The sequence below is a fragment of the Ceratosolen solmsi genome, unplaced genomic scaffold (genome assembly GCF_000503995.2).
Source record: "Ceratosolen solmsi marchali unplaced genomic scaffold, CerSol_1.0 scaffold75, whole genome shotgun sequence".
NCBI classification, from domain to species: domain Eukaryota; kingdom Metazoa; phylum Arthropoda; class Insecta; order Hymenoptera; family Agaonidae; genus Ceratosolen; species Ceratosolen solmsi.
This window is the reverse complement of record NW_011948457.1, coordinates 128,565-200,653: the sequence shown is the minus strand read 5'-3', so window position 1 is coordinate 200,653 and position 72,089 is coordinate 128,565. Positions and strand designations below refer to the sequence as shown.

Genomic DNA, 72,089 nt, shown 5'->3' with positions numbered 1-72,089 from the left:
AAAGACATGTAACAAGTCTTTTGTTATTTACTCAGATTAAAAAAAAATTTATTATACTTAAAATACTTCATTTAAAATATAACTAATCACAAATAAAAATATTAATTAAATTCATATTTGAAGATATAAATAAATTATAAATCAGATGCATTCCAATATATATATTTATTCAAATATATATATATCTTTTTTTCATGCTAAATTTTAAATAAGAAAAAATTATTTTAATATTGTTATTATTTGTACTTACTCATATTTCCATTAAAATTCCATCAATTAAAAGAGCCAATAAGCCTAGACTTCTAATACGCATGCTTTATAAAGTCAAACTATCTATATTCGTTGTATGAAATTATCATTATACGTATACTTTCATTTTATTGATATTTACAAATGTTGAGAATTATAAATTAATTTTACATTGCATATACTACAATAAATTATGAAAATATTTATATAATTCAAAATAAGGTATGTTTAATGCAAAATTTTAGTTATTTTTTATTTCGTATGATAATAAAATAGCGAGTTTAAATAGCAGGCATGGTTGAAAGTGTAGAATCTTGTCTACTTGCTGTTTTTTAACATTTAGTTCATCGATATGATTAATACTTTGAAACTTTCTAGAACAGTCTTAATAGTTTTTTCCAAATAATCTGACAGTTTCATCAATCGACACTTCACAATTGTCTTTACTTGAGATTTTAGCTCAAGCATTCTATTGCATTTGTAAAACATGGAATTTTTACTTCTTTGATAAGTTTGCCGTCTGTTAAATATATCTTGATTAACTGGATAGTTGATTTATAAATGTCTAGCATTTATAAATTAATATCTATTCTATACTATCTATACTAAAATCTATACTAAAATTTCCTTAAAAATTTTAATTCTGTTATCTGAAAAAAAGAATTCAAATAAACTTAAATAAACATATTTGAAAAATATGCTTTTCCAATTCCTTTATTATCATTTGTTATAATCTACATAGAAAGTAAATTAATTTTGGCAAATCAATTCCTACAGACGATCTGTATTTTTTTTTATGGAACCATAAAATCATATGTTCTCAAATATCTTAGTATCTATATCTGTTAAACATTGCAATCCAGTCTCCACTGTTATCCAGAAAGTCTGAATATTGATAGACAATCCACACTACTGTCTTTTTTATTAGTCGCAAATACTACTTCGTTATTTTCTTGTTGAAAATACATGATAGTAAATCTGGAATATTATTTAATTTTTTTATAATACTCTATTATAAATTATTGCACTATAATTACAAAGTTCATGTGGCTAATTAAACGAAAAGGTGTCTTAAGCTCCTGAATAAATGCTGTTATCGGTTATAATATAGAAGTCATATATTTACAAGCACATATATACGTAATTGACATTTATACACCGCCAATATAATGTTGTGGTATCCCTTAATCATTGTACAATGTCTTTTTATGTAACTAAACATTTTACGCAGAAATTCAAAATCTTTTTTTCACTATTGATTCTGGTAATATTTTTATTATTTCATATATTTATTTCTATTGGTAAATTTTGTTGAATTTGTTTTCTTTTTTTATATAATGTTTCTTAGTACGTAATACGCATAAAGATTTTAGAAGAAATTCGATGAACGAATATATAATTTTATTTTTTATTAACTTTACCATTATATCTTCATTATAATATTTAAAAATTTTTGAAGATATTGCTTATATTAGTTGAGATTTTGTAGATGGGTATAAGGAAAGCTATTGGATGTCTTCAGTTTATAATATAATAGAATAATATTTTGAACCAATTTTATATCTTTTGTTAGTATTACAATTTTTCCATTATAATAGCCACTACTTGAGATACAGTGACTTAATTTTTTAGTTTCAATCTTTGAGAAGGAAAGTACATCAAATTTTAGATATAATTTTACACAATATAATGTTCATCTGAAACACAAGTACATGGATATTCTGTCATAAATTTAGTAATTTCAGTAAATTGAGAAACATTATGAGTTATTTTTTTAAAGACTTTATATGAATTATTTGAGTAAGAGCATAAGATTTGTTTGAATCGTTTCTAATTTTGTTAAGTATTCCAATATAAAAAGAAAATCAATGAGCTGTTTACGCGATAGATTTTTTAAAAAATGTACTATCTAATATACTGCTTAAGAATATCAAAATATATTTTCCTTTATTTTCATAATTATTCAAATATATAAATAATAATTAAGTAGTAAAGAATTACTTCAATTTTATATCAATAATTATAAACAAATAAGCTGTAATAAAAAATATATGAATGAATTAAAAATTAATCTAAAAGCAAAGTATAAATAATTACAATTTGAAATTGTTCGAGATTCAGAGAATCTTTCGAATATTATCATTTGGAGAAAAACCTTAACGGATATCATTTCGGGGAAATATTTCAACGGCATTTTATTTCAAAAGCTGGTACATCAGAAATAATACAAGTGCACCATCACCTCCATTGTTTCTCGTACCACAGTCGCACTCATTGTTGTCAGCTAACAAAGCTGCCGTGTGGATATTTAAGACAAGCGCACCATGAGGCGCATTAGTAGATTTTCACTCATTGACGCAGTCAATCATGCTACTCACCCATGAAGGCTAGTCAGCCTTGCGCTTCAGCCACGCACTAGTCATTCAGAGCAACATGCTCTGCCTTGGTGAAGACGCCGTTGACAGAGATGCTATTATCGGTGACGCCGCTGAAGACAACACACACTGTCCTATGGGAGACTCCGTCGACACAGGCGCTCTATGGTGGGGACACCATACCAGACAGAAGTTTTCGCTTGGTGAGGATGTCAAAAAGCCAGAATTGCTATCTAAGTAAGATCACAATAGAAGGAAGACGCATCAATTCTTCTGTGCTGCAAATAAAAGGTGTTGACGCTATCTCCTTCATATAAAAAAAACGCCAAACGACACAAGACATACTCCCTAATCCAGGAGCGTGCACAATCATTGCAGATCCTTGGAAAATGAGCAATAATTCATCACCATGAGCAAGGAGCATTCGTGATGGTGAACTATTCATTACAAGATCAGATCAAGATTATTGCATCACTGTGATCAAACAAAGTCTGTGCTTATAATTGCTAATCCTTACAAGTTAACAAAGCTATTATTACATAGCGTAAGACACACAACCTAACATGGAGTGTGCATACTTAGTTGTTAATTCTTACAAAATCAAAAACATCATCATCAAGGAGCATCTTGTGTAGGTAGACAATTCACTGCAGGAGCAGTTCCAAACAACTGCATCTTCGTGATTTTTCCATTGCATAAATCCAACACATCAATAATGTAATTGTAGATAAAACTTAAGAAACCATATTTATAGAAACATATATTGCATTTCTACAACCCTTCCACTTGACTCCTTCGCAAGTATTTGCTAGGGGGAGCGGCAATTACTATAAAGCTATCGAATCATTGGCAGTTCGAGCCAGGAAATCAAACATTTTCGAACAGAAATAATTAATACTATACTCTATTTATTATTTATATTTATAATTAAAAACATATGTTTATAATTAATGCGTAAATAAATAAATAAATATATATATAAATTGTATCAGTGTCATATCTTTTATTTATCCCATAGTAAAATTTATTTTATTATAATACATATGAAAATTTTATCTTTAATTATGAAGAAAAAATTGAAATATTTAAGAAGTTCGTTCGCATTATTTTCATCAGTGTTATGAGCATGTATCAACTGAACCTTAAATTGTATATACAGTACAATATATAGTAATAATAGTAATACTCTTATAATAATACAATAATAGTAATACTCTTGGAAGCAACAGTATTCAAATAGAATAAGAAAAAGACAACGTATCCAAGTTAATAAATCACCTCTAAATGTAACAAAAAAAACTATAAAATTATATTAATATTTTTATTATTTTAAAATTAATAAATCATTGGAAAATAATAAATATTACAGACTTATCAAATATTATATTTAAGTAATTAATACGAAAATTAATGTTTTTGATGAATATTAAAAAAAAAGTTTATTTTATTATTTTTAAAGATCAACTATGTAGTATTAATATGATACTTAATATAAGTCGACAATGACCAAATGGTACTTTAGCAGAACGAAAAATATTTGCTTCTGATTTTTACATAGAAAACTATTTAGTAATATTTACTTTATTTCTCAAATTCTGACTACAACAAGTTGAACGATCATCTTCTTTGCTTTTGTAAGATTTTCACTTATAAGAATAAATTATTAAATAACAATACAAAAAAAATTAATAGATTCTATAGTTGTTATTTTCTTTTGTCATTATTATTTGGAAGTAAATCAAAGATTAGAGGTTGATAGGAATACCTTGTATATATAAAAAATTATTATATAGTATTTTTGAAAACTGTTTATGAGTGAAAATGTAATAATAATAAACCTTTAAAATAAGAAAAAATATAAAACTTTATAATATAGAGTTTACACTATATGTATAAAGCATATAAAAGGAAGAAGAAATGATAATGTTAACACAATAATTAATTCTCTATACAAGTGAGTGAAAGAGAAAAATTGCAGCAAAAATGTTAATATTTATAAAGTATCTGTTATAAATCTTATTGTGAAGTAATTTTAAAGCATTAAAGAAAAATATATTAATGAAGTTCAATTTATAAAAAACTTAGAAAATAGAAATACTTGTTTAAAAGTTTATCCATTTATCCCATAATTTTTTTAATATAGATGCTAGCCTAGTTACGGATTACAAAGAAATCAGGATAACTAATCATACATCATAGTAACATCTTGTATTACTATATGGCATATGGGTTTATTCAGTAAAAAAATTTACCCGATTCATTGAGGACATTATAATTGTAGCTTTATAAAGAACTAGATAAACGAACCATTTAATTTAATTTATAAATCCATACTGCATAATAAGAAACTGAATATTTCATTAAAGCATCGCTGATATTTTTCTACTACTTGTCGAATACTTACATTACAAAATTCAAAGATTAATTTATTATTAATTTTTACATGTAATGTATTTTAGACATTTTTTAAGATGAAGATGAAATTAATAATTAAAAATGTAAAAATAGTACAATAACATGTTTTAAGTGATTTACCTATTATATGTCACTTAATTTATTATGATTAATATTTTTCCAACTCTCTGGTTTTTTTTTTATATTCATTAAATATATTTCTATATATCTTAAGGTTAATCAACTATGAATAATAAAATCATAAATAATAAAATATTCATTCAAAAATAAAATATATTATGATTTAAAAAATATAGAATAAATTATACTATATAATTAAACAATAATAATGACCTTGTCATTGCTTTTCAATACTTCATAAAATTTGGAATACTGAAATATTTATATAAATCTACAATTTTTTAGAAGCAAAGTAAACAAGTAGTTTCTTTAATGAATTTTCTCAATAATGCTTTATAAAGTAATATAAAGTATGATATAAAAGGAATTAATTTTATTTACAAATAAAATGAAAATGAAAAATATGCATTGCATAAATTAATTATTAACAATTGGAAATAAATTTACTGATAAAAACAGTGTTATTCTTCACTGGAAGATACAGTTAACTTATATAGTTTTTTATATAATACTTGTATTTTTTTATTTTTTATATTACTTTATATAATTAAAATTTAATAATATTATGTAAAATACATAAGCTATTATCAATGTCCAGATAGATCTTTTTGTAATATATTAAAATTAATTATTTCTAATGTTTTAAATAATATGGCATTATTTCTGTATTAACTAATATGAAAAAAATATATATTAAATAAATAACTATATCCATTTAAAAATTAGCCAGACGTGTACCAGCGTTTTTAAAACTTTATAAAAATTATCCCGTTTACAATAAACTCAGATTATTTTAAAAAGATTATTTAAAAAACCACTATCATGTATATTTAATATATTTATATTACTAATTTTATTATGTATTGATTCTGTCGTAGCATGAGCAGAGAAAGACGAACCCATTGATACAAAACAATCGTAACTATGAGTTACAAAATAAATATTTAGTTAGAGAAAACATTATAGAAAGATATTAATGAATAGTAAATAATGAAACATTATAATATATTCAATGTTTTACTTTATGATATTCTTGATTTTATAAATATTTAAAATAGAGCCATGGCAATGCAATAAATTTAATTAATTAAATTTGTCAATTTCAAATAATAAAAATTAATATTATATTTATTAGTATAAGTATTTAAAGATGAAGTATCGCAGTGGTACTTATTACATAAGTAGCAATAAGTGCTTAAATATTTAAGGTTCAACAAATTATGCAGTATATATAATTTTTTTTAATTTTTATTATTTAAAATATATTCTGGATCTATAAATATAATATCAAATATTTAATTAGTTTAAATAAGAGCTTATGCCTATGTTTATGTAGGTTGCTTTGAGATGGTAATATGAGAGATTGTAGATTAGTGAAATTATTATTAATATTTTTGTCAACTACATAAATTTCGGATTAAAATAGAAAAATTATATATTAAAATATATAATCACCAATTATAATACAAAACTTTCTCTTGTAAAATTAGAATGAATTAGAAATTTATAAAGTATAGTGATAAACTATGTAATAAGTATATAATGTAGTAAGTACTATGTAACGTAGTACTACTACTTAATACTATGTAACTATGTAATCTAGTAAGTATAGTAATGAACATGAAAAAGGTTTGGTGACAGCAAGATGGTACTATGAATTGAAAAACAAAAAGCTTTAGATGAAAAGATGGCATAATCCACATTCAAAGCATTCCGGAATAACATGATAGTTTAAAACAATTCTTTCCTTCTATTTTATGATATTTTGTATATTTAATATATATTTTATAACACATATTCAATGTAGACTTAGATGATTAATTCAGACTATTTCTCCTATTTTTTTGCATGAAAATAGTTTGTTACTGACTTTATATCCAATTCTTCACTTTTTTTTACATCTTCATAATCATTTTTTAATTAAGCATTAATTTCAATATTATCAATGTTTTTATTTGGAGATTAAAAATATTTTTTCTATATTTAATGTTTTCAAAATTATTATATTTTACTTATGTATATAAAAAAATGTATATATAATTTATATATAATGTATATATATAATGTATATTAAAAAATGTATATAAAAAATTTTGTAGTTAAAAAATAGAGTATATTTTTAAAAACCTTTAAAATATTGAATACCTTAAATAAATTATTTGTTTATAGTTTATATATCATTATATATTTAATAAAAATTATCATTAATAAAAATTCATTATGTTATCATTAAAGTTAATTATATTTTATATTTAATTTTGAATAAATTGTACAATCCAATTCTCATAAATTGAAATAGTATTCTATGATTTCATTATTTCGTAAATTATATTATGACTTATATGAAAATCAAACCTAAAAAGAAATAAGATTAAAATACAAGAAGAGAAATTAAAAATATTTTTATGTATTTTTAAATGGACTCATTTAACTTTGCATTTATTTATAACATAATATCGATCATAATAGTAATAAATATAATTAATTATTATTTGCTATAGATTTTGAAATCATGTATATTATGTTTTTATATTTTTTCTAATACCCTTTAATATTATTAGAAATTACCAATTAACATTTTTGTATTCCTTTTGACACACACATAAACCTACCCACTCTGTTACACAGGTACATATTCATATCCATACAAATATTTTATTTTATATATTATGTTGTTTATATTTAGAACATTTATTCTTACATGCATTCATCGACAAGTATATATGTGTGTGCATGTGTGTGTATGGTGTGCGTAACTAAGAATCAAAGTTCTAAATAGAAATGTTTATAATAAATAAAATATTTGAGTTAAAGTTCTTACTGAAAGTGCTACTATAGTTAGTATTAATACTATTTCTACTTCTGATATTACTGAAACTGCTGCTATTACTATTACTCTGTTAATACTGCTATTACTACTACCGCTGCTGATACCATTGCTCTGTCACTGATACTACCACGTGCGTTATTTTACTCATGCTGTACTACTATTCTGAAGAAATAAAAAAATTATTAATTAAAAGAATGCTAATTTTTTTGTTTAAATATATATATAATGTATAAATTTTGTCAGTGTGTGTAACTGTGTTCATTAATAAATAAGAAAGAATTATTTGTATAATATAAAATATTTCTTTATTATTTTTCACATTAAGAAATTGATATGCCAGATTAAAAATTTATATCTGAAATAGAACGAATGACGAAAAAGCTCTTGAATCGATCGATGCTGGACATTGACGTTGACGGCGTCGGGCGGGGCAAGAGGGCGCTTATGTCGCGATGCTTTTAGCATGCTGACAGAGTACCCTTGTCAAAAGTTGTCCATATTTCTTAAGTGATATATCTTAATAAAAACAGATTTGTAACTACGAAAAATAACATATAGTTATACAAAATTAACTTATAAGTTGTAATTAATTTTTACAATTTCAATTGTGTGAAAAGTATTTTAATGCATATTTAAAAAGTGAATAAAGGTGATTAGATTCTAGAAAAAATTGTGAAGTGTTAAAACAGTATTATATTTTCGTTAATTCAACTCATTTTTAATTATATTTTATTCATGTCTGTAATATTATCTTATTTAAATCACAATATTAGTTAATAAATTTCTATTTTTTTTTCCTAAAAGATTATGTTTTTCATCGTTTCATACCATTTTATCCTTTTTATGTCTGTATACATAATTTCTTTTTTTCACTGCATTTTCCTTTATTTTAAATTTATAATTAAGATTTAATACATAATTCATTTGTTTATGGATAAATTTTAGTTTTAACTTTTTCTAATAAATATAACCTCATTTTTATTATTTTGATTATAAATAATATAAATACAATCCAAAAAATATAACGTTGGTTTCTGTTTTTTTTACAATTATGAACATTCTCTATACAAATACGTAATCTGAAACGTACAATTTTCATCGTCAATATTAAATAAAAAAAAAATAAGCAATCTCAGAGAAATTAAAATATTTTTCTATTTTTCGTTCTATTATCCTTTATTATATGGTTTATTTATAACGTAGGCCTTTAATTTAAATATTAAAAATATTAAATTAGCTACACCAATTATTATTCTTTGTATAATTTACAATAATAGGTTGTTTCAATTTTGATTATTTTTCAATATAATAAATAACAGTAATAAATTGAGATATATTTAGAATATATATTTTACAACTACGAATTGTTATTTATTTAAATACATGGAATTTATGAATTTACTATAAATTAACTAAAATAGTTATAATAAATTTTTAAAAAGTTAAAATGCTTTGTAAAAAAACGTAAAAATATGTATATATATATATATATATATATATATATCAATATACAATATGCCAATGTATAAGTTTTTATAATATATTTTAGAGCTTTCACATTTTAATTTTCTAAATATTATTTGTCTTTTTACTTCTTATAAGCCTTCCATCACATCGACTAATTCTCCGCTTTATCATATTTTCAGCAAATTTGATCTATTTTTAATTGTATGTTAATTTTTTTTTTGTTTTATTTACTAAATTTATGTTTTGTAATAAAAATTTTGATATTCATTTTATTCTCATATTCTTTTTTAAAGTTTACTACAATATTACTTGGTCTTTGTAACGATAACTAAATTTTAATAAATTTGTATTAATGATATTAATAGAAATATTATTTTCGACAAAATTTAGGAGAATATAAATTCCTTCAAATTCTAGTAATAATTTCAGTGTTGAAAATGGAATAGATTGTATTATTTCAAATTTATTTTTATTAAATTGAATAACAACATTTTTTATTAGTTATTATTAATTATTTATAAAAAATTGTATTGAAAATGAATATTGTACTATTTAGTTCAAATATTCAATGGTTAAAATAAAATATAAATATGCTGGAACTGACGGAATATACATTCAGAAAATACAAAAAAATTAAAAAAATTTTATAGAAAGAAATTTTAACGTGCGTAATATATAGTAGAATTTGGTACAAGTATGTGGTGAATGTTTTATTTATGTTTTAATTTTTTAAATATTTTAATGACTGCAGGACACTTGCTTAATATATTTGATTATTCTGAAACAAAACGGTAGTATAAAAATTATGATAAGTACAAAAATGTATTCTTATATTTATAGAAATTTACCCAATTTTTTTATTTGTTATACAATATATATAAATAATATATATAAAAAACATTAATAATAATTATAATTAATCCGCAATTAGAAATACAATATTATGTTGTTAATTATACTAAATACTAGTTACTTTCATATCTATAGTGTAAAAAATATTCGTTAAAAATTTATGATGAACAGAATGAATTATTGTAATTCTTCTATTGCAATGAGAGTATTTAAAGAATTACACTTTATACACAGCTGAGAATGTTATTATTTATGATTACAGAAATATAAATATATAGAAATAAAATATGAATTTTTCTTAAACATTTGTATTTAAAGTAAAATTATATAAAATTTGAATTAATTATATAGTTATATAAAAAAATTTATAGTTTAAATATAATATATTATAATATAATAATTATAATATATTGTGAGTAAAAAATACGGACAAGCAGTTGGAATATTTAAATTATTTATGTCTATTATTATTAACTGATGTTTTTTAGTTTAAAGAATAAATTCCAAACTTTATATAAAATTCTTTATAGAAATTATATAAGAATTATATATAAGAAATATGATAAATTTCCATTACTCAATTAAATGGAGATATAAATTTGATGTTATTTATAATTCTTTATTTGTACATTATTTATATATTCTTATATAATTTTAGAAAATTATCACATAAAATAAAATTTTTGTATATTTGCGGAAATACTAGTTTATATTATTAAATTTGGCTAAATATACGCTTTTTCAACTGTAATACAATCTAAATAGGATATTCCGTGAAGAAATTAATTTTTATATTTAATAGTTTTTAAATACTATATTGAACACAAATGTTATACGGTAAGTTAAAAAGCATCAATCATTTTTCCTATTATAGTTGTGTTTTTCTTGATTTTACATATTTAAAAGTCCTATTTTTAATTGTTTTCTATTTTAATCTGTAAGTATTAATATTTAAAATTATTATTTAAGTATCGTTATTTATTGAAGTTAATGTTATATCTATGTATCTATTTTATCTATTTTATTTTACAATATTTAATTAAAAGCTTTAATGGTTTTTCCTATTAAAAGCAAGAACAACAAATTTGTTAGTTTTTTTAATTTTATTTGTTTATCGATTGGAAAAAATTATTATTTGCATACATACTGTTATCGCATTATATAAGCAATAAATAAAAAGCTTAAAAAATATTAAAAGAAAATTTAAATATAAAAAAAAGTTTTAAAATCTATGTTATAATTTACATATATTTATATAAATATAATGATATTATATTTAATATTTATATGAAATATGTTAAACATAAAATATTGCTATTATTGTAAGTAAAAATAATAAGTATATTTAAAACATAAAGTTTTTTTATAATTATTCATGTTATGACGCGTACATATTGGTTTTTTAACTGTAGTTATAATATAGATAGAATTTGAATAAAATAATACATAGTATCACTATGAGTTGGTATGAGTATTAGTCAATAGTTTAACAATAGTTTGCGTTTAAAGTATAAGAATGACTATTTAGATTTTTACAACCATATTTAATTATTATTATATACATGTAGTCGTTATAATCTTAAAAATGAAATAAAAGTTTTTCTTATAAAGAAATGCTAAATTAATTTTTTTTACGGTAATTTTAAAATAATGATTACAAATAAATAAATAAAATAATAAAAGAATAATATAAAAATGATTGACTTTCTATTTCAAAGTTTTATTTGTATTTACTAATTTAATGTTTAAACCAATCAATTTATTCCATTGTTTGTACTAAATATTATATAAATAAGTAGATATTAATTGAATAATTTCGATTTAAATTTAGATGTAAATGTTAAAGTTTCTTATATAAATTTGAAATAATAATATTAATATATATATAAAATTTTTTATTGAAATGTGAGATGATAAATAAATATTATAATATTAATATTATAAGAATAGTTGTGTAACTTTTTTAGTTATAGTTTATTAGTTTATAGTAAAATTATATTAGAATTAGTATTCTTAAGAGCATCAATTATTTTAGTTATTTTCTTTTATATATTCAACTTTTTTCATATCAGCTAAACATTTTTCCAAATTTTCCAGTAGATTAATTTTGTTTTTCTTAGTTTGCTTTTGTTCCTCCGATTTTTAATCCTCCATTATTATTTATATTGCAAGTACTATTTAATTTTAATTAAGCATGATCTGTGATTTTTAGTTTTGATTTTGCGTCATTTATTCGTTTAGAAATTTATGTTTCTTAATTTTAAGTAATTATATATGTTTATCATATACATGTTTATTGTTTTTAAGCGTTCTCAAATGTGAAATTAAAACTTTTTTTTACTATGTATATTACTATAATTCCTTGAATATTTTTAATTTTTTAATTTAATTAGGTGATTGTTGATTAAATTATGATTAAATTAAATTAAATTAAATTAAATTAAATTGTGATTAAATTCATGATTGTTGAGTAAAATAAGTTTGAGCCAATCATAACAATAAGAGTCGTTATAAAAGTTGATGCATAATTTGTTAATAATTTCCTTTTATCTTTATTGTATTCATGTAATTGAAAATTATGATAAAAGTGTAAATTTCTCTACTTCGGCGTTACCACAGTAAAATTTTGTGTATTAGGATTTGTATATCAACTGAAAAATTAGGTGTGTTAATTATAGTTCATAGTTTTCTAATTGGTATGAGACTATTGAATGAGATCAATTTTTATTAAATATTAATATACATTTTCTCATCGGAGAATTTTACTTTCAATAAAAAGTCACTAATATTGTTAATTATTATTTGAAATAGGTTTATTTTAGCAAAAAAAGTAAAGTCTATATGAAATTTTTTAATTCTTCATCAATATTTTTGGTTTATAATATATAAAGTAATGAATTTCAAAAACATATTCTTAAATAATTAAATAAAAAAATCATATGTATTTATTATGTACATCTAATAAATCGATTTTTAAACTTACATATTTAATATTCTTTAATTCTGACTAATACAATATTTTACCTTTGATAGTTAAGGTTTAAATATTAACTTTCTAACTATGAATCGTAGATATACATTTATTTTATATTTTTATTAAATTAAATTTTTATCAAAATTCCACTGTACAGAATATTTCAATTAATATTACCATGTTTTGAATACATAGCAATTAAAATAATTTAAAATACTATTGTATATTAAATACAAATGTAGATACAAAATATCCAATTTTTTCAGTAATTTTTTAGTATTTCAAGATGGTTAAATAAATTTTATAAGTTCAGACTGTAAGTATTACCTTCCAAAGTCACTGTAATTGGAATTTTACAATTGTGTATCTTATTTTATTATCGATACGTATTAAATTATACATAGCTAAAAAGCGAATGAATTTCATACTATAATAAAAAATGAGTTAACGGGAAATGTATATATTTATACTCTTGAAAATGAGGTTGATTTTTTCTAATTGTAATTTTCTATTTTGCAACAGTAAAAGTAAAATTCATCGAATAAAAAATGCCCTCTCCTATGCAAAATTATTTTGCTTTATGATTGAATTTTATCTTTTATATCATCCCTATTTGCGATTACATTATATCTTATTTATTTATTTATCTATTATCATTGAATTAGCGGAATTCGTTGTACCTGGATTTCTAATTTTTAAGCATATTCATCAACATTTTAACGTTGAATAGAAAAATTAACACCACAAATTATGAGTACAATTATCATAAGTGAAACATTTTATTAGATATTCAAGGTTTTTCATCATTAACGCGATTTTAATGATATTAATTATTAATATTAATAATAATAAAAAAATGCTAATAACATTATTATATATTATTGTAAGTGCACTTGTAAGAGATAATTATCTATTATCTCATAAGAGTGCACTGTCAACCTTTAATTTTAATTACTTTTTCTCCTTTTCATATCTTTTCTTAAATAATTTTTTATAAATCATTGAACGGTTAAACAGTCTTTAAGAATTTTTAATTTCTATCTTAATTCTCATATGATTTATTGATTAAATTGACATGTTAGATATGTGTGAATTATTTAATGGAAGTCAGTAAATTAAACAATTTTCCATTTATCTTTAATATTAAATATGTAAAATAATCCGTTAGATCTAGATGTATCTGCTTATGTATTTCAATCTTAAATTTTATTTTATAAATTCAATTAGAATGTGGTTGTTATTATTATTTTAAATTTACTTGTTATATCTTAAAAAATATTAATTTTAATCTATGTTTATTCTATCGTATTTTTATTAATATATTATTTTTAATGACATACAAAATATTTTTCAATTAATTATATATGACATCCAATTCTATTAGAACTAGCTTTCATTCTTGAATTCATATTAAAAATTTACAGTATATTTACATGTCATAAATGACTGAAATTATCTGTATATTTATTTTGGAGATAATTTTATACGTACATTTAAATATAATAGATATTATAATTAGATCAATATAGAAGAAATAATTTTTATTCGTTAAAATTTAATTTCTTTTTTAAAAATATAAAATATTAAATCCTATATATTATAAGTTTAAGTTAATGATTTAGCAAAATTAAAATTCTTATTTGTAAATATTTTTTTTTTATATTATCTTAATGAAACGGAATTGACGAATATTTTCATTAATTTGTTTAAATGATATTAGATTTAATGTTTGTCAAGAACTAATTTAAAATTATAATTTTTAAAAGTTTATAAAAGTTATTTTTCTACAAAACATTTATTAATGACATAAATTTATATAAACCAAAAAGATCTTGTCATTTCGAAATAATGATGAAAATTAAAATTTTTTAAGAAAATGCAACGAAGAAGCTATTATAAATTATTACAGAAGATATTAAATTGATAAAATATTTGACTTAATTTAACTTTATTTTTTATAAATTACATTTTTTTAATTTTGTAATCTCTAAGTATATAAATTAGAAAAATAATTAGGAAAATTTCGATTTATTTTTAATTAATATAATTTTTAATTATATATATAATATTTAATATTTTTAGTAGATGAAATTTTTAAACTTACGTATGAAATTTTGAACACACTTTTGGTTATTGATATTATATTTCTAATGTTAATAAACCTTTCGCAAGTTTAGTTGATCATTATATTTTCATAGTCTTCAAAAATAATTTTAATGAATAAATATCTTTAAATTAAATTATTAATAATCATATAAGTTATAATTATTTTTATTTTAAAGTAGTTTATAATTAAAAAGTTTACATGTACTTGGTTAATTTCTGCTAAATTTTGAATCTATATACTAATTAAAAGTTTTTCTTTTAAATATTGTTATATATTTTTTCTTGAATAGCGAAATAGAGTTTTTATTTTTATTATACAAAAAGTTACTTATTATAGCAAAAAATAAATGATTTATGAAAAACTTGTTCGATTAATTTTTTACTAGACATGAATTTGTAATAGTTTTATGACTTATTTGATCATACATTTTAATGGTTTAAATAAATTTTAAAAACAAAGCAAAATTGTATAGACATTTATAAAATAAATAATAATAAATAACTTAAATTAATATATGTTCAGTATTAAAATAATATATAATTAATTATATTATAATTTATAATATATTATAATAATTAATTAATATTATAATTAATTATAATATATAATAATATATATTAAATTAATATATGTTCAGTATTAAAATAATATTAATTTATTATTTGAGATATATTGAATATTAAAAATTAACATTTATTTAAGTTTAATGTTTTATTTATACAAAGTAATTCATTAATTATTAAATATAAATTATTTTTATATTTAATATATGATTTTTTATATTAATTTTTATATTAATTTGTGAAAAAATATTCCAGTAATTTGTTCATTTAATAAGATTATGTTTATTTAGATTTTTTAATTATTATGATTCGACAACATTGTTTTCAGAATAAGTTAATTCCACTTGAAATTTTGAATACCACAAATTCCTGAACTTTTATTATGTCGCTGATATTGCAAAATTTAGAAGAGAATCAGGTGTTGGACTAATTTTGGAGATTCAATAGGAATAATGCACATATATTTATAGAATATATACATTTATATTACAACATATAAGAAGTTATATAAGATCGTTTGATTCGAAGTTCTGCAACTGAATTATAATTAAAGTAGCATTCGATCACTTTCTTTATCATTTTCTTAATTTGTATGTACTAATACACAAAAGATAATTATAAAATTAGTACAAGTGCGTAAAAAATATTGAAAAATAATCGACTATTTCATCTATTTATGTAAAGTTAAAATTTGTGAAGTTGGCTTTTATCTTATATGTTCACAGTTACAAATTGCAATCAATGTTAATAATCCAGTTAAATTCCTGAGGTATATACTTACACTCGTTCAAAAGGTATATCACCGTCATAAAGGAAGACTATCTTCTGAACCTTTTAATTAAAATAGACTATGGAAGATATGACGCAATGTATTATGTTTTGAACGTATTAAAAAAAAAGATATCTTAATCAAGTTTATTTAGATGAAATCAATTAGAACATGCCAATTAAAACAAAGACGTAAGTAAAAACTCGTTTTTTGGGCATTTATATATTTGAAATTGAAGATTCTGATTTTGTTGCTCGCCTTATTTCTTATAAAAACTTCTTCTATATCAATATAAGAATTAAACTAATTTTCGTTATTTATAAGAAGTGATGATGCCAGATGTTCTAAACAGTTATAATATCTTTTAAATAAAACATTAGTTAAATAATTCAAATAATATTTACACTTAACATATTTCTAAATTTATAAATAGTTTTGTTTATTTAGATGAATTATAGACATTATAAATATATTTATTTAGTATATAATATTTTGCTTGATTTCATAAAATTTATATATTTTATTATAAGTCTTTGAAATTAGCATCATTTTTTAATTTCTGCATATGTATGTTTAATCATAAAATGAACTATCCTTGACAGAACACAAAATACTTGAATGTGTAAAATAAAAAAAGTCAAATTTATTACTTTCAAGGTGTAAATTCATAAAATATAATAATTTAGAGTTGATTTAATATAATAAGAGATTTAAATGGCTCTAAATTCATGTACAAAAAATTCGTTAATTTAACGAAGTGATATTATTAATCTTGATACTACAGACTTTGAATGATGTATTCGCAAATTTTTACGTTTTTAAAAGGTTGTTAAACATATTATTGTAGTAGTTCGAAACTAGCTATAATTGTACAATTTTGGAGTATTATAGCGAAGTATAAATAATCTAACATTTTATATGTCGATAGTTTTTGATTGATTTACCAATCTTTCATATCAAGAATTATGCCTATCGATTATTCAAATTTTCCTAATAAAAAAAAAATCCATAAAATTCTCAAAAAGTTAAAGTAAAAGATATATTGTATTTTATTTAATGATATTGCAAACATATAGACGTTGGAAAGAGTCAACAAATTGCATTAAATTATTGATTGATCGCCAGTTGTAATAGCTATGGAAATTCTGGTATAATTGCATTGACATAGATAGCATCAATAATAAAAAAATGTTACATTTTTTTAATTGATTTGCGAGCATGTGAATTTTTCTTACAAAAAATTACTGAATTCTAAGAGTAGAATTATAATATTATAAAAACTGATTCTTTAAATTGTTTTGAGGGTGCCATTCCAGTTTTGGACACTCGTCTGTCCGTAAGAGTATCTGGATAATATTGTTATAGTAATATTTTCATTGTTTTAAATTGTTGCAATGAACAATTTTTAGTACTAAACATCTCCCACAAATTTATTTCGAAGATATCAGAACCACTTCTTTACAAATTATTTTAAATATGTTTCCTTATTTTCTTTAAACACAATTTAAAAAAAATAAAATTGTAAAAATTAAAGTTAAATAATGCCGCTCATAATAATTTATCTTTGGGATATTCGTAATATAAACGCGAAAATAAGCAACGATAATTATAATATAATGATGATAATATAATGATCTATTATTTAAATATAACTTTCTTGTAAAAGGAAAATGCTGCTAATAATGGATTCTTAAATAATACATTACTTGTGATTAGTAATATTAAATATATGATAATATATGTAATTACATTAATAATTTTACTCATCTTATATATTATATTTACAATTAATATTTTAACTTATAAATTGTTTTATTATTAAATACAATTAGTAATTTAAATATGTTATAATTATATAAGAATTTATATAAACAAATAAAAAAATTAATTTAAAAAATTTATTTGTAGGTCAACATATTAAATTGATGAAAGACTAAAAAAGTTTCACGCACTTATCAAAACTCATTAGATAATATGAAAATGAGCTGGAAATACTTAATATAATATTATTATATATGTTATTAAAAGTAATAAGTTCTTTCACATTATTAAAATTGCAGTTAATACACGCGTATAGTTTAGACAAGTTTTTTTATAAAAATACATATACTTAAATAATTGTATCTAAAATTTTCTCTTTTAATTAGAATTGTGAAAAATAAAATTAAAGTGGTGTCGAAGATGGGTTGTGCTATGTCTGCAGAAGAGAGAGCTGCGTTAGCTCGTAGCAAACAAATTGAAAAAAATTTAAAAGAAGATGGGATCCAAGCAGCAAAAGATATTAAGCTACTTTTATTAGGTGAGTCTAGATTCGTTTAATTAATTTTTATACAGTATATATTATATTCTGCATCTTTTATGTATTTGTTCAATGTATATGAAAGCGATACAGAATTATTGTCAGTACATTTTTACATCAATGCTGAACTATTATATTAAAATCGACTATAATATTAAAACCTGCGTGTTATATAAAATTCAATAAAATACCTTAATCCATCACTAGTATTTAGAATTTTCCACAGCGTCATAATTATAATTTATCTCATTTGAAATATAATAGAGTTTATATAATTCACATTGTTTATATTGTATTTTCTCAATCAGCAAATGAAATTTAGTATAACCATATTTTTTCATATATATGATTTTATGTATATATTTAAAAGTTGTTTAATATATTTTGATTTTATTAATGATAAATTTTTATAATATTAGATAATAAAAAAATTAATATCCTTTAAAATTTATTCTAAAAAATTTGTTAAATTGTAAGAAAAAATCGTGTATTTTATGATTTTCATTTTAGCTAAAAAATATCGTAAGCAAAAAAATCAATATTTTAATCGAATTGTTATTTATTATTTAAATTGTTATAACATTAATATTGTTCTTTAGCTTTTTAAAAGGATATGTAAGATGAAAGTTATAAATAAATGCGCTATCATAGCAAAATGTATTAATTTATGATATTGTATAAAAATGAAAAGTTATGAAACTATAAGATAAAATATATTGATTTAATCTTTCCTTGTTGTTAGATATTTTATGCACTATCTGCATACTTTTATACTTATTTTTATACAAATATGTGGATCTATTTATAAAAAAAATAACAAATTTGAAATACTATTTTAATTTCGTTATCTATCATTTCAGAATAACAATTATTTTTTATATATTTTGTAGGTGCTGGAGAATCTGGAAAAAGTACGATTGTTAAACAAATGAAGTAAGTTTTAATAGAAATTTTATTTCATAAATATTAAGGTTTCGTTATTTGTTATAATTTATACAAGAATCAATAGAAATTTCTCGAAAGAAAATTCTGATAATATATACGCTTATGAATTTTTCATTAATCAAAGTTGATATAGATAGAAAATTGAAAATAAAATTTAATATGACACATTTTAAACTTTAGCTTTTGATTAAATTAGTAAAATATTAATCAAAACATGAATTTGCATGAATTTTGTTAAATCAGAAAGCTTCTTAGGTAGAGTTTGGACTTCCAGCCACCAGTTTGATTGCAGATCACGGTGGGTGAACTAGACCGTACCACCGGTTTAATGGTGATGGGGGGGGGGGATGAGTGAGAGGTTAATGCATTAATTCAGAGTAAACACAATTGGCTTTAGTGACCTTTATTTAAGCGGTTGCTACAGTGGTGATTGGTGTTACTGATCTCAATGAGAATTGTTCAGCTCATCGTGACTAAACAGTTGACCATGAGCTATAGAACATCGTCCGGGAGTGCAAGGCTAAGAGCTGAGTTGGGACTACTGGGTACGCGTTTTAGTCCCTATTTTAAAGGAGCCTCTCCGGTTCGTGAATCCTTATGCAATTAATTCGGCAATGGTTTTCCGGAGAGCCTCGCGACATCTTTGGCAATTAAGTCGGCGATAGATTGTACGGAGCGTTGTCCGGCTCGAGAATTTAGTGGGGACTATCAAGGATTGTCGACGCCCTCTTTAGTGGTCTGATCAGAACCGAGTCGCAGAGGCGTGACTGATGATATCGTTGCTGTGCCGCAGTAATGAATGTTTGGCGGGGACTACCAGACAGTGTCGGCGCCCTTTTTAGCGGTCTGATAAAAATCAAGTTGCAAGGGATGACCGATAGTGTTGGCGCTGAGCCGCAAGAAATTATATGTAGTATTGATAAATTGCTGGAGATGCTAGTCTATGTCGTCGCTCTCAATGCGGTCTGACTATCGTCACGTTGCGGAGGCCGCACCGATAGCTTGGCCAGCAAAATAGAATAATCAATATAAAGAAATGAGTATACCTTGCACGGATTCCCTTAGACGAGTTTAACTTTCACTGATATGACTGTCACTAATTTCACTTGAATTACTCAACAAGACTGATTTTCTTCGTCGTCTGGTGCTTCTTATATATGATTGCATACATTTAGCGTCGTAATTCTTGGAAGCTCTTGTAAATTCTCGGAAAGCAAGCTTTAGTAGATTCGAGTATCTTCCTTTGTTGCTATGCGGATATAGCACGAGACTTAAATTTATATCGAGAATTTTCGTAACGAATAAATCAAATATTACTCCTAAATATAGATATAATGTATCGGAATCATATTATAATAAACAATAAATTTTTTATTGTTGGGTGGTTTAATCCTGAACAGGTAGGTATTAATTTGAGTGTTTCTAATTTTCTTTTTTACACATAAAATGCCTTAATATTCAAATTAAATAATAATTGAATAATATTGAATTAAAAAAGTTACATATCATATTTGGTTAGATCTTAAATAATAAAATCATTTTGGTCCTCGGATAATTAAAATTTTTTTCTTTACAGAGTTCTCTTTGTCTCGCCAAAAAAATCAATTGTTTGTATTAATATGTAAGTTTTAACTGATGTAAATATTTTATTATTTTGAAAGATATCATGTAAATTTACATATTTTAATGGCTTATATAATTTGATGAATATATAATTCGCATTTCCATTGAATCTCAAAATATTATTCGAAAATTTCCGCGACCATGCAGCTGTAAAATGAATTCACAAACATTTTTTGAATGTATGCTATGGGATTGGATAAAAAGTCAAAGAAGAATTGAAAAATAATAAAAAGTTGTGTTAATTGTATAGGCAAACATTTTTCAAAAATTAAGTTATAAATAATGAGATTATAGAAGATACTGAATATTCAATTGCCACAATATGGAAAATTTGTACTAAATATTGAATAATATATATACCTTCAACTCCAGATTCATAACTTTCATATTATATATGCATTTATTTATTATTTTCTTTTATCTTTAATTGCGTATTCTATTTCAATAAAAGATTTAAAATTATGAAACATTTATAACTTATTTTAGAGTTAGGATTAGGTTAGGGAAGAATTATTATTTTTTTTTACAAACATATATATTTTACAAAAATATTTTAAAATGGATTCTTTATTATAATCGTTTTGGACAATATTTCTTAAACTTTAATTTTGAAATTTTTGATACATAAAAACTAAATTTAATATGATACATAATATTCAATTAATAATGTATTTATATATATATATATATATATATATATATATATATGTATAATTAAAAATACGATAGATATTTTTTTATGGATAACTATAAAATGTAAAAATTATTAATCATTTTTCCCATTAATAAATAATTTATCTAATTATCTATCAATAATTTAATAATATTTAATGAAGCTAAAATTAAATCTAATTTATGTACTTTATGTAATCTAATTTATGTCTCGATGTATTAAATAATTAAATATTTTGATATTATTTATTATAATTTTATGATACATAAGAGGATAAAAAGTGATGTAAAAATAATACCAAGGGTCGAACATAAAGAGGGAAAGAAAGATAAAAAGATATACTATTATCAAATTAAGAATTTGGCCTCGTGTTGTAAAAAAATTTTTCTTAAGTGCTTACACGGTCTTGCAACTTAGAAACTTAATGAAATTATTATAGTTATGGATTAGAATAATTGAATTAATATAAGTACCATCTTTAAGAATGTTTTTCTTTCTTTCATTCATATTCCTAAAAACAATATTCATCTTCTGCCTATTTTTACTTTCCAATACCTTTACGTACGCTACAGATCTTCAATATATTTTTATATTTGGAACATATATAATGAAAACATTTACTATATTAATATGCTTATTATTTATTTTTAGTAGAAATCACAAATATAATTATGTCCTTATTGGATGGATATCTTCAAATTACAGCACATTTAATCGTAAATCTTATCCCATGTTTTAAGAGACATTTATGTTTTATCGATAAATTCATTCACATGTTCTAGTATATAATAATAATTTTATTTCGTTCTTTTTTTATGCTAATGCTACATAACAAATAATTAAGCCTTAATTTCACAAATGACATACCACAAATATTTAAGGCTTAATTTTTATGACTGTACTATCCATAAATATTATCACTTGTTTTATTATTGACATTTTTATCTATATGTAAATATAGTTAAGTTAATTTATCTTTTGAGAAGGATAATTGATACCTTAGTAGCAGAACAGAGCACACGAAGAAGCAATATTTACAGAAAACAATAGAGTATACTAAAGTAGAGTATACCGGAATACGAGGAGTGTAATATGGAACTTTAAGTTAGAAGATATATTTAAAACTTAGAAACATAGTATAAAGTTTCTGTTTAATCTTTTTAGTATATTCATAAAATAAATCCAATTTAGCCCTTTCAATTGCAATTGTAAATAAAATTATGTTGACTTACCATATTCACATAATCATTAATCTTTATCATTTATCTATAGTTGAATTAATATTTAGTTTCCACATACATGTTAAGACTTTCAACATTAATATAATATGTGCTTTAATTAACATTATTATTTATTGAGAATTTACATATGAAAAAATTATATTTAATACTCAAAATATTTTATTACTAGTATGAATAATTAGGTACATGTGTAGATAATATCATTAATACTTTAAATATCAGTATTATCATAATAATAGATAATCAAATACAATTATTATCACATAAATTTGTACGTTTGTATAAATTGTATCCAATTGTCTTTTTACATTACATCTATTATACATTACATATTTCAGAATCATTCATGAAAGTGGCTTTACACCAGAAGATTTTAAACAGTATAGACCTGTTGTATACAGTAATACCATACAATCTTTAGTTGCTATTTTAAAAGCGATGCCTAGTTTAGGCATCATTTTTGCTGCTAATGAGAGAGAAGTAAGTAATCTATACAAACACTAATTTTTCAACTTTTCTCCGTTTATTTTATTTTATTGTAAATATTTGAATATTAATCATATAATTTGAAATTTGATTTATTGTATAATATGAGTATTAAAATATTATTTAATTATTTTACATAACGGAATCACAATCGCGTTTAAAATGAATAAAATATTGGAAAGTTGTTTTTAGCTTGGCAAAGATAGCAAAGCGTAGCATATTTATGCATGCATACATGTTGTATTGAACAAAAGAAAGTTATAACAATCATCCTATTTATTATAAAAAAAAAATGCAAAAACAAAAGAAATTGTTTATCATATATTATAAATATAAATATTTTGACTCAGACAAAAGACGAATGCTTAGAAATGTAAAAATGTGATTAATGAATGGGTTAGGAAAACAAAAAGGAAAAATGCATCAATGGAATAGTAATATGAAGATATAAAACAATATTTTAAAATTGAAAATAAAATAAAAATTAAAAGAATAAGAAAATGGTGACAAGAGAAGACAAAGAGCAATACATTATTGTCTGGGATCAGACTAAAAACCTCCTTATGATGGTGGGTGGAGGCTTACTGGCAAGTGGAAGGGGCAATGCAATTATTCAATACTGTCCTTTGTGTTTGTAGTCGTTACTTTTATTAATGTAATAAGTAATGAGTAATTAATAATCTATTAATTATTAGAATGAGTGTATGATATAGTGAATATATTAGTGTTTCTTCAGTAGTAGTGATGACGATGGGTCTACGTGTGTTCTTGATAGCCTGAAGCGTGATTCCCCTTCTTCTTAGATTTAGTAGTCGTAGTGGGGAACTCGTGGTGATAGGGAAAACAAGTTAGTGCCGTTTTGGCAGCCGGCGAAGGGTGAGCTGTAGTGTACGAAGTGGTGGGAGAACGTCCGTGTGACGTCACAGCTTGTGTCCGTGAGCTCCAAGGTAGTGGTGATGTTGGTGCATGTTCGTGTACTCGATGCGAGTGTAACTCGCAGTGTACAGGTAAAGGTAAGAACTAGCGTCGGCGTTACTTACACGTGGTGGCGGGAACTGTGTGATGAGGTAGCATTAACCGCGTGACGAGGTAATATGCAAGAACGAGAGCCGGCGTTACTTGCATGTGGTCGCGGGAACTGTGTTATGAGCAGAGTGGCGATCCTGTCGTGCTGGGTGCTTGTAACTAGAAGAAGGAATCGCGGCGCGTGCAGCTCCTTAAATATTCTCGGACGAAATCGATGCGCCGATAGCGCATCGGTGGCTGTTATTATGCCGCTATTTTTCGTGACGTTAATAGCGCATAGCTTTGTCGGGATATATTTGTTAATATTTCTCGGAATTATAGTCGTATGTTCGAGTTTTTCGGTTAGAAGCATTCGTTGAGTCCGTTGGCCAATGTTTACCAAACAATGCTGCATGCGCTCATACCTCTCCCACTTTGTATTCCGCTTAAAATTGTTGTAATCCGTAATAATTATAGACATTTAATTATTTTAGATAGATAGAAATTGAGAAAGACAAAGTCCTAGTGTTTAAATATTATGTCAGCTAAAAGAAAAGTTGATTTCCTTGTGTTCAGGATTAGAGCACTTTTCAAGACCTCTGGCTCTCGGAAATTTATAATTCTTCTAGCCTTTGAATTTTTGTAAAAATTTGATTACGAGTAGTCACGAATATTCCAAAGCCTTACTTTCGAACGTTCTATAATGGTTATTTGGTCTTTGCATTAGCAACGTCGTTTGGAATTCTTTAACCTGTCTAATGCTTTGGTTTCTCGGAGTTTTCGAACATCTGCAAGTTGGTCTAGTATCTGCATAGCAACACCTATCCATTGTTGACAGTTAACTAAACTATCGCGTAGATATTTAAAGCAAGCACGCGAGGAGCCTCGTTCTCCCAATAAACCTCTCTTAGTGAAGACGCCATGGTACGGATCACAGTTTGACTTAACAGGACCGCCATGGAACGAACATGCCTTCAGTTTTGTGTGCTTGTAGGCACTCACTGTAATTAAATAATTCAGCCAGAGCTTACAGCTATAAGCTCGTCAATCAGTAATCCTAAAACAGTGAAGCCATTATAAATAATACACGTTTAATTCGGAACAATTAACAAGCGGTCAAGGGTGCTGACTACATTACAAGCACGTACACGATTACAAGAAGCGCAATATCAAGGCATTTATCACAGGATCAGGCAAGGCAACTCCATCGTTGTGAGTACCACTTGCATCTAATACAGATGTAACAAAAGGCCAACAAGGCCATTCTACGAATAATGCGTTTAGCACAAGGCCAACAAGCCCTTTCCAGTGAGGAGACTTCAATAAGTTACCATCACGTGGCACTACACGAAGAAGTACCAGAGGTTTACGACCTGTTACTTCTCAGTGTAATAATTTACCACGTAGTGCACTACGTCAAGAGGATCCGGAGATTTACGACCTCCTAACTCTGCATGTAATGCATGCAAACGCCATGTGGCAATCATCACGGAGCTGCAAGATCTCACCGATTCTCATCGTCATCTTACAATCATTATTGTGCAGTTTCTAAAATAAAAGACAATAAACAGCACGAAAAGCAAATGTGTTAAATATTGAATTAATGTACTATCCCTTCCACTTGCCCGCACATTTTCCTGCCACTAGACAACTGTTGGCCATAGTCCAATCAAATCATCTTGGCCCTTCGACCACCGGATGACTGGAATTCCAAACAAAGTGTATTTAACAAAAAATATTTCGGAAAATAGTATTATAGAATAGCGTATTATCATCCTACTTTTATTATTGTAAAATGTAGGGAATTTATAGTATCTTAAAAATGTGCATAGCTACCTACTTATACATATATAGAGATTATATACACTTGAAAGGAATTTGTTGTTACTTTATTAAATTAAGAACCACCTATTACAAACTAGACAATAATTCTGTTCTCAGCTTTTTGTAGTAAGATACTTGTGTTGGTTTTAAAATTATACTGACTGTCTTCTATAAAACTACTCTGGTATTATTTATTTTCGTATAAATAACGTATTAATATATTTACAAAAGTAAAATATATAAAAAGATTTAGTAATTAGTAATTATTTAGTAAAAATTTAGTAATTAGAATTACATGATACATAACTACTTTATGCTTTATAATAAAACTTATGACGAATAAAAAAAGGAAAAAATTTCTTATACATAATAATATAAAGATAACATTTTAAACATTAAAAATCTCACTTTTCTTAATAAAAATATAGTTTTAATGATTTTTATAATTTTTTTATTTTCTTTTAATTTTTGTATAGTAAAGTACGTCAAACAATTATGCCAAATAAATAAAGTATCTTAAGCAATGACTTTATAGTTGTAATTTGTAATTATTTATATTAAAAAAAAATAAAAAATTATAAAATATACGAGTTCATTTAGTGAATATATTTAATTTTAATATAAGAATTATTTTAGACAGATGCCAAAATGGTATTCGATGTTATTCAGAGAATGGAAGACACAGAACCATTTAGCGAAGAATTATTATCAGCAATGAAAAGACTTTGGTCAGATACAGGAGTACAAGACTGTTTTGGAAGAAGCAATGAGTATCAATTGAATGATTCTGCAAAATAGTAAGTTTTTTTTAATAGGCTTATAAAAATGAATAAATTTTATATATAAATTCTGAGTTATTAATTTTTATAGCTTTAATTTAGTATTCATTTATTATTATATCTTGTGAAAAAATTTTTTTTAATTATTTTTGCAAGTTTTATTACGTACAATTTTCAAGTTTACAATGTTTACATATTTAAAGTAAAAATATTATAACAAGCATGAAAATAAGAATGGATTTGACAAATTTTTTGCATTTTGTAAGCAATACAAATTGAAGTATTTGAAAGCAATGTACTATTATGATTAGACTTTGGCTTTCAGAAAGGCACTAGACTTTTAGCTATGAGAATTTGTAAAGATACGATTCCGAGAATTCTCGAATATTTCGAAGCCTTACTGTCAAATGTCCTTCAATGTTTATCGTCTTGCTTTTTTTGGAGTTCTTGAGCTTTAGTTTCGCTTGTTATGTAAGATTCCCACATAGCAACATCTACGCATTTTTGCCAGCTAAGTAAGTTGCCGCGCGGATATTTAAAGGAAGCACACCACGCTTAGGCGTTCATTGTATTTTAGTCAGTAAGTCAGATTATCAATCATTACGCTATTCAGCCAGTGCTTTCTACCATACACTAGTGACTCAGTTACATTCACGCAATGAAGCCATCCCAAGGAATAAACATTTAATTATCAAGCGCGCTACAATTTACAGGCAGTCAAGGGTATTGACTGCATTATGAGAAACTATACGGCTACAAGAAGCACAATTTGCAGGTATTCCTTACAAGCATTTAGTCGCCATACGTCGTTCCCGGAGTCTGTGTATATTCCTGCTAATATTTGCAATATTAGCAGAAGTCACGTGATCCCTACAAGATTAGCATCAACATCGTCACCATCAAGGAGTAACCGCATTATTGCGAAAAGACAAGGTCAAAGCTCTCCTATGAGAACTAAATACAGTGCGTTACTAATGTAATTGTTAATAAACCATATGTTAACGAAATCTGCGCATCTACATGTCCTTCCACTTAACTCCTTCCCAAGCATCTGCTAAGGTGGGCAGCATTTAAATAAAAAATGTTCCTAATCTGAATAAAAAATATGCACCTAAATTAAGAATTTCATAAATTTAAAAGCTCTTCATTAGATCCAGACGAAAATTAAAGAATTGAAAAGTTTTAAACACCAGATAGTTTTATATATTATAGATATTATATAATAAATATTACATTTATATTTGCGGTCTGATGTTTTTGATTCAGCCTCCTTTCAATATTTAGGAAAACAATTAATTTGTAAATCTTATACAATTAAGTGATAACATAACTTCAAAGCTATTACTAAGTAAATGAGAAATAAATTAAGTACAACGTACTTCTTCATCGCTTTTATTTATCATAAAAGCACTTTTATCGTATGTAGTAGAACTTTGAATTTTATTCGAAAAATTTCCACAAACTTATAAATAAGTATTTCTTTATTTAATTGTATTTTGATTAGCAAATGATCAATTGATCATCAATTGATTGTTGGTATTTTATTTTTTATCGCTTTTTATAGAAATTTAAAATTATAGATCGCAAGATGATAATTCTTATAGTCATATAGATTTTATGAAAAGTAATTCTAAAAAAATGATGAAAGTGTAACTTTAAGAATTTATAAATAAAATTTTGAGATGAATCCAATTTAAAAATAAATTTTGTATGCAACATATGCAATTTACTAATTACTAAAATGAATTTATATCATAAAAATTTAATAATAAAAATCGAAGGTGTGATTTAGAAAATTGACAATTAATATATCTCTGGAAAAGTCAATACTCAATTACTTTTTGATTATTTGAGATGAAAAATCAAGTTTAGGGTACGAATATTCTTTATTATCAAATTATTAAAATGATTTATATGTAAAATCATTTCTATAAATGAATTTTAAGTGTTCATATATTATTTATTATGATGGAAATCGTATATATCTTGCCGTTCCTTGATTACTGTCACGTGGTAGTTACTAGCACTACATGTAGAGGTAGGAGGTCGTAAATATCCAGATCCTTTTGATCTGGAGCATGCACAACACTTCTTCGTGCAGTGACACGTGGTGGTAGCTCGAGTTTGTACCATTAGTCGTTCTACAGATTGTGTGCGCTTGGTTGCTTTGCAGGTTGTGTGTGTGCAATGCACCTTGTATTTATATAGCTTTCCTTAGTAGGAAGCTGAACATGTACATTGTAGGTTCTGCAAATCTTAATGCACTTGGTGGAATCTAGTAGTTGCCTGCAGATTGCTGCATTTGCGGTAACTAGTAGTAATTTCTGTTTTGTAGGAAACTGAGTTCATACTTGTAGTTTCTGCGGATTGTTGTGCTTGGTCGCTCTGCAGATGTTGCCTCGTGCGGTTCCTTGTAAGTTAATTCTTCTTAGTAGGAACTGAACATATATCTTGTAGGTTCTGCAAATCTTCATGCGTTTGGTGGCATCTTAGTAGTTTTCTGCAGATTGTTGTCTTGTACGGTTCCTTGTAGTTTCTTATTTCCTTCCCTTGGCTCTGCTGATAGTGTGTGTAGTGCACCTATCTTGCACTTATTATGGGAAGGGCATGGATAGTCCTTTGACTCTTTTTTCTTTGGCGTCTCCACTGTTAGAGAGTGCGTCCGTGTTTCTTGGTGTTCCTTGTAAGAAAAGCGTCTGTTTCTCGTTTCTGTCTCCCTTAAGAGCGCTTCCTTGTCCACCGCGTGATCATTTACTAATTACCTCTTTCTTGGCGGCTCCAATCAGAGTGCCTCTTGCATTGTTGGTGGCTCTAATCAGAGCGTTTTATACTGTTGCGTCTTCACTTAGGAGGAAACTTATTGAAGCGTTCTTGCTTTACTATCCAATCTTACAAGGTAGCTCGATTTGACAACAGCGTCTGCAATTGTGTACCGTTAGAATGTAAAATTTGCTTGTAACGACTTGGGTTTGCCAGATGTTTTATAACTTAAGTTTTCCAGAAGTCTTAATGACTTGGGTTTGCCAGATGTTTTCCGACTTGGGAGGGATTCTTGAAATTTCGAGCAGAATCTAATTATGAGCTTCCTGAATCTATGGAAAATATTTCTAGTTTCCGAGACTTCAGAAACTAGTGCAATAAATAATTAATTTCCAGTGTTTAGCATAAAAAGTAAAGATTTAAAAATATATTTCAAAAAATATAATCAACTGCTTAAGACGATAAGTATTTATATGATTTTTGAAAATATACCAACAAAGTTGACAGTTATACAATAAAGAATTTAAGGAGGTGATGTTCAATATTAATGTGTATTACTCGCAGAATTTTTATTGAAGGATAAAATAAATTAAATGAAATATATTCTTATATCTATATCTAATTGGTCTTGTGATTGTCGAAGAGGCGGTTTTTAGTGTTACCACTCTAGTCAGTCCATCTTTTCCAGGGTGCAGTTTCATGACTGGCGAGTGGCCACTTGCATGGTGCTTGTCGTTGTTCTGTGATGAGGACTAGCCGTCCAACTTTGAACATTGCTTCCAGAACTGTTGGACTTATTGTTGTATGAATTGCCACTTTGAAATTATCGATATGTTTGAATCGCTTGCTGATGGGTCTGGTAGGGTGTTGAGGGATTCTCTTATGAGAAAGTGGCCTGAAGTGAGAGCAGTCGTCAGGGTTGTCCGTCAATGCTTGTATTGGGCGTGAGTTCAGGATGGCCTCTATCTGGGTTAATAGCGTAGTGATTTCTTTAATGGTGAATGATGCATCTCTTGTTGTTCGATTGATATGGAACTTGATGGATTTCACTGAGGCTTCCCATTTTCCTCCTATGTAGGGGCTGCAGGTGGATTCAATTCTCATCGTGCATGGTCTTCCATGAGTGTGGTTGTGATGTGATAGTATTCCTTCGTACGTTGAATGAAAAGTTTTCTCAATTTCTTGTCAGCTCCGATGAACGTTGTTCCGCAGTCAGAGTGCATGACCTGTGGGATGCCTCTGCGACTTGAAAATCTTCGGTATGCTGCAATGAATCCCTTTGCTGAGTAATCACCTACAACTTCAATATGCACTGCTGAGGTCGCGAGGCACACAAATCCACAAATCTAGGCCTTATAAGTTTTTGCGTTAATAGTTTTTGCCTTATAAGATGGCGTTACTCTCGAGGAGGGCAATTGTCCCATTAGTTGGCTGGCGCGAATTCCTCTTTGTTTTGCACAAGTAACGCATCGTACAATGTGTGATTTTACAGCTCATCGTCCTCCAATGATCCAGTAATGTTGTCGAGTGTATGAAAGTGTAATTTGGGTGCCTCCATGGAGTGTTCTTAGATGTACTTGTTCGATTATGAGGTTCGTGAGTTGCGATTGTCTCGGGAGAATGGCTGGGTGTTTTTTGTTTTCTGATATTGACGCATTCATTAGTCGTTCATCGACTCTTATGATTCAGTGTGCCTCGATGTAGGCAGTGAGTCGATGGGACGCGCGTGATGGGGATAGTCCTGTTGTTTGCATTGCTCGAAATTCTTGGAAAAGGTATGTTTTTTGAGTCAGTCTTATCCACTGTATTCTTGCCTGATTTAATTCAGCGTGTGTCAGCTGATTTGTTGAAGGGCGTTTTCCCTTTAAGCATGCGATGAATCTAATGCATGTTGCAGTTATTCTCAGTAGCTCATTCAGTGTTGTTCAGTTTCCATGTCCTGTTCTTTCATCCTGTTCATTCCACATCCTGTTCAGTGTCCACACAATAGTCGTAAATAATGTCCCAGTCGTAGTCTGATTCCTTGATAGTGGCGATTAACGAGATGCTTGGACGGGCTTCCTGGTTGCATTGATCCTCTCTGTCAATTGGTTGTGTTGGCCACGAGTCTGGAGTTAGTGTCCATGGAGTTTTGATAATAGTAACGCGGCTACTAGTTCTAATTTTGGTATTGTTAGTTTTTTGAGTGGGGCTACTCTTGTCTTTGAACAAATGAATGCGAAATTCGGTACCTTGTTTTCATTGTTATTGCCATGTAGATGACGGCAGCCATTGCTAATTGTCCATGCAGTTCTATGTTGGATGATTCCTTCGTTTTGAATCATCGAGGTATGGTTATTTCATTTAGTGTTTATAGTTCTCTCCTAATGGTATACTATCGGTTGATTACTTGATTTGGGAGAGGGTCATCCCATCTGATTGTGTGGAGCCAAAGTTCTTGAAGTAGTATCTTGGCTCGTATTACTACTGGAGACGCGAATCCCAATGGATCAAATATTTTTGCAATGTCAGAGAGAATGGTGCGTTCTGAGAAGGTGGTTGCTTGGGAAGCCAATGATGTTGAAAATGAGAAGATGTCTTCGTGAGGCCTCCATTGTAGTCCTAGAATTTTGGTGGTATTTTCGGTTAAGTTTACTGACTGTTCCGGATTCGGTGGTGCCTTAATGGCGGTGATTACTTCTTCGTTGGTGGAGTGCCATTTTGCCAATGTGAATCCCCCCCCCATGCAGAGGTCCCTTAATTGTGTTGCTGTCTCCACTAATTGGCTTAAATTTCCGCACCTCCAAAGATGTCGTCCACGTATCTTCAGTATTTGATAGGGGGTACAGAGAGTGGGTAATTGTCTCCTTTGTCCTGTATAAGTTGAAGGAGTGTTCGTACAGCTGGGAATGGGGCCGCTATGGTCCCATATGTAACAGTGGTTAATTGATAAACGACTTCGTTGCCCTGTTCGTCTATCCACAGGATTCGCTGTAGGTCCCAGTCCTCTTGATGGACCAATATTTGTCTGTACATCTTTGTGATGTCTGAGGAAAATAAGTACCTGTGTTTGCGTATCCAAATTAGTAGATCTATAATGTCTAGATTTAGGTTGGCGCCAGTGTGCATTATGTCATTTAGTGATCGTCCTGTTGATGATGGGTGTTCGATTTTAAAGGTTTAATTTATGGCTCGAACTGCTAATTCAATAGTTCAGTGGATTAGTCTCTCGGTTTATTAGTTTATTACTTAAGTTTATTATTGTAAATAATTAAAAATAATATTGCACTGTCGTGTAGAGAGAGATAATTTTATTGAAGTAACGTATGATGTTTAATGGAATTTATTAAGTAATCAACTCTATCTTTATTATTTGAGGGGAGCTGTAGAAGAGCTAGTCACACGTAAGAGTGATTAATGGTAAGATTTCGAACTATTGAAGGATGTAATAATTTGTATTTATAGTCTAGTAGTCGATCTGTTGTTGTCCTTTTGTGACAATGTGCTTAAGGCATAGCGACTCTTGCGTCAGCTGTTGATGGCCTGTAGTTCTTCGAAATAGCGTAAGTGTGCCCGACTTGTTGTGTGCGAGGTGTGACTAACTAATTTATTAATATAAAAATATGTACCTTGTAGAATGCAGGCAACGTGTATTACTGCTGCGTAATTGATATCCCCTTTGATTACTATTCCATTGGCTTCACTGTAATCTTTATTTAATTTGCCAATTTCTTGTTCTTATGCACGCGTATATTCTTAACTATTCTGTCGAATATATGGCCACGCGTCGTCTTCACAGTATACAAAAACACTGAGCGGCAGATACACTTGAGTGAGCAAGAAGTGATATTACAAATGAGTATCGTCACATGGCGAGCTGCGCTTATATAAGCATGCAGCGGCTGCAGCGCCGGCAACAGTGCCGAAGCGAGTCTTTTCCAGAAAATTCCTTGTGGCATGAGAAAACGGAGCTTCTAGAAGTTTCGTAGGCGTCCCTTTTTTGTGAGAGCTGGTAGTAAATTATATTTCATGTCGTAAACTTGCTCGGACTTGCCGAGTTTTGTTTGTAAACATTTACTCAAGTGCTCGTCCCGGTCCGCACGTCCGGGCCAGTCTAGGCGCACATGCTGTACGCCGAACAGAGCGGATGACCTTTCTTTTGTTTGAAATTCATGGGACTGCATTAATCCCGAACATTCCGCCCGCCATCACCAACTGTACTGATGATGAACTTTATCTTTCGGGAATTGGTAGCACAGCAAGTTTATGGATCGGCCTTGACATTGTAGCGGAGGCCGTCTTTATGGTTACGACTCTGGTCAGTCCATCTCCACCGGGATGTATTTTTTGTACTCGAGCGAGTGGCCACTTACTAGAAGGTAATATTTCATCGCTAATGAGCACAATAGAGCCTTCCTTGATGTCATTCTGTGGATGGTGCCATTTTGATATGGATTGCTGTCGTTGCAGATAGTAAGTCGACCAGAGAGATCAGAACTGTTGTACGCGTTGTTGAATGTATTGCCAACGCGACAGTCTTGACATGTGTGTTTCCTTGAATTATGGTTCAGGAAGGGCAGTGAGTGGGCCTCCTGTTAGAAAGTGTCCAGGGTTGAGTGCGGTAGTATCTTCTGAATCGTCACTTAATGGTTCTAAGGGTCTAGAATTAAGAATGGCTTCGATTTGTGAAAGTAGCGTAGTAAGCTCTTCGAAGGTCAGCAAGGTTTCTCTTAGGGTGCGTCGCATGTCGAATTCTTCTATCATTGTGTTCTTCGTGAAGTACTCGTGCGAGACACGTGTGTGTTGGAATCGATCTCAGTTGTATTGATGGTACGTAAGAGCGTGTGTAATAGCATAATTTACGTGCGTGTTGGAGTCGATCTCAGTAGTAGTAGTAAGCCGAATGAGCTTAGCTTACTTATGATGTGGAGTCGATCTCTGAAGTGTTAGTAGGCCGAATGAGCTTGGCTTACGTATGATGTGGAGTCGATATCTGTAGTGTTGGCTGGAGCCGAACTGAAGAATAGCGATTCTATCGTGATGAATGCTTGGTTGAACTAGTAAGAGAGCGAGAGCGTCAAGCGCGTCTCCTTAAATATCCTAGTACAGGCTTGCGAATCCGGTGATTGCTGGATCACTCTTGTCATGCCGATTGTTAGAGTGACATCACTAGAGTCTAGCCTTGGGGAGTTCGTCGGCCTTGTTAGTCGGAATTGTAATGTAATATTCGAATATTTTGCGTAGTGAAGTTTCCCGATTTTACAGAATTGTGTTTATGACTCAGCGCGCATATGTTTCTAACTAAACACAGGTGTCTTTACCTCTCCCACTTTGTATACCACTTAAAACTGCTGTAATCCGTAACAGTATGTTAAATAATACTTATGGTGTTATAATACAAATTATCATTTAATTTATTAACTTTATAATAATTAATCAATTGTATTTTTTTCATAATACAATTTTCCATTGATACATATGTTTTGCCCTTCGTGGTAAATAATTTAATTTACTTTTGAATATTTTTTAAGAATTTGGTTATAGTCTTTAATATATTTTTATTCTATGCATGTATATTAACATCACTTTTAAAAATTATTTTAGTTTAAGGCTAGTGAAGTTTATAATTTCCATATAGATGATTAATTTTTAATATTCTATCAAAACAATAAATTACATATTTATTGAAGTAGATTAGTTATATGGTAATTCTATCAAGAACAATGATTTTGCAATGGAAATATATTAAATCAAGGTTCTTACAATTAAATTATAATTATAAATAACAATTTATTACAAAAAATAAAATAATAATTTTAAGAAGCCCTTGTAATGACAAAGATACTTTTAAAAATATCAAAATCTGTTACAAAAAAAATTTTAAATTAATATTAAATAAAATTAATATTAATAAATTTGGTCCAATTTTGCTTTTCTCTTGTTAATATATATTAATAGATTAAAAAGAATAAAAATATATAATATAGAATTTTGTAAAGTTTAGGCCATCAATTCAAAATTGTTATAATTGATTTAAAAATTTTTATCGATATAGAAACATTAAAAATATTTAATTGCATTTTTCTAGACATTATATACATACAATTAATTTTATATTTAATTTTGCAATAAAAATGTCAGAATACTTACTGATACAATATTGAAATATTCAATAACGTTAATTTTAATTAAATTTAGAATAATCGGGATAAAAGATATTTAATAAAAAAAACTTAAAAATTACTTTCGATAATATTTTAATTATTAAAATATATAAGTGTATGCAAGTTTTATAACGTTATGTTATTAATATATTCGAATTTTTATTTTTGTATTTTTATAATATTTTTATAATTTTTATATTTTATTATGAAAAATAAAATTTTTTTTTATATTTTAGTTTCCTTGATGATCTTGATCGGTTAGGAGCAAAAGAATATCAACCAACTGAACAAGATATACTTCGGACGCGGGTAAAAACAACGGGTATCGTTGAAGTACATTTTTCATTTAAGAATCTAAATTTTAAGTAAGTAATTTACAACATTTATAATATAAATTATAAACTATACATTTGGATATTATAAATTAAATATATAAGTTAATATTAAATAAATCATTTCATGAATATTAATGAAAATTTATTTTTAAATTTAAAACAAAAATATTATATTGCAAATAAATTAAATCTAAGTTTGCAGTTCCGAAAAAATATTGATTTATTTAGCAATAAATGACTATCCAATAAATGCCTATCGCGACATGTGCATTCACACTTTCTAGGCCCTACGAGGCTGGGTCTCTGATGACTAATATCTGTTGAGTGAATGTTTGGTAAAAATAAAGTTCTATATTTATCATATATATATTTATTATGAAAAAATTTATTATGAACATTAATGTTCGAGAATTGAGGTTCGTTTTGTGGCTCGAACTGCCAATTCGATAGTTTAGTATATTAGTTTCTCGCCGTAGCTATTAGGAGGAAAAAACACAAGTGGAAGGGCTGAAAATATGTATAATGTATATTCTTCAATTAAGACATTGTTTATTCTGGTTTATTAATAATTATAATATTGCAGTTTTATGATTGCTTCAAGTAAGAGAGAGAGAGAGAATTATTCTATTACTGTCGTGAGATTGCTTCTTCGAAGTGATGGCGATATCGCTCATGCTATGGAGATTAGTGTGAATATTGAATACTGGGTCTATGTTGATGTTGTAAAGATCAGCATGAGTCGACGATGCTCATCAATGAGCATGGGAAGCTGGTAATAGTAATCAGTAGTGCTTAGTAGGGAGAGTAATCATACTCAAAGGGAGAAAATACTGTAGTCTCTGTGGTAGTTGTTACGCAAATCGACCATACTCCAAAGGGAGTACGGGAGTATTAGAGAGCTAGTCACACGCAAGAACAATAAATGATAAGCCTTCAAGTACGGAAGGATTTGATAAAATGTAATTATAGTTGACTATTTGAAAAACTGTAATCTGCCCTTGACAATGTAATTAAACGTATTGGAGAGGTGAAGAACGTTCTCCGGTCTGGTCGGCCTGAGAGAGCGTGTTGCGTCACCTTTTTTGACAGACTTTATATGAAACGTTATTCGAGCGTGGATAACTAGCTTGTACAAATAATAAAAAGGATGTACCTTATGAACTACCGATAGGGTATGCTGTTTGGCAGCGTGGCTGGCGAACTTTATTGATTACAATTCCAATAGCGTCACTGTTAAATTACTAATTTGTTATTACAGATTCTGTTAATAATGCACGCATATATTATAGGCTGATTGCCAGGCATGCGGCTAAGTTTCATAGTCGTAATTGATAACTGATATTAGATAGATTGAAAATACACTGATTAATAATAACAGATGAGTGAGCGATTGATAGAATTGCAGTGAGCCATAACTAATGACTGAGTAGATGGTATAAACACCATAAGCCAGGTGTATCGCGAATGAGTAGATGTTAAAAGTACAGTGCATTGGTGCGTGGCGAGCTGCTCTTAAATATTCGCGTTGCAGCTTGCGACGTCGGCAACAATGCTTGTTGCTATACTGAAAATCTTAGTGACCTCAGAAAACGAAGCTCTGGAATATTCTAGCATAGAAGGACATAGCCTTGGAAGGTTCTAGAAGTTTCATCGACGTTGCTATGCGGAAATATTGTAGAATATTTGAAATTCAGACGTAGACTGTTCGATTTTTAGCGTTTTGTTTTTATGGCTCGAACTGCCATTTCAATAGTTCAGTGAATTAATCTCTCGCCATAATGAATTAAGAAAAAAGAAAGCACAAATGAAATGATAAAAGTGTAATGTAATATATTTTAATTCGATTATAAATTATTTTGCTTATAAAATTATAATATTGTAGTGTTGTTGGTTACTTCTATTGAGATAGAGAATTATTTAATTGTAGTAGTGTGAGTTGTTTCTTGTATTCTTAATTATCTGAATTTTTAATTGCAGTTCGTGAAGGTGCAAGTGACACTGATGTGAAATAACTGAATAGATGTTTAAAACGTATAGTGAATGATGATTGTAGACAGATGCTTTGAAGATTGAATAGTGCGCCCGTTATAATGACTGCGTAATTGTTAATAGACTTGACTAAGAAAGACTAACTGCTACGTGTAAAGCGCAGCCCTTAAATATTTATTATTGCTTGAAACGCCGGTGTTTTGTTACCGTGACGTCAACAGGGCATAGCCTGGAAAGTTCGCTGCTATTGCTTTGTTAAAATATCTGACTCGCGCGTTCATACCTCTCCCACTTTTGTATTCCGCTTTTCAACTGTTTCAATCCGTAACATAGACAATTTACGAATTAGTTAAATAATGTTTACAAACATGAGCGTCCGGGAACTTGTACTTTTCCCAATTTAAATTTTTCAAAACTGTTCCAATTCCCAAACAATTAATGAAGTTCATTTTTGTTTATAGATAAAAAAAGTTTTACTATTTTTTAATTATTGTTGTAAATGTTATTATTACATATAGTTGATAATTATTGAATTTATATAATATTTATAATGTAATCCATTCGCTAAAATTCTTACTTTTTAATACAATCGTTATTATTATAAGAATTATCATCATCGTCGTCGTTATTAGCACATAACCGTTATAAATGTTGTAATTATAATATTCAACATGACCGTCATGGTTATCGTTGTAAAAATCATTATTATTTTATTATTATCATTATCATCATAATCATCATTATCATCATAATAATTAGTCTTGTTTTTTATCATTTTTTTTATAGTTCTCTGAATTCATTTAAGCATCTTAAATTATATTAATAGCTATTATCCTTTCTGAATTTCTTCATTTGGAAACTCTACTCTCTTTAAAGTTTTTATCAATAAATTTTTATCATTACATACTGCTATGGAAACAAATTTTGTAAATTCATCTTTATAAGTTCCTATATCCCTAGTAAAATATTAATAAGTGGAATTATTAAGCTGAAGACAAATATGTTTCGTTATATTATATGGTATCCGATCTATTTTATTTAAGAGTTTTAGTTTATTTAGTTGATATTAACAATTTATATTATAATTTATTTAACTGAGTTTCAGAAACAAATATAAATAAGAATACTTAGTTGAGTTATAAAAAAAATATCAAAAGATAATTTAATTAGTGATAATGTAGTTTATAAATGAAAAAATAATATTAATTTATGTAATAAAATATAATCATCAAATAAATAATTTTTTATTATCATTAAAAAGTTTTTGAAAAGCCATTTAAATGTTGTAATTATTTATGTTAATTTTTGTTTAATTAATATAATAGAATTACAACATTTTTCTTAACAAATATAAAAGTATATTTGAAACGCGAATAAAAACCATATTTAAAAGAAAAAATCGATCAATGTGTAATATTAAATATACGGGAACTAAAATGCGAATAAAAAATTTCTATAAATTCGTTTAATGCGGAATAAAATTAGCTTTGATAGTGGACCAAAAATTATTTTGTTGGAATATATATTATTTAATATATAAAAAATTAATACATAAAATGTTTATATTAATAATTTTTATTTAACGTAGAAAAATTACTTTCTTAAAAATATTATAGATTGTAATATTTAGTTATCTTTTGTTCACATAAAAAGTTGCCTCAATTTATGTTATTTATTAATAATATTATGGAAAATCGCTGACTTTATCATATATTTATTAAATCGTAATATTAATATAAGTATAGAATATATCTAATCGAAATGTTTAAATTATACTTTATAGTACATTATATTCTGATTGAAAAAAAAAGTAATGTATAACATGTTTTATTGACTAAATTTTAATTTAATTTCAGATTATTTGATGTTGGTGGGCAGAGAAGTGAACGTAAAAAGTGGATTCATTGTTTTGAAGACGTCACGGCAATAATATTTTGTGTTGCAATGTCAGAATACGATCAAGTTTTACACGAAGATGAGACTACGGCATGTATACACATCTTACTGTTTATAATTATATTACTTTAATAAAGTTAGATTATAATTTTCGAAAATATACATACTTTGATAGAGGCTAAACTAGATAGTAACTATCTGAGATATACAGTAATTCAAGTTTTACAATTATTAATACTTAGCAAATTAGTCTAGCTTTAGAATAAATTTGCTGTTATAAATACAAAGATTAAATTTCCCTACTTGACGTATACTGGATTTTAATTTTGTAATAATTTTTTTATTATCCATTTAGATGTAAATATTTCTTCAATTAGTACTATTTTGGGATTACAAAAAATATTATATAATTGTAAATTTAAATTTTTCATACAATTTTTTATTTTTCAAAATTGTTTCGCTTCTTATCTCGTAATTGAGTTAATAATTCTATATTATTAGTGATAATAATCTGCATGTATTTTTTTTATATTTGGTTATATTTCCTTTTCGGTAATATTTCAATTATTGAATTTTGATTACTGTTTTCCTAAAGTTTTGTTTTGATTCATCAAGATTTTATTCTAAATCACGATTTAAAAAAATTATTCCGTTTTTGCCATTTCTTAGTTGCTTAGTAGACAATGATACTTTTTAGTAAGAAAATTGCAGTAAAAATATGCTTAATCAATATTATACCTTATATTTGATAGTAAATTATCGACTATTAATTATTCAGATTTAATCTGATGCAAAAAATAATTAAAATGTAAATTTTTTTAACAATGCACGTTATTAGGCCTATTAGACATATATATAATTAACTTAATATATATTGATTTTGATTTTAGTATTTAATGACAATACAATGTTCTAATTTTTAAATAATATTATTATTAACAACAAATTATGAATGATTTTTAATTTAATTTATTAGTTAATTTAAAGAATTCAGTTACTTCCCAAATTATTTAGTAGTTAGAAAGAAATGTTATTTTTAATGTTTTATTTATCGAATAAATTTGAAAATTAATTTAAAATTAAAATTTTAACATTTAAAATTATTTCGAGAATAAGACAATATTTTGCTCTATAATGACAGTACCATAAAATCTATTTGTAATGTAGTACATATTTTTACTAACACTACTCTTTTTGATAGCAAATTGTTTGAAAACTATTGTTTTATTTTTGTAGAAAAATAACGATTTAATGATAATTAAAAAAATATATTATTAGAAATTTATTAATCACCATACAAGAATCACCGATTGTGAAGGATCAATGATATCTCTCAAACTAGTTTCTTATAATTTTTTCTATTTTTACTAAGTAATTTATATTAGTATAAATTAATTAAATTTAATATGCATATTTTATAGAATTATATGATTTGAAGTTTTAGTCAGTTAATTTTGTACAGATATGTTTAAATTAAAGGTATCGTAATGACTTGCCGTATTCATGTAGTCAATATGTATGAAAAAAATTAAACTTTAAATTATGCAAAGTTGATGTATCCTGAAATTTGATAGAGAACTCTGTTCGAAAATGTAGTGATGTAATTCTTGGCTCGAACTGCCAATGCTTCAATAGTTTAGTTTGATACCTGCCCTAGCAGACGCCCGGGAAAACGTTAGGTGGAAGGGCTGTACAATAGTCGTGAGAGTTGGTTAATTATACATTTATTATACAATTTATTACACAATTTACAAATGGATGTTGTAGAATCTTCTTGAGTCTTATATGAAGATCCGATTTCTTGAACGGCTTCTTATATGGGAGGTGTCACTACACAAGGTGCCTTGAAATCGTTGAAATGATGTTGAATTACAATTGTACAGGTAAATAATACTTCTTGTCAGAGAGTGTGAGATAATGTTAATAGTAGTGTTGTGCCGGTTTTACCGCCGACTGGTAATAATTGAATAGATAACATGGATTTGTGCACTCACACTATCGTAGTCTTGATTTGATCCAGCAGTGAGTTGGTCACAATTGCACGCCGCAGAGCAAATGCGTGCGGCGTGACTTTTATACTCATAAGGATGCACTATTCTTGATCTGATCAACCGGTGAGTGGGACACAAATTATGTGCGGCGTGACTCTTATACTCACCAGCACGCACTATTCTTGATCTGATCAGCCGGTGAGAGGAACACAATTATGTGCGGCGTGACTCTTATACTCACCAGCACTATTCTTGCCTTAAAGTACTAGCACTTATTTCTGCGTTGAGTGAATTTGTTGGCTTGGTTTCCGTGAACAATTAATTTCTATTACTTGACCTTTCCCTAGACTGCTCACTCTCACTCTGTGTGATTTGTCTTTTTCGGAAGAAAGGCCCTTGGCTGCCCACGTGGACTGTGTGTTCTTGGTGTCCCCTGCGGACAGCCCTTTGGCTGCCCACGCGGACTGCGTATTCCAATAATCCCCTGCGAACAGCGACTTTTCGCTGTTTTGTTCCCATCTTTAAAGCCTCTTGCCATGAATCCCCACTCCAGGAGCTTCTGGTATTAGTTTTCCAATCAGGGCGCACCGCTTTTCGCTGGCATGATGAATGTGCACGCCCTTTTCCCACTTCATAAGAAATTAGGCTTAGACAATGAGAATATCGAAGGAGTATCTTTGGCGGCAATGCGTGAAGTGGAAGATTTGCCCCTCTCCGGGACTCATCGGGGTGGGGGTGATTTTTGGTCAAGCGTCTTCGCTTGGCGTATTCAAGCAGCAACATTTGTGGTACTTGACAGCAATGCATGCGTATGCCCTTGTGGCATTGAAGGCACACGTGCGACACAAATGTCGAGAGTCGCGCGTGCCGAGTTACGGGTTGCAACGGATTTTAAGAAATGTTTTTCATTCAACTGTTTTGAAATATTTTAATCCTCAAAATATACTCTTGTAAACAAGCTAGCAGGGCTTTGATGGTAAGACGCAAGAGTTTTCATTGCATTCAAAACAATTACTACGTCTTTAATACGAAAGGCACTAAATAGCTGTTTACGAGTTCACAGATGTACAAACCTTTTCGAGTCTCATGCAACCTTGGTGAGGCTTTCTTAGTTTTTCGTATCCGTTCGATAATTCCCTTTTTATTAGCTGTTGAAGGTTTTTCTAGTAAATATAATTCGAGAGATTTTCTTTTCACTCTTGAACAGTATAATTTTTTTAATTTTAGTTGATTATTCTGCATAATTCTTTTACTTCATGCTCCATTAATTTTCTATTAATTGGTTAAAATCAATTTTACATTTGGCAAAATACTTAAAAATTCTTGAATCCTATCTAATATTTTTTTTCTGCTTCCTTTATTTGTATTTATTCATTTTATCCAGAAATGAGTTAAGCTAATAAATGCTCATATCTATGCGAGATTAAAACTGTATGCAAATATATTATTATTGCCAAAATAGATTAAGATTTACATATTTTTCTAATAATTATACTTTAGTTCTAATAATTACTTCTTCATATAAGACTCAAGAAGATTCTACAACATCCATTTGTAAATTGTGTAATAAATTGTATAATAAATACAATTAACCAACTCTCACGACTCTTGTACAGCCCCTATATCTCACTCCTTCCCGAGCGTCTGCTAGGGCGGGCGGCAAACTAAGCTATTGAAGCATTGGCAGTTCGAGCCAAGAATTACATCACTACAAGTTACGAACATATACTAATTGTTATGGATTGAAACAGTTGAAAGCGGAATACAAAAGTGGGAGAGGCATGAGCTCCCGGACAGTTTGTTTATAAACACAAGCCATCGATTTCGAGAAATGTTTCTACGCTGAAAACTCGAATATACGGTTATAATTCCGAAAAATAATGCCAATGAACCTTCCAAGGCTATGCCCTATTGACGTCACGACAAATATCGGCATAGCAACAGACACACGATCGCTACCGGCGTCGCAAACTACCGCGAGAATATTTAAGGGCTGCGCTTTACATGCAGCGCTCAGTCTACTCTGTTAACAATTACGCAGTCATCATGACGGGCTCACTATTCAATCTTAAAGCTTCTCTCTACAGTCATCACTCACTATAGTGATACACGTACGTAATACTCAAACAGTAAGCAATCAAAGGGAGGTTTTTTAGTCTAATCGCAGACACTAATATATTACTAAAAAAATATTAAGTTCTAATGTAAAGTAATAAATGTTTTTATAATAATATTTTACAATTAAAATTACTGCAAGGAATTCGTTAGTGATAACTATTGAAAAAAAGTATAAGAAATTTAATGAAATTATGCTAAAAATATTTATTTTAAATGTAGAATTAGAGATGTGGTCAATATGTAAATGTGTAAATTTAGAAAAAATTCAATATTAAATGTTTATAATAATTGACGACATACTTAATCATAGTGTGCTTCTCAAATAAAAAAATTGAAGCGTATTATTATTGTGTAATCAAAAGAAGAAAAAAATTGGTAAATATTATCATCATAGTTATTTAGAATAACATTTGTTTACATATTTAAATTAAGTTAATGTCTAGTCCAAATATTTAATCCATCTTTTACAAAATAATAAATGTTTATAAAAGAATATTTGAAATAGAATATTAAATTTCTTTAAAATTTGCTTTAATTTCATCTTTCCAAATAAAATGATATAATAACTAAAACTTATAGTTTTTTATTTTTTTTTCAATGATATGACGATATAAAGTATTATTTTTTAGTTTGTGAATAATTATATAGTATTTGGAATGTTTTTATTAATATATTAACAGAGTAATGTTCATAAATTCAGTTTACTTTTAGACAGATATTAATGATACTTTTTAGATATGGTTCCTTGCCAAATTGCATTAAATAGTTTTTTTTTATATTAGAATCTCAATATTTTGCTTAGAAAAGAGTAGACATAAAAGCTTAAAGCATTCTTAAGGATTCAAGTGTTACTAAAATGCAAATTATTTCCATATGTAAAATAAGCTTAGGGATAGTATATTATAAAGGGTTGTGTATGTATGAAACACTCAAATTGTAATTTTAAAACTATCGTTAAGGTCCATTTGCCTTTTTAATATTGTCGTTAAATTTATTAACGTATAAAAGATGAAATTATATGTTTTAGATACAAAATATATGAGACTGAATTTGACATTATATAATTAAAGTAAATATCATAATATGAATTATTATTTAAATTTTTATGTTTTCCTATTTAAGTCCGATACGTTGTTGAGTCTTGCATGATTGAATGGACGTAATTAAAAAAATTATGGTAGTAAAAATCAATGTCTTTTTTCGTCTATATAAATTTTGACACACAAATAACAAGTCAACTTAACAGGCAGCGAGCTCATTCTTGTAACCAATTTTCATTCTCCTTTCTATTTAAAAAATTCAGTACTTATCGATTCTATAAGAGAAAAATATACATTTATATATATAAAAATAAATGTTTTTTTATAATCTTAATAAGTTATGAATTAGGGTAATGAAAATTTTGATTATTTCAGTTATTGCAATGAAAAGGTGGCACAACAATTGTTCAATAGCTTTATAATAATTTGTCACCTACCCTAGCGGATACTTGGGAAGGACTTAAGTGGAAGGGCTTTAGATTAATACTGTGTGCGCTTCTTCGTTAAATATATTTTATTATGATTTATATACAATTACATTATTGATGTGTTGGATTTATGGATGGAATGGTATATACTATGTTAAATCACGACGATTCAGTTGCTTGTAACTAATCCTGTAGTGAATAGTTAACCTACACGAGATGATCCATGATGATGGTGATGGTGTTGTTGTTGATCTTATAAGGACCAGCAACTAATTATGCACACTCCTTATTAGTACGTATGTTTTGTGATGTATTAATAATAGCATCATACTAATTTAATAAGGATTAGCAATGTTATGCATAGACTTTGTTTACTCACAGTGATACAGTAGTCTTGATCTGATCCTGTGATGAATGGTTCACCATCACGAATGCTCCTGGTTGATGGTGATGATTTATTGTTGATTTTCCAAGGATCAGCTGTGAATCGTGTCCATACCTTGATTTGGAGTATGTCTTGTTATATTTTTTGTAGTCAGGTATTTTCTTGATATGATGGAGATAGTGTCAACATCTTTATCTTGCAGCATAGGAGAATTTACGCCTATTTCTTCTATGGTGGCCTTTCTTTGAGAGCACTTGTTTTCTATGCCGTCTCCAGTAAGAGAGAGTATGATTGAGTGAATAGATCTTGAGTGGCTAGCTCGTGGGTGAATAGCGCCTGTCTCGTGGTGTTTTGAGAATTTCTATAATGTTTATCTAGTCTCTGCATAACAAAGACGGTTGGAATTCTCCAACCTTCCAAAGCTTACTTTCTTGGAATTTTCGAAACTTCGAAAACTTTAGTTTCAAAGTCCTGTAAAAATTTCTGCATAGCAACACTTGCCTATTGTTGCCAGATAACTAAACTCTCGCGTGGATATAAAACAAGCACGCAACAAGTCAAGTCTCGCTCTCTTACAGGGGACGCCGTACAAGTCTTACTTTGGCCACCTGTGAGGGAACACACTGGCAAACTCTGTATCTAGACGTCACTACAGTCTGTCATTGCATTCTGTATCAAGATGTCACTGCACGCTGTATCTAGATAAGTGTCACAACATTTACTACAAGCATTAAGGTATTGAACCATTTCACAATCTTTCCACACATTAAGAGAAGCAACCAAAACACCACTACGTGGCACTACACTAAAGGGTGTACAGAGATTTATGACCTCTCACTTCTCAGGTAGTAACTGACCACCGAGTGTACTGCATCAAAGGTACCCAGACATTTACGACCTCCTACCTCGACGTGTAGTGCATGCTACTACCACATGGAAACCACCTAAGAACGGCAAGATCTCAACGGTTCTCATCATCAACGTAGAATCATAACTGTGTAGTTGTAAAATAAAACTCAATAAAAAGCACGAAAAGCAATTATGTTGAATACTGTATTGCAGCATTAACCTCTCACTTATTCACACTGTTCCACCAGTAAAATGGTGAATATGATCTAATCCAACCATCTTGGTCCTTCGACTACCGAATGACTGGAATTCCGAACACCGGAAAAGCAAAGCTTCAGAAGGTTGGAGGATTGCGAGAAGCATAATGTTTACAAAATTCGAGAACTAGAAGACTTATAAATTTCCGAGAGCCAAAGGTCTTGGAAAATGCTCCAATTCCGAATAACAATATATATATTATATTTATATTTATTCGTAATTTCAATATGAAATTATATTAATAGTTAACATATGTTGGTTATAATTAAATATCTCTCGATAATTAAGTTACTAAAATAACATTGCAAAACATTATATCATAACTATATTTTATGTTTTCCACAGAATCGCATGCAAGAAAGTCTGAAGTTATTTGATTCCATTTGTAACAATAAATGGTTTACGGATACATCAATAATACTTTTTTTAAATAAAAAAGATTTATTTGAAGAAAAAATAAGAAAATCACCACTAACAATCTGTTTTGCAGAATATGCAGGTAAAAGTAATTATACAATTTTATAATTAGGAATTGCGTTGAAATAAATAAATAAAAATGAATAATTATCAATAACAAAATTTCCAATATATTGCAATCTATTTATTATTATATTTCATATAAAGCATAAATTGTATAATATTATATCTATTGATACAAAATATTATTATTAAATTATTCAATGCGTTGTGAATATTTAAAAATGAATTATACTAAAACAAACTGTAATTTAAATACCTAGTCGCAGAAATACATACAAAAAGAAATTTTTGATAAATAATTTAACAATAAATATTTCAACGAAAATTTACTGAAGTATAATTGTTTAAACTTTTTGACTATAGTCGTTACATCGTTAGCAGCTAACGATAAAATTGCTTACATAATGTAATAATGATAACTTTTTATTAAACAAACAGAGGTAAAAGTAATTTAAAAATTATTAAAATAAATCTTATAAATGCTGTAGAATTGAAGGTTAATATTTAATGTGCATTTTATTAGTTTGATAGTGGTTATATAATATTCGAATTAGTAAGAAAGTTCTTATTTATTTATAATTTAATAAATAAATGATTACAACACAGATTTTGATATTCGTTGATTAAAATATTGTATGAATTCAGCTATCTTAGTAGACGCTCGGGAAGGAGTGAGATGTAGGGGCTGTACAAGAGTCATAAGAGTTGGTTAATTATACATTTATTATACAATTTATTACACAATTTATATATGGGTGTTGTAGAATCATTTAAATCTTATAGGAAGATACGATTTCTTGAACGGCTTCTTATATAGGATGAATCACTACACAAGATGCTTTGAATTCGTTAAATTGATGAAAATTGCACAGGTAAATAATTACTGCACACTTCTTGTCTGAGAAAAGTGAGATAATGTTGATGGTTGTCTTATGCCGGTTCAGCCGGCGGCTGACAATAATTGAATAGATAAAGTGTATTAGCATACTCACAGCGATATCGTAGTTTAAATCTGATCCAGCGATGAGTTGGACACAATTGCACGCGGCAAAGCAACTGCGTGCGGCGTGACTCTTATACTCACAAGGATGCATTAATCTTGATCGGATTCGGCGGTGAGTTGGACACAATTGCGTGCGGCGTAACTCTTATACTCACCAGGATGCAGTAGTCTTGCTCTGAATTACTAACACTTTTTTCTGCATTCAGTGATTATTAGACTTGGCTTCTATGGACAATTAATTTCTATTACTTGACTTTTCTTAAGATAGCCCTAGACTGCCTACTCTAGCCTTTTCTTGACTTATCTCTGCGGACAGTGTCTTCCGCTTTCTTGGCCCTACTTTTAAGGTCTCTTGCCACGAGCCCCCACTCAAGGAGGCTCTGATCTTAGATTTCCAATCAGAGCGCGTTGATTTCCGAAATTATGCTAATTGTATACGCGTGCGGCGTGACTCTTATACTCACAAGGATGCAATAATCTTGATCCAATCCAGCGATGAGTTATGTGCAACGCCTAAAGTGGAAGTTTTGTCCTCTCTCCTGGTGTTACCGTGGTGGGGACTGATTCGTGGTAAAGTGTCTTTGCCTAGCCGATGAGAGCGGCAATATTTGACGTACATGACAACAATGCATAATATTCTGGTAAGCTTGTAGGTACACATGCGATGCAGATAGTCGAGCGTCATGCGTGCCGAGTTTTGGGTTGCAACGGATTTTAAGAAATGTTTTCATTCTACTGTTTAGAAATATTTTAATCCTTAAAATATACTCGTGTAAAACATCTAGTCGGGTTTTGATGTGAACTTGCAAGGGTCGTTTATTGCATTCAAAACAAATACTACGTCTGCAGGTCAAAAGGCCATAAATGGCTGTATACGAGTTCACAGATGTACAAACCTTTTCGAGTCTTATGCAAACTTGGCGAGACTTTCTTAGTTTTTTGTCCCCGTTCGATAATTCTCTTTTATCAGCTGTTGAAAGCTTTTCTAATAAATATAATTCGGTAGATTTTCTTTTCACTCTCGTACAGTATACAATCGAAATTAAAAATTTTGAAAAATTGGAACATTATTATAATTATTAATTTTTTTAATCAACATTAAAGTTCGGTAGAATTACAGTTATTAGATTATTATTATATGTCAATTTCATATTTATTTGATTTATTTTAATTTTTTTATAGGTGCACAAGAATATGGTGAAGCAGCAGCATATATCCAAGCCCAATTTGAAGCAAAAAATAAATCAACTACGAAAGAAATATACTGCCATATGACATGTGCTACAGATACAAACAACATACAATTCGTATTTGATGCAGTAACTGACGTGATAATTGCTAATAATCTACGTGGTTGCGGGCTTTATTAAATTTAATACATTAAATATACTAAAGAAAATAAAGTGATTATAACGTCCTAAATAATTACGTCTACTTTTCAACAAAATTTCGACTATTTTGTTTCATATTATAAGATGTATGATTTCTATGAGAATATTTCGAAAATTTCCAAAAGTGTTAGAATAAATTTTTTTTTTAAAGAATATATAAAAAATAATTTGAGTTGAGTTAAAATGACAAAGTCTATAACTATAGAAATTGTGTTTGTATTTCTTATCTAGACATTTTCTACCTCACTTAAACATACACATATCTAATAAACACAAAGTTTTATTAGAATTATTTAATGTCACTTTCTTAAAAATTTGTATTTGAGAGTAAATAAATTAAATATAAATGAATAAATTAAATTTAAATATATTTTGTGATTATTAATATAAAGTTTTTTTTCAAACTTCTAAATTTTAAGAAAGGTCACTGTACAAAGAAAAACAAAAATAAAAAAAAATATTAAAAATACAATATCAAAAACAATATAAGGAAAGGTAAGCAATTTAAATAAAATCTAAATGACGTCATTTAAACAATAATTTTTAACGATTGTAATAAGGATAATTTATAAAAAATGGAATATAGATTTTGATATTATAATTTATTATAAGTATTTTTTTATTATTATTACTACTTTCAAATTAAAGTATTTGTGAAAGTTAATTGAATTAATCATTTATTAAATTATATATTATTTTATTACCTTTAAAATAGTTAAGAAATTTAATTAAAACTATTATAATAAAAGAATTTAGTGATAGTAAAAATGAAAATATTCAACAAACCAAATTTGTAATCTTATTGTAATTAAATATAATAAATTTATCAGTTTATTTTAACATCTAAAATATCATGAAAGCACTAAAATACCATATTTGATATAATTAGTACGTTTTTCACAAAGCAATTTATATTTAAAAAATTAACAATGTTGGGATACATTTTATGTAGTAAAATATAAAATATCTCTATACATACTATATTTAAATTTTTTTATACAAAATTTGACAAAGAATTAATATTTTGTAGTGAATTTTTTGTAGCATATATATATAAATGGCATATATATATATATATATAAATTAATATAATATATTAAATGTTGCCAATCCTAATAATATTCTATATGTATAATATATTAATAATTAAAAATTTATATTAATAAATTATATTATAATAAATAGTAATTAATGAATTTTATTTAATATATACGGGAGAATATAATTTGACGTGAATGGAGGGAATAAATGAAATATGTATATATAATTTAAAAAAATAAAACGGACTACAGGATTAACCAAATTTTTAATTTTTTTATATTTCTTATTCATTTACAACTAATTATTTTAAATTCAGTTACAATACATTTTTATAATTAAATAGCGATTATATATATAAAATAAAAAAAATTTAATTTTTAAATGTGAATAAATGTGTTTAACATGTGAGTAACAGTGTAAGCATAATATAATCATAAATTGAGAGTCGTAATGAATCTCGTATTCGCTATTTTGTTGTATATTGGATAAGTATAATACTTTTTATAGATATATAATAAAGTATATAAAGTATATAAAGTATATAAATATATCATTTATACTTTAATGAGTCTTTTAGACTAACAATTTATTGCAAATACTTCTTGGAACTAATCATTAAACATAAAGTAAAAAGATCGAAATTCGTTCATATGTAGATTTCAATTAATTTATTTTTTTATAATTGTAGTAGAAGATAATATAGATATATATATATATATATATATATATATACAGGATGTATAAGACTGTAAAGTTTTACAAAAATATATTTCATTTCAAGAAATTTTTTTACTAATGTTTTATTATTAGTATATTTAATATAGTTCGGGATTGGAGCATTTCCTAAGAACTTTCAAATGGGAGAAATATAAGCCTTCTAACTCTTGTTTTTGTAAACACTGATTCTGTGAATTCTCGAACATTCTACGCCTTGTGTTCGAGAGTGAAAACAAAATCTCTCGAATTATATTTACTAGAAAAACTTTCAACAGCTGACAAAAGAGAATTATCGAACGGATACGAAAAACTAAGAAAGTCTCGCCAAGGTTGCATGAGACTCGAAAAGGTTTGTACATCTGTGAACTCGTAAACAGCCATTTATTGCCTTTCGTGCTACAGACGTAGTTATTGTTTTGTAAATGATTATAATAATATTGCACTTTGATGTAGAGAGAGATAATTCTATTGAAGTAATGAGGGTGTTTTCTTGTATTCTTGATTATTGAAGATTCTATGGATATTGCTGTGTCTTATAATTGAGGTTATGTCGATGATGTAAATATTAGCTGGTGTAGTCAATCAATCATGCTCGTAAGGTAGTATGAGACTATGGTAGTCGAATTAAGTATGCTTGATGTATGAATAACTATACTTGATATGGTGTAAGATGTTTAATGGAATTTATTAACTAATCATTTGTGTCTTTAATTATGCAAGGGGACAGTAGAAGAATCTAGTCACAGGTGAGAGTGATTAATGGTAAGATTTAACTATAATAAATAAGATTTCTAACTCGTGAAGGATTTAATAATCTGTATTTATAGTCTATTAGTCGATCTGTTGTTGTCCTTCTTTGACAATGTGTGTGAACCACAGTGACTCTTACGTCAGCTGTTGAGGGCCTGTACAAATGTCGAGGGTTAGTTCGAGAGAGCGTAAAAGTGCCCTCTTTGTGCTAGCGGGCCTGTACAAATGTCGAGCGTTAGTTCGAGAGAGCGTAAGTGTGCCTTCTTTCCTTCTTTGACAATGTGTGTGAACCACAGTGACTCTTACGTCAGCTGTTGAGGGCCTGTACAAATGTCGAGGGTTAGTTCGAGAGAGCGTAAGTGTGCTCTGGTTCTGCTAGCGGGCCTGTACGATGTCGAAGGATCAGTTCGAGAGAGCGTAAGTGTGCCCGCTCGACTTTAGCGCGAGATGTGACTTGTTTATTTATTAATATAAAGGTATACCTGGTAAACTTCAGGCAAGGTGTATTAGTTGCTGTGTAATTGATGTCCCCCTTGTTTACTATTCCATTGGCTTCACTGTAATCATTATGTAATCTGCCGATTTATTATTCTTATGCACGCGTGTATTCTTAACTCTGCTGCCTAAAATATGGCCACGCGTCGTCTTCACAGTATACAAAACACTGAGCGGCAGATACACTTGAGTGAGCGCGAAGTGATATTACAAATGAGCCCTTCGAATACGCACACGAACCGAAGGCTTGATCGTTCCGTGGCGGCTCTGCTGAAAATACCGACCGTTCCATGGCGGTCCTGCTGAGGGCAGATCGAGACCCGTGTGCCATGGCTTCTACTGGTAGACGGTTAGATCGGTTCACTATGGTCGGTGTCACTGCTGTCGGATCACGGGAAGATGTTAACCGCAAGCGTAGCTGAGCGAGGGTGAGACGGCAAGAGATGATTTTCAGCAAGAGGAATCTTCAGCGAGGCGCGCCGCGTGCGTCCCTTACATAGCCACGCGGCGTCGAAGGAAAAATCTAGAACCTTCGAGAATGTTCGACGAGAGAAAAGCAGGAGTAATACCCTTGGATGATCTTCTAGTATATTATATTTCGGGTCGTATACTTGCTCAGACTTGCCGAGTTTTGTTTGTAAACATTCGCTCGAGTGCGCGCCCCAGTCCGCAAGTGCGTGCCAGTCTAGGCGCCAATGATGTACGGCGCGTATGACCTTTCTTTTGTTTGAAATTCATGGGACTGCATCAATCCCGAGCAAATGCAATGAAGACGCTTGCGACTTACCATCAAAACCCGGCTAGCTTGTTTACGCGAGAATATTTTTGAGGATTAAAATATTTCAAAACAGTTGAATGAAAAACATTTCTTAAAATTCGTTGCAACCCGTAACTCGCCACGCGCGACTCTCGACATTTGTGTCATGCATTGCTGTCAAGTACCACAAATGTTGCTGCTTGAATACGCCAAGCGAAGACGCTTGACCAAAAATCACTCCCACCCCGATGAGTCCCGGAGAGGGTCAAATCTTCCACTTTACGCATTGCCGCCAAAGATACTCCTTCGATATTCTCATTGTCTAAGCCTAATTTCTTATGAAGTGGGAAAAGGGCGTGCACATTCATCATGCCGCCGAAAAGCGGCGCGCCCTGATTGGAAAACTAAGACCAGAAGCTCCTTGAGTGGGGTCTCATGGTAAGAGGCCTTAAAGATGAGAACAAGGCAGCGAAAACTCGCTGTCCGCGTGGGCAGCCAAGGACTGTGGACAGCCAAGTACTGTCCGCAGAGATAATTCTAGAAAAGGCTCGAGTGGGCAGTCAAGGGCGATTTTATGGAAAGTCAAGTAATAGAAATTAATTGTCCATAGAAGCCAAGTCTAAAGATCATTCAACGCGGAAATAAGTGTTAGTAATCAGATCAAGACTACTGAATCCTCCTGAGTATAAGAGTCACGCCGCACGCGCTTCGTTTGCCGCGTGCAATTGTGTCCAACTCACCGCTGGATCAGATCAAGACTATTGCATCCCTGTGAGTATAAGAGTCATACCGCACACGCGCCCTGATTGGAAAACTAAGACCAGAAGCTCCTTGAGTGGGGTCTCATGGTAAGAGGCCTTAAAGATGAGAACAAGGCAGCGAAAACTCGCTGTCCGCGTGGGCAGCCAAGGACTGTGGACAGCCAAGTACTGTCCGCAGAGATAATTCTAGAAAAGGCTCGAGTGGGCAGTCAAGGGCGATTTTATGGAAAGTCAAGTAATAGAAATTAATTGTCCATAGAAGCCAAGTCTAAAGATCATTCAACGCGGAAATAAGTGTTAGTAATCAGATCAAGACTACTGAATCCTCCTGAGTATAAGAGTCACGCCGCACGCGCTTCGTTTGCCGCGTGCAATTGTGTCCAACTCACCGCTGGATCAGATCAAGACTATTGCATCCCTGTGAGTATAAGAGTCATACCGCACACATTCGCTCTGCCGCATGCAATTGTGACCAACTCATTCGTGGATCAGATTTAAACTACGATATCGCTGCGAGTACACTAATACATTTTATCTATTCAATTGTTGTCAGTCGGCGGTAGAATCGGCATAAGACAACCATTAACATCATCTCACACTCTCTGACAAGAAGTTTGCAGTAATTATTTACCTGTGCAAATTTCATCAATTCAACGATTTGAAAGCATCTTGTGAAGTGATTCATCCTATAAAAGAAGCCGTTCAAGAAATCCTATCTTCATATAAAATTTAAGAAGATTCTACAACACCCATATGTAAATTGTGTAATAAATTGTATAATAAATGTATAATTAACCAACTCTCACGACTCTTGTACAGCCCCTACATCTCACTCCTTCCCAAGTGTCTGCTAGGGCGGGCGGCAAACTAAACTATTGAAGCATTGGCAGTTCGAGCCAAGAATTACATCACTGTAATTTCGAACACCTACAATATTTCCGCATAGCAACGTCTAGAATTTTCTAAAGCTTTAGCCTGTGATGTTATCAAGACTTTCAGCATAGCAACACCTTCGCCTTATTGCCATCTAAGTAAGCTGGCACTCGGATATATAAAGGAAGCACGCGAAGAACCAAGCTCTCTCTCTCTCTCTCTCTCTCTCTCTGAGTGAAACCGTCTAAGTGAAGACACCATGGCACGGAGTACGGTCTGTCTTAGCAGGATCACCATGGAACTCTCTCACTTCTCAACAGTGTTCGAAGCTAAGTCTTCGCTTGTAACAGCATCAACTCAACAGCCAAGCTACCAATCTACGCGCCATTCAGCACACATACTGCATAACTGACAACGTTCTTGCCCCAAGTGTACGAAGCAGTGGCAGATTCACAACGTGGCTCTACTCGAAGAGGCGGAAGAGCTTTACAATTTCTTACTTTCCAGGGTAACCGACCACCAGTGCACTACGACACGAGGATCGGGAAAATTACAACCTCCTACCTCCGAACGAGGTGCATGCTAACGCCAAATGCCACAGACCCCCCAAGAGTTCATTGATTGAATTCATCAACAAGAATCATTCCTGTATTTCAAAATTAAACGGAATAAATAGCAGAACAAACAAATGTGTTAAATATTGAATTAATACGCTATCCCTTGCGCTTACTCGTACTTCTCTCCGACATAATACCTTGTGGTCTTTTAGTTAATTCTAAACAATGTCACAATTTGTGTAGATGTTGAATCCCAATTTTAGATATGTAATATTTTACAATAAATTGTAGTATATACATTAACTCTCGTTAATTAGTCGATTATTATAATAAGAATATGTAGAAATGATAGAAATTTATTGTAGCTTTCACAATTTAGGACGTAACACAATAATCATAGAAACTAAAATATTATTGACTTAATTATTTAAATCTTCAAATTTTATGCTCTAATTTAGCTTGTAAATATGATAAACTACAATGTTTTAATTAATCAATAAATATTTATTTATATTATTATTTCAATACTTATTATTTCGAAGGTGCAATTTTTTATATTTAATAAGATGTAACTTAAATTTTATTATATTATAAATATAAAATATTATAAATTAAAATTATTTTTAAATTATATGAAAATGTATAAACTATTAAATTATATAATTAAATAATTTTAGTCATTTATACACATGAATACTTACATAAAAGTTGTAATGACACTTACCTTTATTAAAAATTTATGAACTATGCACTTTATTTAAATTAAATTCTATTTTATAAAAACTTTTTCAAATTCTGTAAATAAAAAAAAATTTATCATTGCTAATCAAATTGAGTTCATAATTATATTTATTAATATATACTTTGACAAGTTTTTTTAGCAATAAACTGATGATAAATATACATTATTTATATTACTAACGTAATAGAAGTATATACTTTATTTATTATTTTAAATACGTAGTTCTTTAATCAATTTCTTATAAATGAGGCGAAATAATTGCATTAATTATGTTAATTATTATCTTTTTGATTATTTTTGTTTATTTTTTATGTTAATTTAAAGTATTAAATGCAAAAATTTTAATTCCCAAATTTTAATGAAATTTTATTTATTAATATTTTTTTATTTACCTCAAGATCAAAACCAATTGAAGAATACTATTCTTTAATTAGTAAAATTGCTTCCATTTTACATGTTTCATATTTTTTAATTAGATTTATATTCAATTATGAAGTTATTAATATATTTATAAAGATTAAAAATAAAAATAATCAATTTCAACATTATTTCAAATATTAAATATTTAATTAATAAAACATTAAATTGATATTAAACCAATTTTTAAAAATTATCAATCTAAATAACATGTAATTTGAAATATATTTGTGGTGATTACATTTATATAAAAAGAAATAAAATATTTTAATAATTTATATAATTGCGATTTTTTAAATATTAATAGAAATAAATCCTAAAATTTTAATAAAAAAATTGGTCTCCTAAAAAAATAGTGCAAACATAATCTTATAAATATAATTATTCCATACTTTTCAAGATAAAACAAAAATAAAGAACTGATATACCAGACTCTGTATTATTAGTGTTTAGTTTTTAAAATAATCATCTGTTATTTTCAACTTTGTATTCCTAACATTTATAAATAGGCGTGTTTCTATAAATACACACTTCGACTACAGTATATATATTTGTAGTGTGCTGAGCGTCTTTCAAACCTAAAAATTTGTATGAAATATGAAGGTAAATTTTGCAATTATACTTATATTTATTTATTCGAACAATATTTTTAATAATGAAAAATATACTATGACTGTATATTACTTCAAGTTAAAAATTGATTTCAAATAAAAAATAATCCATATATAAATAAAATATGCTATAGCACGTACTAGTTATTTCTTTAACTTTTAAATTTTTAATTAAAAATAAAATTAAATAAACTGGTTATTGATTTATCTAACTAAAAGAATAAACATTCTCTTATACTAGAGATAATAAAATATGAACAATAAGATACAACTAAATATTGGCATAACATATAATAAATAACATAAATACATATAATATTAACAATAAATAACATAATATTTACTTCAATATCCGTTAATTAAAAACATAAATTTATATTTAGTTTTATAACAAATATGATTAAATTATCATAATTTATTATATCACAATAGATGATTTATTATACACAATAATAAAACTATTTAGTATAAACCATATTGTTTATTTTAGTAGTTTTTCAAATTCTTCTTATATTATTATAATTGTTATGTCTTAGAAACATAATTGTTCACACAATAAAATGAAAAGTTTTAGTACAAATAGAAAAAAATTTATGAAAATTATTAATCAAGTTACAATAATTATTTCGTTTACAAATATATAATTAAATGTGATGTACTTTAAAAAACTTAATAGATTATTTTCCAAATATATCGATCATAAAGAACTATGTAATAATCATATTATTTATTGTTTTAATGTTTTATCAAGAATTGGATATAGTTTTAAAGAAGTCAAATAATTGAAACTTAGCATTATATTTTTAACCATTTATTTGATTCTTATTTATACAATTACATGCGTGATAAATTATATATAGAATTTTATATTATTAATTTTATAAAATAATTTATAATATAATATGAATTATATCATGAATTTAATTTTCAAATCTGATAATCCATTTTGATCATTTATATATATATATATATGTATTTATATATATTATATGTTAAATAAATCAGAAATAAATTTGCATATATTAAATTATAAAATATTAAAGTAAATCGTTAATTTGATTATGTACGTATCATGACCAATAGGCAAATGAATTGTTCTAACGAATTTTCAATGTTAACAAATATCCTTATTCACTTCATAATTGACATTTATAATTTTTTAATATTTTTTTAGATAATTTTATTGAATTTTATTGAATAATATTAATTCATCTACTAGTATTTATGCAAACATGTACGACTTTTTATAAAGATAGGAATATATATTATGCGTATTGTAGTACACATTTTATTACGTTTATTTAATGCTTATGTAATGTTTAACCGTCAATTTATTCAAGGTATTTTATATAATTTTATGTAGTTTTTGTGGTATAATAATGTCTTCGAGATTCCGAGAAACTCTAATGTTCTAATTTCTGGAAAGGCCACAACCGTTATAATTTCTGGGAAAACCTCAACTATCATTGAACATCCAAAAAAAGTGCACAGTCGCATTCATTGTTTCTAGCACCACAATGGCATCCATTGCTGTCAGCACAAACTAGGCTATCGCGTGGGTTTTTGAGCAAGTGCGACAAGAGAATCTCTCTCTCTCTCTCTCTCTCTCTTTCTCAGCAGATTCGCCACGGAAGGAATATGCGTTCCGTTTTGTGTACGTATTCATGCTCTCTTACTGGAGATGCCATGTAAGAAAGGCGCTCTCTTAGCAGGATCGCCACGGAAAGAATACGCTTTCAGTTTCGTGTGCGCATTCAACTAGATAACCGGCAAGGAAAAGGTGTCGAAAGAAGAAATCCATGGCGTAGTGATTCCGTATAATTCAGTACGAGAAATATTCAAGTGAGATGGTAGCAACCCTCAAAACTAAGGACTGACTCTGAACCTTATGCATAGTGGCCGAGGTGCTACCTTAGTCTTGGAGCACACTAAAGCAACTGTAGTACTAATTGAGTTGTGGACGACAAGGTATATGACTTCAGCCATTGTCAATTGAGAGGCATCATAAAAACCATGCAACTCCACTGTTGATGTGCTCTCTGTGTTAAACCATCGAGGTATCGCGATCTTGTTCAACACTGAAAAATCCTTTTTGATGGTACGCCATTAAGCAGCGATCTGACATGGTAGTGGATCATCCCATTTAAGTTTATGTAGCCACAGTTCCTGTAAGATCATTTTTGCCGTGATCACAATTGGTGAAACAAAACCTAATGGGTCAAAGATTATAGCTATTTCTGATAATATAATGCGTTTGGTGAAGCGATCAGTTTCAATTGAGACTACTGTTGAGAATGTCAATCCATCCTTACGAGGACTCCATTGTAATCCGAGTTATTTGGTTGCGCGATCGTCAAATGCAATTGATAATTCCTGTTTCTTAACTGCATTAATAGTGGTAAGGACTTCTCATCGAGTTGAGTTGCCATTTTGCCAATGCAAAACCGCCCGTCATGCAGAGATTCTGTAGTTGGAGTGCGGTTTCGATTAGTTGTTGCGGCATGTCCGCAACTCCAAATATGTTATCGACATATCTGCCATGGGTGATGGATGGCACGGCCAGAGGGTATTTTTCTCCTTCCTCTTCTACCAGTTACAGCAATATTCTGACTACCAAAAATAGGGCAGCTCTCGTGCTATAGGTAACTGTGTAGCTCTTTGTGTTGTTCATCGACGATGAGATTATTTTGGCTAAAGCAGTGGCCAACAGGGTTGTTATAGATGATGGACTAGGTGGAGTAACGATTGCACCATCTCTTCAATTGGAAGGTACTAATGAACTGCTATTTGTTTGATTTGATGTTCGTACACTTCGTACAATTTTGTCTATTCCTTCATACGTGAATATAGTGGTGCCCCAAGCAGTTGTAACAAAGATATCGTATACTCACGAAATCCTTTCTCTCCGCAATTGATATTTCATTGAAGCTTGAGTATATAACCACAAAATTACCTTTCGGCAGTAGTCGCACTCGTTTTATGCCTTGAGCCCGCTTGAGGACTTTGAAATTCAATCTTTATTGACGACTGGTAAGCTATTACCAACCTTTTCTTCTGTGGATGAGACTGGGCTTGGCTTTTTTGAGGACTTGAACTGGAATTGTTTGAGATAAGATTGGATTGATAACCGATTGCTCTCATATCGCTCTATTAGTTTCCCCTATGCCGCTGCAAAAGAGTTATTGTTAAATGACAAATCCGAAATGAGTTTTGCTGTCGTGCCTTCAAGTCATTCACGGAGGTAATGCAGTTTTTCCACCTCATTGAACTTGCTGGTTTCCTGGATCATTGTTTCAAAAAGATCACGGAACGTAGGTGTTCGGAATTGGAGCATTTTCCAAAACCTTAGGCTCTCGGAAATTAATAAGCTTTCTAGCTCTCGAATTTTTGTAAACATTTAATTCCCGGAATTCTAGGACCTTCTAAAGCTTTATTCTTGATCCTCCCGCAATATTTATCTGATCTCCGCATAGCAATACCTATGCATTGTTGCCAGCTAAGTAAGCTGCCGCATGGATATTTAATGGAAGCACACCACGAGACCAGGTAGTAGATTTTCAGTCATTGATCCAGTCCGTCATGCTATTCATCCATGAAGTGCTAATCAATCAGTAGACTATTCACCAGACACTCTCAAAGTACTGCCACCATAGAAGGAAGATGGAAGGTGTTGACACTATCTCCTTCATATTAAGAAAATACCAGACTACAATCAACATAGTAAGTCATACTTATATCACGGAGTATGCACAATTGATAGCTGATCCTTGCAAAATCAGCAACAAATCGTCACCATCAAAATGGATTACTCACGACCACAAACCATTCATGACAGTATCACATCAAGGAACTGTATCACTGCGAGTAAAATAAGTCTAAGGTATAAATTATTGCTAATCCTAACATTATTAGCATGACGCTATTATTAACATAGCAAAATCATACTGTAAAGAGTATATATAATTTATTATTAGTCCTCTCAAGATTAGCATGACGCTATTATCAATATAGCAAACCAATACTCTAAGGAGTATACATAATTTATTGCTAATCCATACAAGATTAGCAGGACGCTATTATTAATGGCACAAAACATACTCACTAATAAGGAGTGTGCATAATTAGTTGCTGATTCTTACAAGATCAACAACAACATCATCACCATCATCAAGGAGCAACTCGTGTAGATAAACTATTCAACACAGGATCAGTTCTTTGCAAATGAAGCGTCGTGATCGAGCATACTATATACTTTTCGCACACTGTATTTAACTGAAGCGCTTCCACTTAAGTCCTTCCTAAGAAACCGCTCGGATGAGCGGCAAATTATTATAATGCTATCAAATCTTGGCAATTCGAGCCAGAAAATCAAACATTTTCGAACAGTAGGTCATGCTGAATTGTCACCTGAGAATTTGGGAAGTGGATTGTCTGGAAGCCGGGTCAATTCTCTTGACTGCTCTTTCTTCGACTATACTTCTTCCAACTTCCTTGTGTTCCTTGTTGACTCATTTAATCCACAACGTAGCTTCTCGATGGTTGATTTCACAAATGAGTAATGTTTGAGTTATTCCCTTTGCATATTCTTCGAGGTATTCATGATTTGTTAACTCTGACGGGCATGATAATTCAAGATAACTTTGCTCATTATTAAAGGCCTTGTGTAGGTCTTCAACCCGTTTCCGTACGCCTTCTTCCGTACTTCAAACAAGATGAAGGGTGCTCCTCAGCAAGATCCTTTATCGCTGAAACACGATTCCTCTGACCTTGAGCTTTCAAAATGAGCTCAGCGGGTAATCGCTCTGTAGCGATGTTGCGGGTTATGCGTTATTCCCCTTCTTCTGTGCTTGGCACTTCAGAATTTGTAGTGTCCTTTGTTTCCTTCCTCTCGAGGTTTGGAATTATCTCAATGATGATGTAGTATACGAGAAGACACAACAAACGGGAATACTTACATCGGTGAGGAAATTTGTTGATGAGATATGACACAGTTACTGTGTGTCCTTATAAACAACAGTGTTGCGGCGGTATATGATCAGAGAGTGTAACGGCACGCTTGTCCTGTCGTTGTGAATACTGAAGCAATGCATTAACTTCCACTTATCCGGCTCGAAGGACTGAAATGTTTAGATGAAGGGAGTTCCGTTTGTCTGTATGAAAAAGGTGTTAGACGGATTCGTTCTATACTCACTAGTATTGGAAAGGGTTGCGACTGCTGAAAGATAAATGATTCAAGTCGGAATATGCAAAAAATTTCAGCTTCTGATTAATTACTATATATTGAAATAGACATATGGTTGTGAGGTAATTTCTTGAAAATATATTGGTAATAGGCGATTAATGGAAATAATTCACTTTATGAATTATTATTAAATATTTATTGCTAATAAGAACAAAATAGCACAATCTAAATATATTACCAATATATAAGTTAATAATTTATAAAATTATATTTGCCAATAAATTGTTATTTTTATTTCAAATTTGTAATTTGAATATCGAATTTTAATTATTTTTTTAATATTGTGAATGAATATTCAAAATATATTGAAATATTTATCAATGGAAATCAATATAAAACGGATTGTTATTATTCTATTCTTTGACTGTTATTATTCTTTTTTTATAATTTCCTTTGATAAATTTTATATTTATCGTTATTCTTTTAAGAACTTTCATTCCGAAAATCGTAAGTCGCTGAATATTATCTAACTACCACGATAAAATAGATTCTAATAGCTTATCTCTATTATTGTTCGAAAAATTAGTTTGTGGCTTGAACTGCCAAATTCAATAGTTCAGATTATTAATCTCTCAACGTAGCGATGCGTAGGAAAAAAGACACGTGGATGGGCTGAAAATATGTACAGTGTGTAACTTTGTTTTAAGACATCGTTTATTCTGTTTTATTAACAATTTCAATATCGCAGTTCTATGTTTACTTCTTGTGAGAGAGAGGGAATTATATTACTGTTTGGAATTCCAGCCACCAGTATGATCTGAAGAGTAAGATGGTTGGATTAGACCGTACTGCCGGTTTAATTTGCGAAGAGGGGGGGGGATAAGCGAGAGGTCAATACATTAATTCAGTATCAAGACAATTGGGGTTTAGTGACTTTAATTTAAGGTTATGTTACATTGGTAGTTGTTTTTACAAATCGTTGTGAGAATTGTTGAGCTCGTCGTGATTCCACCAGTTGGCCATAAACTGTAGAACGGTGTCAGGAAGTACAACGTAAAAACTGGGCTGATTATACTGGGCACACTTTATTGTTCTTTATGGGGTCGTTCGTGGGGAGAGAATCGCAAGAGTCGCGAAGCCATAAACACTCTCATCAACGATGATTAGTGGGGACTATCAAGGATTGTCTACGCCCTCTTTAGTGGTCTGATCAGAACTTAGTCGCAGAGGCGTGACTCATGATATCGTTGCTGTGCCGCAGTAATGAGTGTTTGGCGGGGCAATCAGACAGTATCGGCGCCCTCTTCAGCGGTTTGAAAATAAACAAGTTGCAGAGGCCTGATCGATAGTGTAGACGCTGAGCCGTAGTAACAATAAACGATGATAAGTAGCTTGCTGATAATGCCAGACTATGTCGTCGCCTTAAATGCGGTCTGACTAGAGTCAAGTTGTGGAGGGCCCACCGATATCTAGCCAGCAATAGATAATAAATAAGGTAAAAAAAATGAGTATACCTTGCACGGATTCCCGTAGACAGACGTGTAGAACTTTTAACTGTTGTGACTTTCACTATTTCATCTTGACTTACTCAACAGGACTGTTTTCCTTCGTCGTTTTTTGCTCCTTATATATTAGTTCGTATATTTAGAGTTTGTAATTCTTGGAGATTCTGTCAGATTCTCGGAAAGCAAGCTTTGGTAGGTTCGAGAATCTTCCTTTGCCGCTATGCGGATACGGTATAAGGGTTTAAATATATCGAGAATTTTCATAACGACTACTTCAAATATTACGCATTATAATAAATTTAAATGCAATAGAATCATATAGTAAATAAGAAAATTAATTTTCATTGTTGGGTACTTCCATCCTGAATAATTACAATGATGTGGTTGCTTCTTCGTAATGGTGGTATTGTCGTTGATGGTGTTATAGGGATTAGCAATGGATTTTGAATATTCCCTGAAGGGGAATATGATTTATTGGATTCTATGCTGACGTTGTAAGGATCAGTAAGAACAGTCGACCATGCTGATCAGATGAGCATGGGAAGGTGGTAACGTCTAGTTACGAGTATGTTAACGTCTCTGTGGTAGTTATCATGGAGAATTGACCATACTCATAAAGGGAGTATGGTATTATCTCCAAGAGAAACGATCATACTCATATAGTGAAGTATGGGAGTATTAGTGTGCTTGTTATTCGGATGACAAATAAATGATCTTTAAATATACCTTCGAGAGCACAAGGATTGAATATCACGATTTTTATAGTCCACTATTTTGTAGAACGGCAGTCAGCCTTTGACGGATTGTTGTCTTTGGTGCACTGGATAAGAGAATTAGCGTTTCTTGCAATAGCTGCGTCGAATGAACGCTTGTTATTTGAACTTTTCCTGACAAAGACTCTGTGCAACTCCCTAAGTATCGGCGCGGCAACTAGCTTTTCGCTATTCGAGAATTCGGCGAAAGCAGCGTAATTGTTCGAGGCTAGGTAGCCTTTGGAAACAATCGGACACGATCGGAATCGGTCGGGAATGTAAGATTTCGGCTATTCGAGAATTCTAAGAAGGAATATGTAAACATTCAAGGGTAAAGCAGCCTTGTAGAACGTTTGAGAATTCTAAGAAGGTGAATGTAAAAATTCAAGGGCTAAGCAACTTTGTAAAACGTTCAAGAATTCTAGCTTTGGCTAGTGGGGAAATCAATGTATGAAAATGTAAACATTCCGAGAACCGATGACCTCAACTAAAATGCTTCAATTCCGAACAATAGTATTTATCAGAAAATGTTTGAATACATTACTAATTAGAGTGTGCGTGCAATAATTCGGTAATTGCTATACATACGACGTCATTAAATACTTTTATTTCAAAGTACGTAGTAAGTTAAAATTAATTCATTTAAAAATACTATTAATTTATTTTGTACATAAGTTTAATTGGTACTTAATTTATTATCTTTAATCAAGTATTGAGTTTCTTTCGAAATATTTTACTCTTTAGAATATATAACTTATTATTGGAATTCTTGATAAAATGATCGATTTAATATCATCGCCAGTATTAAGAATATATGGTCGTAAACCAATATACTTTATAATATAATAAATCATAATTTTTTTTTTTTTTTACTGGAAATCATAAGAAATATCTTTGATTATCAAATTGTTATATGTAAACATTATCAAAGTCTACATTAAAGCTGAAAATTATTTAAATTTATGAAAATTATATACATTAAACTATTATAATAATATTAATTAAATAATTTTTTGCAGTATACAATGGGCAGTACATTACAAAAAAATTTTATTATAGTTTTTTGTTTATGGAATATAGTAGACTCGTTTGAAGCTGTAAAACAAAATATTAAAATAGGTAATACGAAAATATTAAAATATTTTAATAATTATGAAATCACATTTATTCATAAATACAAACAATATACTCATCCAAATAATGATTTTAATATTTGAATTTATTTTTATATTGGATTTTGTTCGAAATTCAAAGAATCTCGAATTTTATCATTTACATCATTCATCAACGGTCATAACTTCTAAGAAAATTCTCCAACGGTCGCTGGAGATTCGGAAAAGCCGATACATTCGAAATGAGTGCACAATGTATTGTTTCTATTTTTCTGTCTATTGTTTCTCGCATGACAGTCGAACCCATGGTTTCTATCCTAGATATTTAAGGCAAGTGCACCACGAGATAAGCGCTACTCAATCATGAGTTAGTTAATTATAACGGCTACTCAGTCATGAGCCAGTCACCCAAGAATCATTCGGCCAAACCGAGTCACGGAACCAGTCGCAAGCCTTTCCAATACTAGTGGGTATAAAACGAGTCCGTCTAAGACGTTTCTCATACAGACCAACGGAAGTTCCTTCACATACTAGGTGGAGCTATTGCACACACTTCCAGCAGAGCCGCTACTAATGGTGTTCGGGATTGATGCAGTTCCATGAATTTAAGAAAAGTGGGTCATACTCGCTGTGAGGCGCACGGCACGCTCGCCTAGACTGGCACCCGCACTCGAGCAAATGTTTATAAACAAAACTCCACAAGTCCGAGCAAGTTTTACGATCTGAAATATAATATACTATAAGATCTCACAAAGGAAGAACACATACGAAACTTCTAGAAGCTTCGTTTTCTAACGCCACAAAGAATTTTCTGGCTAACGACACGCCGCGGCACTGTTGCCGGCGTTGCATCCGCTGCATGCATATTTAAGCGCAGCTCACCATGTGGCGACGCTCATTGTAATCCTACATCGCGCTCATTTAAGTGTAACTGCTGCTCAGTGTTTCAGTATACTGTGAAGACGACACGTGGCCATATATTCAGTATTCAAGTTAATAATACTTGTGTGCATAAATAAAGGGAAATCGGCAGATTTAGAAGTGATTACAATGACGCCATACAAGAATAGTAATCAAAGGGGACATTAATCACGCAGAAATCAACACACCTTGTCAGCAGTTTTTTAAGATATCCTTTTTATATTAATAAATAAGCTAGTCACATCTCGCACAAGAATAAATCGGGCAATTTCACATTCCCTCGGTCGAACTCACCCTTCGTCATTGTGCATTCCCTGAAACAGTTGACAGGTGATAGAGCGGGCTCTCTCGAAGTAACCCTTCGTTATCGTGCATTCCCAAAAACAGTCAACACAATTGACGCAACAAATCAAGGTCATTCTCAAGGCTAGACAACAGTATATGGACTAATCCCACCATTAATACACATCGTTAAGTCCTTCAAAAGTTCAAGGCTTATAATTAATGACACTTGAGTTTGACTAGTTCTTCTACTGCCCCTATAAATAATTAAAGACATAACTGATTACTCAACAAGTTCCATTAAACATCTTACACTTTACCAAGTATAGTTATTCATACATCAAGCATACTTGACTTAATAACCATCTTCTCATGCTACCTCATGAGCATGATTAACTGACTACACCTGCTGATATTTACATCAGCATTACCTCAACTTCAAGATACACAGTCATATTCATAGAATCTACGATAATCAAGAATACAAGGACACACCCTCGTTACTACAATCGAATAATCCTTTCTCAACAACATTGCAATATTACTATTATAATCATTTACAAATAATAAACATTGTTTTTACTAAATATATGATATTGTTCAGCCTTGTTACTTATTATTTCTTTTAAAGTTATCCTGCCGAGAGACTAATCCACTGAACTATTGAATTGGTAATTCGAACCATAAACTAAACCTTTAAAATCGAACAGATGACCCTTTTTATACTAGGTGCAGTCATTGCACACACACTCAGCAGAGCCACTACGGAAGACGTTCCTCATCCTTCCATGCCACAAGACAACTTGAAGGAGACCAGCAATCTAGTTATCACCACGTGGCACTATACGAAGAAGTGTCAAAAGATTTACGACCTCTCACTTTGAGTACAGTACTTCACCACCAAGCGTAATGCATCAAGAAGATCCGGAGATTTACGACCTCCTGCCTGTTCATGTAGCGCATGCTAACACGACGTGGCAACAACCAAGAAACGTCAAAATCTCACCGATTCTCATCATCAACGTATAATCATTATATTATAGTTATAAAATAATCGAAATACCAGGCAAGAAAAGCATACGTGTTAAGTATTGAATTGAAGCGCTACCCCTTTCACTTATTCACACTTATCTCCTACCAGGCAATTGGTGGCCATAGTCCAATTCTAAACAAAGTTCATAATCAATTTTTAAGAATAATATTTTATAAATGTAATGTTTAATTTTTATGCTATCTATTAAATTTGGTTGAAATATAAAATTTTGTTAAAATAGAAAAATTGTATAATAATAATTTCAAATATTTATTTAACAATTATACTATATTTTTAGATTGTGATATTCACTGTTTATTTTTATATTGAAATAAATACAAAATTAATATTCTTTTATAAAATGAAAGAATATGTTTATATTAAATAAAATGTGCAAATTTAATAAAAACAAAGAAATTACAGTATACTACAATATAATAGTGTGGATGAATTCAAATGGGCTCACTGGTGCTCATAACAGATGAACGCTTACCCCCTGCAAGTGGCCACTCACCAGAGTGATTGAAATTCATCCAGGTGGAGACGGCCTTACCAGAGTAGTAACACTAAAGACGGTAATCACTACGATGGTAAGAACAATTCACAAACTGGCAGTCCTACCGATACAATGACGGGATTCATCAACTATAGTGCTGATGACGGGCGGAATGTTCAGGATTGAACCACCCAACAAATAAGAATTTATTGTTTGTTAAAATACGATTCCGATAAATCACATTTAGATTAAGATGCAATATTCGAATTATACGTTACAAAAATTCACTGGAAATTTAACCGCGCATTTTGTCCGCATAGAAACAAAAGAAGCTTCTCGAAATTTGCCAAAGCTTGCTTCCAGAGAATTCACTAAAGCCTCCATGAATTAATAACACTAAATGTACGCAATCGTATTTAAGAAGCAACGAACGGAGAAGAAACCAGTCTTGTTGAATTACTCAAGTGAAACTAGTGTCAGTAAAATCTGTGAAAATCTAAACTCGTCTGAAGGAATCCCTGCAAGGTATATTATTATTATTACTCTTCAAATTTTATTACTGCTGGCCAGCTATCAATATTATTTACATTGCCGCAAATCCTCGCCTAATTCTCGGGACCGCGACCCGGCTCATATCTATCATTATTATCGATAGAGCCTGGCCTAAAAACCCTCTGACTTGAGACAAGCAAGTGAGGGCGCCAATCCCAATAGTAGACCCCTACCTGAATTTTAATTAGTACTACGATACAGTACCGGTCACACCACAATAAATTGGTTTTGATCAAACCACAAAGAGGGCTACAGGTTAGTAATAATCCCCACCACCGGCATAAGCCGAATATCACTCAGTCAATTTACAAGTCAAGTTAAGTGTCTAATCAGTCGCGAGCCGCAGCTCGCTTGATACTATTCGAGCATCGCCGTAAGCGTCGAAGCTCCGCAAGCCAACTAATGTCCAATATAATTTAAGCGCAATTCACACGTCAAATGACTATAAATTAAGACCCGGAATTGTTACCTAATAAAGCTTGCTTTCCCAGACGATGTTTCGACCTAATAATCAGCTTCCTAGTCACTACATTCAACAATTCTCACCATAATAAAGAACACCTACAACAGCCTAATAACTACTTAAATAAAGGTCACTAAAACCAATTGTATTTACTCTGAGTTGATGCATTAACCTCTCACCTATCCCCCCTCCGGTCGCCATTAAACCGGTGGTACGGTCTAATCCACCCACCGTGATCTGCGATCATACTGGTGACTGGAATTCCAAACATCCATTCCAAATCATCTCTCTCTCTTGCTAATCATCTCTTGCCGAACCACCCTCGCTCAACTGCGCTTGTGGCTAACATCTTGCCGTGACCGCAGTGACCGACCATAGTGAACCGATCTAACCATCTGCCCTCAGTAGGACTGCCATGGAAAGCTCGGTATTTTCAGCAGAGCCGCCACGGAACGATCAAGCCTTCGGTTCGTGCGCGTATTCAAAAGGCTCATACACTCATTGTAATCCTACTTCGAGCCCACTAAACTGTAATTACCGCTCAGTGTTTTAGTATATACTGTAACGACACATGGCCATAAATTCGGCAGCCCAGTAAATAATATACGTGTGCATTATTAAAAGGAAATCGGTAGATTTAGTAATGATTTACAGTAAAGCCAATGGAGTAGTAATCAAAGGGGATCAATTACGCAGCAACTAACACACCCTGTCTGCAGCTCATAAGGTACATTTTTATAGTAATAAATAAGCTAGTCACACCTCGCATAAGAATAAATCTGGCAATTTATATTCTTTCTCGGTCGGACCAACGCTTCAACCCCGTACGGCCTCTCTCGGTCGAACCAACGCTTCGACCCCGTACAGGCCTACAAGAATAGGTCGGGCAAACTCACGTTCTTTCTTAGTCGAACCAACACTTCGACCCGTACGATCTCTCTCGGTCGAACCAACACTTCGACCCCGTACAGGCCCCCAAGGAACTGACACAAGTGACTCAATTCGTCAAGCACATTGTCAAGGCCAGACAACAATATATTGAATAAGCGACTACAAATACATTTCATTAAGTTCTTCAAGAGCGCGAAGGCTTATCATTAATTACTCTTGTGTTTGACTAGTTTTTCTACTGCCCCCATAAATAATTAAAGACATAATTGATTACTCAACAAGTTCCATTAAACATCTTCACCATATTAAGTATAGTTATTCCATATATCAAACATACTTGATTCAAACACCATCTTCTCATGGTACCTCATGATCATGATTGACTACACCTGCTGATATTTACATCAGCATTACCTCAACTTCAAGATACACAGTCATATTCATAGAATCTACGATAATCAAGAATACAAGGACACACCCTCGTTACTACAATGGAATAATCCTTTCTCAACAACAT

At 29.5% G+C, this 72,089-nt stretch overlaps 2 protein-coding genes across 2 annotated transcripts in view; both read left to right on the top strand.

Annotated features, from left to right (window-relative positions):
• The first annotated feature begins 16,602 nt into the window (after nt 1–16,602).
• On the top strand, nt 16,603–50,752 carry Galphao (G protein alpha o subunit). The gene is made up of 9 exons (XM_011505368.1): nt 16,603–16,912; nt 18,869–19,020; nt 19,911–19,953; nt 23,841–23,982; nt 27,454–27,614; nt 36,736–36,864; nt 40,680–40,809; nt 48,134–48,287; nt 50,454–50,752. Exons 1-9 carry the CDS (start codon nt 16,893–16,895, stop codon nt 50,639–50,641), a joined length of 1,119 nt encoding a protein of 372 aa, XP_011503670.1. The 5' UTR covers nt 16,603–16,892; the 3' UTR covers nt 50,642–50,752.
• Nucleotides 50,753–66,901: 16,149 nt separating this feature from the next.
• Nucleotides 66,902–72,089, top strand: part of LOC105366824 (glutamate receptor ionotropic, kainate 2) — a 71,757-nt gene continuing 66,569 nt past the window's right edge. Inside the window, exon 1 of the mRNA XM_011505395.1 lies at nt 66,902–66,941. The gene's annotated coding sequence lies outside the window, so the exon portion shown is untranslated. The remainder of the gene's footprint in view (nt 66,942–72,089) is intronic.

Bases quoted from the DNA above. Each gene is read 5' to 3' on its own strand.
- Galphao (XM_011505368.1), top strand. From the start codon at position 16,893: ATGCCAATTAAAACAAAGAC. The intron at 36,865-40,679 runs GTAAGTAATTTA...ATTTAATTTCAG, and splicing joins TTTAAGAATCTAAATTTTAA to ATTATTTGATGTTGGTGGGC. The intron at 40,810-48,133 runs GCATGTATACAC...TGTTTTCCACAG, and splicing joins TACACGAAGATGAGACTACG to AATCGCATGCAAGAAAGTCT.